The 66,022-nt window shown below is 40.3% G+C and overlaps 1 protein-coding gene and 2 long non-coding RNA genes across 3 annotated transcripts; 1 reads left to right on the top strand and 2 right to left on the bottom strand.

Moving 5' to 3' along the window:
* The first annotated feature begins 5,067 nt into the window (after positions 1 to 5,067).
* On the top strand, positions 5,068 to 5,886 carry LOC110680658. Its single transcript, XR_002502961.1, has 3 exons — positions 5,068 to 5,375; positions 5,440 to 5,507; positions 5,561 to 5,886. It is a non-coding gene; the product is annotated as an uncharacterized LOC110680658 (long non-coding RNA).
* A 6,140-nt stretch (positions 5,887 to 12,026) lies between these two features.
* Positions 12,027 to 39,180, bottom strand: LOC110680659 (transcription initiation factor TFIID subunit 1-like). The gene is given in 11 exon segments (XM_021856451.1): positions 12,027 to 12,689; positions 12,894 to 13,310; positions 24,555 to 24,741; positions 24,794 to 24,892; positions 24,954 to 26,204; positions 26,206 to 26,399; positions 26,461 to 26,538; positions 26,541 to 26,661; positions 26,663 to 27,019; positions 31,938 to 34,785; positions 38,691 to 39,180. Coding segments are annotated over 11 exon segments (6,306 nt in total). The 5' UTR covers positions 38,855 to 39,180; the 3' UTR covers positions 12,027 to 12,099.
* A 13,506-nt stretch (positions 39,181 to 52,686) lies between these two features.
* Positions 52,687 to 54,241, bottom strand: LOC110680657. The gene is made up of 2 exons (XR_002502960.1): positions 54,044 to 54,241; positions 52,687 to 53,982 (listed from the first exon to the last, which is right to left on the bottom strand). It is a non-coding gene; the product is annotated as an uncharacterized LOC110680657 (long non-coding RNA).
* Positions 54,242 to 66,022: the final 11,781 nt, after the last annotated feature.

Genomic DNA, 66,022 nt, shown 5'->3' with positions numbered 1-66,022 from the left:
GTGTTGGACCCACCGCCATTGTTCTTGCGTCCGTTAGCTTCAGATCTCGCCAACCGGCTGCAACGAAAGGTGTTAACGACGATGTCCCGAGTTTATCCAGCAGATCACATCCCTGGAGTCCGAGTGGAAGAACTGCTTACTTGGAAGTGATTGACAGAGATTTGGTGACGTTTGGGAGAGTCGTGTACCGATGACAGCTGCCATTAGCTCAAGTCGCGGGATAGAGTGGTATCTCAAATAGGTGCTACTCTTGTTTTTGGCGGCAACTAAACGGCACCAAACGAACTATTCCGCTCAAATCGTAGGTAGCATGCGGCACCGATAACGTTTTCGCTCGCGTCTACGATTGTGTTTAGCTGAACGTCGTCGTACTCCGAAGAGGTTTGGGAGCAGAAGCATCGAGGTATACTGAACCTGTTCGACTTGAGGCAGCACTCGCAGCCAGCTGCACCATTTGGCAAAGGCGTTGTCATCGATCTTGTCGTCCCATTGAATTCCACTGCGCCAGATTTCTTGAAGTAAGATCTTGAAGAACATGAGGAATGGCGCGATGAGTCCAAGGGGGTCGAAGATCGTCATCAGAACCCGTAGAACTTCTCTTTTCGTGGGCTGGCCGGCGACCTTTCCACAGATCACTATCATAACGGTTCCAGCCGCTTGTAGGTGAACACGTCTGAAGCTGTGCACCACCACATCCGAGCACCTTTTCCGTTCCAATTCTGGCGAAAGGTCAAGATTCTTCTCTTCCGTGTTGCTTCCACGTAGGGCTTCCAGGACGCGATGAGAGTTGCTGTCCAATTACGTTTTCGAACCCGCCCTGTGAGTGGACGTACCTCACTTCTTTGGCAAGTTCGACCGCCTCCTCCTCTGTTCGACGCTTACCAACATATCGTCGACGTAGTGCCGTTTCTCCGATAACCTCCACCGCTGCAGGTATTTTCTGGCGAAGCGCTGAGCATTGAGGTTCATCGCAATAGGGCATGCTGGGAGAACAACAGGCGCCGAATGTCATGACGCACATCACGTAGACCGCTACGTTTCCATCATCGTCCCTCCAGTAAAAACGTTGAACACTGCTGGTCTTCTGGCCGATCCGTACCTGGTGGAACATTCCCGTATGTCACCAGTCAGGGCTATGGACGTTCGCGAAACGATCAATACAGTGAACAACGACGAAAGATGATCGGGACCTTCAGCAAGGCAGATTCAAAGATACTCCGAATGCTTTGCGCAGCGTCCCATAAACGATCCTTACTTTCCCTGGTTTATTTGGGTTGTTCAACTGCGAAACATGGGAGGTACCAAACCGCGCTGTGATGTATGGCCGCCAATTCTTTCGTCGGATAACCTTCGTAGTAGCCTTTCTTATCAGGTAGTCCATTCATTTCTCCTTCAACGTTTTAGCCAATATTTCCTCCACTTCATCATGCGCTTTTCCAAGGCATTGGAAACATTCGCTGGCCATCGCTCGACTGTCCGGCAGCGCGAAACGCGTCGTGATCGCCAGAGTAGACCGGTTTCATAGCGTTCCCCTGTGAACTTTAGGTTAGCGACTGGAGAAGAACTGCGCTCGTTGATTCCTCACGGAGAGCAGGTGCTCAGAGAGGCTTCATGATCCCCAAGCTATCCAACCAAAGTAAGTCTTTGATAACTTGGTGTAGATCTTCGGCCGCTTGGCACTGATCCTGCGCAAAGAACCTGATGTGATAAACAGAGTGCACATGGCGCTGGTTACATCTGGGATCTGCCTCCACAAACTGGTCCATCCTAGACGGGTCTGACAGCGACGGGATCGTTTCGAGTTTACCTTGCGCGCACCTTGAGCGCAAACTGGCTGAGATGTGGTTTCTTAAGCGCCAATGGGAGGATACGTGCTAACGCCTGTTGTATGTTTCGAGCGGCAGTGCCATTTAGGATGAGGTAAAGCGATGTGAGGTTCTCGCGTGTCCATCGTCTTGGTGCGGAAGCATTAAAGTTCCGTCACAGGATACGTGCACCGTTGATGTGAAACTCTTAGCTCCTTTGTGCTACACCAGCGTATCCTCGTGTTCGACGATCCGAGATTTTTCTCTTGACGTTGCGTGGCCACCGGTTCCCAAGTGAAGACAAAGCAGATCGCACGTTCTCCATCTAGCTCTAGTCATCCGGCTAAACTCTTCGTCGAGTAGCGTGAGATCCGAACCGTCGTCGAGGAAAGCGTGTGTTACCGGATCATCTATACTTACGTGTAGCACAACGAAGATAGCCGAAACAGTATGGTCGCTCGATTTAGTCTATGATTGGTGGCAACTATCTAGGCGAAGGACCGGCTCCTGTCTTAGAAGGCTCCGTACCGTCCGTCGCTCGTTGGGATCGACTGCAGGAGATGACTGCGTTGTTGTGTAAGCGGGTATTTGTTGCTTTTGGCTCTTTGTGCAGCAGCGCGTGGTGCTTGAATTGGAAGTTTGGGCTTGACACTCGCCGTTATTCGGCTGAGACAACGACGACAGAGTCCCGAATTTCTCGTACCGTGGACCAGCGCGAATCGCAGGGAAAACTCTAGAAAACGCTTGCCCTTTGTCGACCGCCTTGCCAGGCTCCTTTGCAACGAGGACATTCTCGTTGGCGTTCGAGCGCTTCCCACTTGAGGGATTTTGGTGAACGAGATCTGAAGAGGCGTTTTCGGAATGAGCATTCAGCGAAGGCATTCCCTTTCTTGTGTTGTGCGACTCTCACTCCGGAATTGGTTATGGAGATTTACTATGTTTCTGGGATTGTAACTGCACTAGCAGCTTCAGCGAGGGAGTCTATCCAAGTGCAAACGACGCTTAAATTGATCCCGAGAGTGCGATCCTGTACGCGGCCCCAGATTCAGCTTGATAGGTAGGTGGTAGCTTGCTAACTAGCTGATGCAGGAAGTAGAGTTGTACAGGTATTCATCAAGCCCGCAGGCATCCACATAGTCGCGCCAGAAGTTCTCATACATTGACGAGCGAAACCACCAGAGATTTCCAGTCTGTCTTCTCTAATGCCGGCAAAAGCGGTGGGATTTTGTCGATCCAGCGTATGAACAATGGCTTCTGGCTGCCCGAAGCATCATCTTCAAAGTCTTCAACACGCCAAGGGAACGTTGGAGGATGAACTAATCGGCTCTTCACTGCGTTCGAAGGCACCGTTTCCTTTTCCAACTTTTTCTGCAATCGGGAAGATGTTCTCGTCGTTTGTGAAGCCGCTCATTGGCCGTTGTGTTGGTTGAATGTCGCTGAGAATAGAGCCAGATCTCGGGTTGCCGGAAAACGGGGCAGATCCTGGAAAACGGCCTGTGCGCGCTAGCTGCTTCTTGGTTAAACGGACACGATCTTCTCATACTCCGGTAGGCGACTAGCATGCTGCGGAATCTCTTCCGTGTGTGGTGGACAAAGCTTACGTAGCTGACGCAAGGGCACGAAATGGGAGAAATTTCCGGACATGACGACAGAGTCGAGGTGGTTCATCGGGCCAGGGTTTTTACAGCATTCGGAAGAATTATGGCCGTGTCAATCAACGAAAGGTAACAAGACATCAACAGAAACTCCGTCCTTCGCTGCTAACTCACTTCTCCGCACCAGATCCACCAATCAACGTCTCCAGCTGGAAGCGGATGATCAAGGCTGCGGCACTCGTACACCGTTTCGTTACGAACTGTCGTCTGAAGGTCCAGAAGAAGTCCACTATTCATGGGCCTCCATCTACGGAGGAAAAGCAGATCGCCGAACGCTAACGTGATTCGTCAAGCTCAACGAGAAGCCTACCCAGACGAAATAGCAATTCTGCAGAAGCCGTCGAAACCCATTCCCAAAACCAGTTCTTTGTTTAAACTATCTCCTTGGATGGACCACGACGGATTGATGCGGATGCGAGGAAGAATCGACGCCTGTTGTCAAGCCACCGAAGACGCTAAGAACCCAATTATCCTTCCACGAGACCACCATACCACCAAACTTATTATCGCACACTATCACTATAAGTATAACCACCTTAACCACCAAACCGCAATAAATGAACTCCGCCAAAGGTACTGCATACCACGACTACGAGCGGCCTACGCCAAGGTACGGTACAATTGCCAACACTGCAAAAACCACCGCGCCACACCGCAGCCACCTATAATGGCCGACCTTCCTTCAGAGCGACTCGACGCATTCGCCCGTCCCTTTACCCATATTGGCGTCGACTATTTCGGTCCCCTCGAAGTCGTCGTAGGGCGCCGCGTGGAGAAACGATGGGGCATGCTGGTAACGTGCCTGACTACGCGTGCAATCCACATCGAAGTGGTGCACACTTTGAGTACCGACTCGTGCATCATGGGTCTTCGCAACTTTGCAGCACGTCGAGGCACACCTAAAACGATCTACAGTGATCGCGGCACTTGCTTCATCGGCGCGAGCCGTGAATTAATGAACGTTGCAGTTGGGTTCAACCAGGACGATTTGATGAAGGAGTTTGGTGGGATCGAAACAACTTGGAAATTCAACCCCCCAGCCTCACCGCACATGGGCGGCAGCTGGGAACGCCTAATAGGCATCGTGAAGCGAAACCTGATGGCGATTCGGCCGTCTCACAAGCCTAACGATGAAGTGCTACGGAACCTTCTAGCCGAGATCGAGAACACCGTAAACTCTCGGCCACTAACGCACGTCCCAGTAGATGATGAGTCCGCATCCGCGCTCACCCCTAATCACTTCCTCTTGGGGTCATCGGATGGTACTAAGCCACTATGCACTTTGGACGACAGCGGAGCAACCCTACGACGGACCTGGCGAATGTCTCAACAGCTAGCGAACCAGTTCTGGAAACGTTGGCTGAGTGACTATCTGCCGGAGATCACTCGCCGAACGAAGTGGTACACCGATACGAAGCCTATTGCTATCGGCGACATAGTGGTCGTCGTCGATCCAAAGCTTCCCAGGAACTGCTGGCCCAAAGGTAAGGTCATCGGTACTAGCATCAGCCAGAAGGACAACAAGATCAGGGCGGCCACCGTGCAAACCACCACCGGAGTGTTCGAACGTCCGGTAGCCAAGCTGGCCGTGCTGGATGTACGGCGCGACGAAATGTAAGCCGACCAGATCATCGGCGTACCCGGGGGGAGTGTTGAGTACGCACCTCTCTATCCAGCATCTCTAATCTACACACATCAACAAACGTAGGTATTGCATGCAACCTTCTCCCCTGAGGCCCTTGGTCAAACGTCATGACCAATATGCTATTGTGGTGGACAGATAAGATACAATTGATACAGCGTATAATATCAACAGCGCTCATGTGCTCTTTTGAGTTTCTAAAACTACATCTAAAATAGTGTTACATGCAATAAGAATCTAGAAAATTGTGCAATAATAGTGTGAACTAAATGGGTAACATTCTATCAACTTGAATTATGTTGAAATTCATATAATTTAATAGTAAACTTATCTACAGTGTTCACTTAACATCTAGTGCATTTTTCTAACCTAAGATCTACATAAATCTAAAACCTACATGCAAAGGTAAATGAAATTAGCTAAATTATATTGAAATACTTAAACCTAGATTGTTTTAGTACGGTGAGGATCTAGTACGGTAAATTTGATATTGCTAAGGTGATTAGTAGGAAAAGGAGATCGCAACAATCGCAAGACCGGATTGATCATCCGCAAACACTGCACAACGGGACTAAACGTAAGTCAATACGGACATATTATACTAAAGTTCACAATCTATTATTTTAACTAAATCTAAATGTAAAATGGCACACAATATGTAAACTAACACATATGTACATGAAATAATTTCAGGAATTTAATAATAGCCACATTTAAACGTAAATCCTACGTCTCCGGTCGTTTATGCTATTATTAGTTTGGAAATAAACCCTGTGCGTTTCTTCGTTGGACACATTTCCAACAATTGTATTCAAAATAAACTGTTATAAAAAACCTCAGTGTTCGGAGCAGTTTTTCCAAAGCTGCTGATAAATCTAAACACAAGACTATAGTTATTTCAAATGTCTGCAAGTTTTTCTGGCATAAAATTTCACTTCAAAGGCTTTTTTATGTTTCGGTGTGATGCAATCACAATTGCATATTTGCTGGGATGTTCATGTGAGGGTTTGCGCATGATTGATACAAACACAGAGGAATAAGAAAAAAAACTCAGCAATTACAGAAAAAGAAGACCGTCTTTGCGAGTCTCGTCTCAGGAAAAGACTACTACAAATGTTTATCCTTATTTCATGTGATAGTCAAAAAGATATAAAAAAGTCTACGTTACGGCTCATACAAAACTTTACTTTTTTTCATACAAAAAGTGTTATGGAGGGGGGTAGGGGGTTGAAAATGTTCAACTTCAGCGTTACGTAATGAATGGATGCTGCCTTATACAAAATTAATGTTAATTTGATTGTTTTGCAAGTGCGCGGAATTAGGCATTTTTCTGCGCGGAATATGGAAAAGCGTGTAAAAAATGCGCGGAATTAAGCAATTTCAACGAGTGAACTATTTCAAAAAAAAATCACAATTGTAACGTGTGAATACAGTCTAGTTTATATTTTTGCCATAATTTAAAACATATTTGCTAGCGATCCACCCATAAAGCTTTTTTGTTGATGCAATACTAATTTTTAATTAAGCATTTGAAATGTTTTATTCTTTAACTGCGCTGAATTACGGCACTCTACGGTAGTCGGCAAGCAGAAAAAAGCAGGACAGAGCTTGAAATATGTTAAAATAATCATGACACATTGAAAGAATCACTAAATCAATGGTCTGCTAAATCAGGACGGATTACCATCTAGTTATGACAGTAATAGAAAAATATATTTCGAAACATTTTTAAACAATGAGAAGAGTGAAACATTTTAAGATGTAGCAAAGTAGAAATAACATCATTGATGTTTGAAAGTTATTTGTCCAAAACTATATAGGTATGTCAGTATCATCAAATATTACTTTATACAACTTTTTTTTGGTGGTTTACAGATTTTGAGCTTGAAGATGTTCGTTCTAAACGATTCTAAACGAAAGAGAACATTCAGACTCGACGGGTTGGAGGAGAGTTATGCATCAATTTGTCTGCTGTTATTTAACTTATTTATAATTATATCCCAACAAACTTATGCAAAAGTCTCAAAAAAAATTTGCTCCAATAGGATTTGTTTTTTTTTTCAGCAACCTTCTTCATTAAGGGTCCAAGAATCAGTTTTCACTATGAGATGATAAGTTTTACCTACACTACAGTAAAAACTGTTGAAGAAGTATCTCAGCAAGCCTTGACATCTATAGCTGTAAGAATTATCAGAAAATAAATTAGTTCCTTTTTAACCACTACCAAAGACAGACGTCTTAGCTACTCTCTACAGGTTATGGGCCTGTCGCATTAGAAAATGCCATCGACTCCAACTTCAAGTTCCGGCGGATCTTCAAGCCTCCCACCAATCGAGCGATTGGCTGGACGAGAAAATTGGTCGTCATGGAAGTTCGCAGCGAAAACTTTTCTTCAGCTGGAAGGACTTTGGGAAGCCGTGAAGCCCAAGAAAAATGAAGACGGAACATTTGAAGCGGTCGAAGAGAAAAAGGACCTTCAAGCCCGATTGAAGCTGATCCTGCTCCTGGACCCGGCAATCTACGTCCACATAGAAGACGCCGAATCGGCGCGTGCGGCGTGGGAAAAATTGGAAACGGCGTTCGAAGACAAGGGGCTGTCTCGGCAAATCGGCTTGCTCCACAAGCTCATCAAGTCGGATCTGGACTCGTGCGGCTCGATGGAAGAGTACGTGAACCAGGTAATTTCGACTGCGAATCAGCTGAACAGCATCGGATTCAAACTGCCGGATCTGTGGGTTGGAATGATCCTCCTGGCTGGGCTTTCAGATGATTATCGACCCATGATAATGGCGCTAGAAAATTCTGGTGTCGCCATAACGGGGGACTTCGTGAAAACCAAACTTCTCCAAGAGCGACCGTTGCGTAGCAACCAGCAAAACAGTCAAGCGTTCGCAACCAACAAACGGAAGGAAAATTTCAATAAACAGCAGCCTACTTCATCCAAGGGCCCGCAATGCAGAAAATGTGGTCAGTACGGACACATCGCAAGGGTCTGCAAGGATTCCAGGAAGGGCGAAACGTTTTGCACGGTGCTTTCCACGTTTGGAAAAGGTGACGCGAATGATTGGATTTTCGACTCGGCGGCGTATGCGCACATGACGAGCAACAAGCAGCTTTTGGACAGCATCGAAAAGGCAAGCGGTAAGGTGGTTGCAGCGAATGGAGGTACGATGGACATCGTTGCCTGTGGCAATGCAAACCTTCAACCGAAGTGCAGAGGCGATCAAGTCAGCGTGACCGCGAGCGGCGTGCAGCTGATTCCGGGATTGACGGCAAACCTTCTTTCGGTGAGCAGAATCGTGCAGAAGGGGTACTCCGTTGAATTCAACAACAATGGTTGCAAAGTGCACAATGGCCTTGGCGAACTGGTGGCGACTGGTAGCCACGCCAACCACCAATTCAAGCTGGACCAGGTGGTGAGTAAACCAAACGAAGTTTTATCGTGTAATGCTGCAGGAAGTTTTAAGCTCTGGCACAAACGGATGGGTCATCTCGGTGCCGGAAATCTGAAGAAGCTTGCTGGTGGTTTGGCAACCGGTATCGTGCTGAACCAAGACGCTAGTGCAGATTGTCGAATCTGCCCAATGGGAAAGCAGGCGAAGCTACCATTTCCGAAGAACGGATCCCGTGCGGCGGACGTTTTGCAGTTAGTCCATTCGGATATCAGCGGTCCGATGGAAATGAACTCGATTGGCGGTAATCGGTTCTACATCACGTTCATCGATGACAAGACGAGGCGTATGTTCGTGTACTTTCTGAAAACAAAATCAGAAGAAGAAGTATTTGCGGTCTTCAAGAGATTCCACGCGATGGCGGAGCGCCAAAGCGGCAAGAAGCTCAAAGCGATCCGGACTGACAACGGTAAGGAATATCTGAACAAAAGTTTTCAAGGATACTTACAGCGAGAAGGCATCCGGCACGAGACGACGAACGAGTATACTCCCCAGCAAAACGGCTTGGCGGAGCGCGCCAACCGGACGATAGTAGAAATGGCACGGTGTCTACTATTCGAAGGCAAATTGTCGAAAGGCTTCTGGGCGGAGGCCGTATCTACAGCAGTGTATCTCATCAACCGATCTCCGACTCGTGGGCACAATCTGACCCCCGAGGAAGCCTGGAATGGAAGGAAACCCAACCTTTCACATCTACGTGTGTTTGGGACGAAAGCAATGGTTCAAGTTCCAAAGCAGAAGAGACGCAAGTGGGATCCCAAATCCCATGAATGCGTTTTAACGGGCTACGATGAAGAAACAAAAGGATATCGCCTGTACGATCCGAAGAAGAAGTCAACCATCGTGAGTCGGGAAGTAATTTTCCTGGATGAAGGTGTTTCATTCGACGCGATGTCTCCAGCGGAACCACTTAAGAGACCAACAACGTTCGTTCGATTGGACTTCGAGGAGCCGGTTCCCTCCCCCACACTGGAGAGGCCTGTTGCAGAACCAGAAGATCCGATGATCGATGACGAAGCGGAAACAGATGACGACTTCGAAGAATGTGTTTCAAGCGATGATAGCGGCACAAGTACCGCAACGTTGACTGACCCTGTGCTCCCTTCGCGACAATCTTCAGAACCACCTCGGTCAAAGGTGTTGAGGCGCAGCGAACGGGAGCACGTTTTGCCAGGCAAGTATAGAGACTTTCATGTTGACGGCACTGGCCTACCCGGTTTACCACTTCCACAGCCAATCTCCGACGATGATTCGAGTGACTTCCATGGTTTCCCTGATGACGATTCCACTGGTGGACCGAGCGATGACGATGGTCTTGTGGCGATTACATCTGGCATGGATGGCGAATTAGGAGATGATCCCGCTTCGCATCAAGAAGCGCTGGCTCGGACGGATAGCGACGCATGGCGGCGTGCCATGCAGGAGGAATTTGATGCTCAGGTGGCCAACAACACCTGGACCCTCACCCCGCTCCCCAAGGGTAGGAAAGCTATCAAATGCAAGTGGGTATTTAAAACGAAGTGTGATGCTGACGGAAACCCGACCCGACGTAAGGCTCGTTTGGTCGTTAAAGGCTACTCGCAGCGAAAGGGGGTAGATTACGATGAAACGTATGCTCCCGTCGTTCGCTACAGTTCGCTGCGATACCTTCTCGCACTAGCGGTCAAGCACGATCTGGCGATAGACCAGATGGACGCGGTTACGGCCTTCCTGCAAGGGGATCTCGACGAAGAGATATTCATGGAGCAGCCTCCATGCTTCGTAGACGGAAAAAAGAAGACGATGGTGTGCAAGCTGAACAAGGCGTTGTATGGCTTGAAGCAGTCGAGCCGAGTTTGGAACCACAAACTAGATGCGGCGCTAAGACGTTTCGGACTGACACCAACGAAATACGACCCGTGTGTCTACATCGGCTTCCGAGGAAACAAGATTCTGATCGTTGCCATATACGTCGACGACCTGATGATCTTCAGTAACGACCGGATGTGGACGAAGAAGTTGAAGGAACAGCTATCCAGCTGCTTCCGTATGAAGGATCTGGGACAAGCGCAACACTGCCTTGGAATCCGGATCGAGAGGAAAAACGACTCCATCGCTTTGGATCAAGAATCGTACGTAGAGTCGGTTCTGAAGCGGTTCAGCATGGATCAATCCAAACCTGTGAAAGTACCGATGAACTACAGTGAGAAGCTTACGAAGGAAGCGAGCCCGAAGGACGACGATGAATCCGCTCTGATGAAGGACGTTCCGTATCAGGAAGCTGTCGGGTGCCTCATGTATTTGGGGCAGAGCACTCGGCCGGACATACTTTTTGCGGTGAACACTCTTAGCAGATTCAACAACAATCCGGGACTCAAGCACTGGAACGCGGTGAAGCACGTTCTGCGTTACCTACGTGGTACTTCCGGCTTCAAGCTGGTCTACAAGAAGGATGCTGATTCCAGTATTGTCGGCTACTGTGACGCCGATTGGGGATCCGATCTAGACGAGCGGAAATCAACCAGCGGCAACGTGTTTTTGGCCCAAGGCGGTGCAATTTCGTGGATGTGCAAGAAGCAACCCACGGTTGCATTATCTACCTGTGAAGCGGAGTACATGTCCGTATCAGCCGCTGTACAGGAAGCATCATGGTGGCGTGGACTTTCGGCGCTACTGGACAACAACGACGACCCCATTGAAATCCGTTGCGACAACCAAAGCTGCATCGCAATCGCGAAGAATGGTGGGTATAATCCTCGCACGAAGCATATCGATATACGCCACCATTTCATCAAGGACGCACTGAGCCGTGGTGTGGTACAACTAGCGTACGTTGGCACGGAGGAGCAAGTTGCCGATGGCCTTACCAAACCACTGCAGCGGACGAAGTTTGAAGAGTGTCGTCAGATGATGGGAATCTCTGCGGCTTGAGGAGGAGTGTTGAAGAAGTATCTCAGCAAGCCTTGACATCTATAGCTGTAAGAATTATCAGAAAATAAATTAGTTCCTTTTTAACCACTACCAAAGACAGACGTCTTAGCTACTCTCTACAAAAACATGTTTCAAAATTTCTCCGTAGTAATTTCTTTATGAACGTACATCGTCTTTGGGCCACCTTTAAACCACAACCGAAAAAGCTGAACATTGCACAGAACACTATTGTTGTAAAGATTGTAAGAAAGATATGGGAAATTGCATTTTCAAACTTTTTTTTGAATTTTAATTCGCCCTAATGTAAGAAAACGTAGCATTTTTTACATAATTAGGTATCTGCGAAAAACATTTGAAGTTACTGAAAGTCTTGCCCCGGTATACCTTATAGAAGTTTTGAAATTCCCTGACTTTCTAGGTAGTCATGGTGTCGATTTATTATACATCGGATGATGATACATTCCCACGAAGACTGTAAATCGATCCAAAGTTCGTAGAAAATGTTAAGTAGTAACTTAATGTTTGTCGTTTTGATCTAGACAAAATAAAAAAAAAACATCGATAAGTTTGCCATAGGTTTATGCCTTTATTATTTATTCGTTTTAAGTTAATATATATATTGAATTGTAAATATTCTAAAACCAGAGGCCTCCTCCATCATCATTATCATCGTTTTCATTCGTATTGTTAAATATATCCATTTGTAAATTATTCTGTTCGTCATCACTGTCTGAGATGGCCAGATCCTTATGCAGTGACTGCAAAGGTGGTAAAACAGCATTCGGTTGCTGTTGCGGTTGTTCCTGAAGTTGAACCTCCCCGACATTACCCATAATTTGCTGATTTTCAAACTGAGCAGGTTGTTGCTGGAACTGCTGGAAGTTGGGATCAAAGGCACTTCCCTGTTGATAGGCAAATTGATTGGCATCCATTGCTCCAGGTTGTCCTCCGGTGTCTGTCGCCAACTGTCGATTGGACATTCCGAGAAAATCACTCGGATCATAATTGGGATCAATTTCCATCGATTCTTCAGCTGTTTGGTAGAATGACTGAGTGCCACTTAACTGTACCATGGCCTCTGCCGCCTGTTGACTATCGCCTTCTTGTGGAGGCAAGATAGATGAGTTTGAAGGAGCATTTGATCGATCAAGTGTCACCGAAACTCCTTCATTATCGCTCATGGTGACTTCTTCGAATTCTTCGTCATCGGTCGAATATTGACCACCTGTAGGAGAATAGTATAATAAATTATTACCACACTCTGGAACGTTCCTTTATACTATAAATTCCTAACAGAGCATCATAGTGCGTGGGATATGCATTAATATAGAATATAATGATAAACTCATGCAACATCTACGAAAATACTAATTTTGCATTCTATGCATCTACATCTACTCTTGACTCTACAGTGGCGACAGCTACTTACCTTGCTTGTGTCGCCCAAAAAGCCCCGAATCCCCAAAGAATCTTCCACCTCTGGTAGTAGCAACTGTACTGTCATGCCCGAACGGATTGTTAGTACTCATTAGCTTGGTCCTATCCATCTCCGAAGAGCCCGCATTTGCCATCCAGTTCATTTCGAATGCAGAAGCAGACGGATCGGTGGCTAACAGCGGTGTTGAAGAACTCGACGGGATACCTTCATATCCACCAAGCTCCCGGACAGGTCCACTACTTCCAAAGCCGCTGTTCCCGCCTGGGTTGCCTCGCATATGAACTCCACTCTGGACGGTTGTACTCATGGGGGCACCGCCAAAATCGTCGCGGTCCTTACGAGGACGACCACGGGACCGCTTGAGCAGCATCCTGTTCATCCTCTGTGACATCATCATGCCCGGGAACTCTAAGATAGGTATACACGGCGAGATAGTGTGGTGAGGATAGAATTGTTTTAGGTTCTCGACACGAAGACTGTGGACAAGATGGCGGCACTCACACACACGTTAAACATATAAACCCCATGTTAGTAGGTATTTAGTTCAAGCGGACACGTGTTTGCGGATTAGTTGAAAGCACCAATTCAATCAATTTGGCGTTAATTCAATTGAGTTATTTTACATGAGGAAACCGTTATTTGAAGCTGGTGTGAATTTTGTATTTAATATTATTATAGTTTTGCAGTTTAATCCCAAAGACGCGTTTCGGATCAAAGCTGGTCGTCTTGATGACTTGCATTTTCCAGAGCAAAAATCCCAAGTAACCATAAGCACTAATAATAAGCCCTTAATCAGCATCATAGATGCGTACATGCATTATAATAGCACCACAAATGCTTACACACCTTATAACAGCACTTCCGATGCATAGAAACCCTATTACAGCATCATTAATGGTTCTAAGCCTGATGCATACATGCATTAAATAAGCATTATATTGGCTTTATATTCGAATACAGGGCATGTTTAAATGCCATCCAGTGTTTTGACAGATATACCACGTGCTTTGTGTTAGCAAATAGTGGTAAGAGGGAGTCAAACAAAAATCTTCTCACTACTACAATTGCAGGTTTTATGACGGGGAAAAGTGATGGTTTAAATTGGTCACTTTTCTTTCCAATACTATTCATCTTATGTGGCCGTATGAGCAAAGGAGCAGGACAACAACTCAACAATACGGGTGTCGCAGGTTCGAGACGCAAAATGAGGAATTTCATCATCATAAAACGAGGATCAAAATGTGACAATTGCAAGTCATCAAAAGGATGAAAACTACCAAAACGAATATGTCTGATACCGAGAAGTACTATCTGTATCATTTTATTACATTTTTTGCATACTATTAGAGGTTTCCGTTTTCATTCATTCATTTATTTACCTCGTGTACCAGTTGCTTGGCCGCATACGCGAAAGCTCTCTGGCTGCGTACGCGAAAGCACAAAATATTCGCCCTAAAAACCTGGCGAAAAAAACTGACGTTTCTCACGTGGTCTTATATCAGCATTAGTGGTGCAGAGAAGCACGGTTATATCTTGGCACTATAATGGCATGCTATTTCGCCTTTTCTGGCATTATAATGCTTGCTTTCAGGAACAGGGCTTGAGAGTTGACCTTTATCCAACCTTAAACAAAGGTACCAAAACTATGAATACTGCTATTCCCAGCAACGCCCATCTTGCCGTAACTTGGGATAGGGAATGTAGCACTTACATCTCAAGCAACCATATCAGCGCTGGTATCGACCAGACATCAAAATAATAGTGACTTTAATGACCAATATGATCAAAACATTGATCAAAAAGTAACGAGATAAACATTAGCTTGATATAGGTTAGTACCTATATTCCAGATTTCAATCGAAAAAAAAAGAAAATACACGAGCTCCGGAAAACAAACTCATGATAGAATTGTTAGTCAAATTCCTGTTCATGAGGAACTTACTGACAAAAATTCATTGAAAATTTTGAAGTAGAGATACAAACTAAACGAATAACTTGAAACATTCCTTATCAAATCTGTGGAAAATTGTTGGAAAAATGATTCCATGCGTTTATTTCAACAGACCGTTTCAATAAATGGATGATTGGAAAGAATAGTGGCGACTCGTAACCTTACGTTTTACGATTGAAATCGCATATATATTTTTTTTTATTTGTGCACAATTACATTTGGTATAGAAAATTAGTGTAAAAATACCTAACATAAAAATCAAGCATATACGAGGAGGAAAACTGCAAGCAAAAAATGTTAGTATCAAATTATAACCTAAAATAAGAGTATTAGATCTGACGGAAATGGTCTATCATAAAAAGCATGCTTGCAGATAGAGGCAGAGGCCTGTCTATTGTTCCTACTGATATAGGTAGTATAGGGTAAAAGCACCGGTTTTGGCCAGCCTAAGAGAAACTGTCAATAAAAACTGAATGGGAAGCCGTATTCATACAACAAATATGTCAAATGCAAGCTTTCAATCCATATTATATGTGTAAAATATCAAAACTCAGGCAAAACCATTTTTTCGCTTTGAAAATCCCGTTGGTCAATACCGTGATGTGCTCTATTACCGCGAGGTTAAAAAATTCAAGTTTCAATCGATCAGATAAAAATAACGTATGATTATTTTCAAGTCTTTTATGTTTTATATAGTAGACTGTTTTATAGGGATTATCACAAAAGGCCGAATACATTTTAGCCTACCACAAAAGGCCGAATGCACAGAAGGCCGAATCACAAAAGGCCGAATCACAGAAGGCCGAATCACAAAAGGCCGAATCACAGAAGGCCGAATCACAAAAGGCCGAATCACAAAAGGCCGAATCACAAAAGGCCGAATCTCAGAAGGCCGAATCACAGAAGGCCGAGTTTAAAGTTACAAACCTAAAGAATAAAGCTTGGATATAAAAGAATAAGTCCATGCTTTGTTAAATGCAGTCATGTCAGTAAACAGTGCAAAATTTACATGCGGCGAAGTCTCTGATATCCGAAGAGTGTGTATAGCATCTATTCGGTGTCATGCAAACAGCAAATCCAGGCGTTCGCCCGGTATAATGCAAACAGAGGATGTTTTTCCATTTTTAGGTCCGACGAGCGACAGCGAGTTCGGACAGCAAGCGTTTGCCCAGGATAATGCCAACATAGTCTTTTACGAAACAAGCAGGAGAATGATTGCTGAGGGTATAACAAGTGTTTGAGTGATCATGAGAATACTAAGTTTATTAAGAATACTTTTCATCGTACAATGCCCGTTCGATTTTGACTCGGCTTCAATTTGGCGTTCCATGTACACAAAAAATGAATCATTATCAGTCACAAATCTTGTCAATCTCAATGTTTCTGTGGGCCTTCTTAAGGCTTAACATATTCAAAATAGGTAAATTTAATTACTGTTACGGTGATAAAAGATAAAAACAACCGTTAAATTTTGGAACGGTTCAATTTAGGCAACATGAATTTTTTTTTGGCATGTTGCCAAAATCGAACAGGCACTGTATAACCTTCCAGTTTTCGCGAGGTTTCTACACTTATGTTGTACAGAATACAACAGCTCCAATTATAGATTTTTTTTGAGTGTGTAAGCTAAGAATAGACCAGCTGACAAACCCAAAAAACACTAACCATATTTTAGCTGGACAAACTGTTATTCAGCTAGTAATGTTACTTGTGCATCTTGTCCCGCCTTACCCTACTGTAAAAATGCTCATAATATTGTAGAAAAATGTGCTGAATGTTTGTGGCTCTCACTAAAATTTGTTTTAAAATTTTGGCCTTCCGTGATTCGACTTTTTGTGATTCGGCCTTTTGTGATTCGGCCTTTTGTGATTCGGCCTTCTGTGATTCGGCCTTTTGCGATTCGGCCTTTTGCGATTCGGCCTTCTGTGATTCGGCCTTCTGTGATTCGGCCTTATGTGATTCGGCCTTATGTGTTTCGGCCTTTTGTATGTTTCGGCCTGCCTTTTGTATGTTTCGGCCTTTTGTATGTTTCGGCCTTTTGTGATTCGGTCTTCTGTGATTCGGCCTTTTGTGGTAGACCCGTTTTATATACTTTGCATAAAAAATATGATTTGAATCATTCTGAAAATTTTAACCATAGTTACAGTTGATGTTGTTAAATATACCAGTGTTCCAAATACCGTGCATCTGACCCCGACTGCTGAGTCACATTTTGAAACATCTCTCAATCGAACGAACGAAGCGCATCAAAAATAAAACTTTTGTATCGAAGAACGTATTGAGGTTTGCATGATTGATTCGGGATCGCCATTTTGGAATTATAACTGAAACACGGTATTTGGAACACATAAGCAACCGTGCCCTAATACCGTGTATTGGCACCAGGCGATTACATTCTAACATTATTTTTGCTTGTTTGTATGTGCAACTTTAGTTCAAGTTTGTCATGGCTTTCTAAATACTACTTAATGTGCTAACGTTTGTGACAATCATTTAGAAAAATAAATAATAAAATATGCTAGAAATCCACATAATTCCCAAATACACGGTATTAGGCAACACACGGAATTAGAGCAGGTCACGGTATAGGCCAACGGAACCAGTTTCGGCCAGAGATTTAACTTCGGTTCCTAAATTGGCCAATTGCATAGATTTCTCATGAGAGTGGCCAAATTAGGAGTGCCCTGGCCAAATTAGGTGCATGGGAGTTAAAATTATAAGTAAATGAATGTAGCTCTATCATATGAATGTGATCTACTGCACACAAAAGGTTTCATGCTGATTGGCTATGTAAAACGGTGTATAATCCACTATGGCTACAACTGGCGTATGGCCAAAACCGGTGCTTCTACCCTAGTGGTTCAAAAAATCGTTTTTACACCACACCAACTTGATTCTATATCAAGTTCCAAATGCCCTCCCAAAATTTGAGCTCATTTGGATGAAAACTGAGACTGTACAAGCACTTGAAAGTCTGTATATCAATATTACTATGGGGGAAAAGCAAGAAATTTGCCAGGGGGGGACAAGCAATGGATTTGACTTAGAATCGGATAAGCGGTGTAGAATTTTGAACCACACGAATAGGTATTGTTTGATGAGGATGTTTGGAAGCTGTTAAGTGTTAACACCTGTACTCCCAACCCCCTCAGAGAGTGGAAGTGGAACTTTGACCATGCATATCTTTGTCATTTCTGAAACGATTTTCAAAAATTTTTTGGCGATGGAACCGGACACTATTTAGGATTGATGCTCGTTTTAAGGTTTTAGAAATAGATGCATCTACCCAAAGTTATTAAGCAAAAGGCATTTTCTAGTTTTTTGAAAAACGCATTTTTTTACAAATTCAACGATAAAACAAAATTTAAAACGATGACATGTAGTTTTCTCGACGTGAAATTGTTTGTGAAAGTCAAGTGAACATATTTGAGTAAAAAAATGAATTTCCGATAACACTCAAAATTTATTTTACCCAGAAAACCACACCAAAAATGTATTTTATGAGCTTTTTTGTCTGTAAATCAAAATTAAAGGCTATGATGTGCATTTTTTTCGGCATGAATTTACTTGCAGAGGTCAAGTGAATTTTGTACAGTTGAAGAATATTTTTTTGACTACACTCAAAATTTATTTTACCGTAAAAACAACATAAACAACTTATTTCCAGAGTTTGTTCGTCTGTAAATAACAACTCAACAGGTAGTTTTTTCGGCATGAATTTACTTGTAGGAGTCAAGTGAACATGTTTGAGCAGAAATATAAATTTTGGATAACACTCTAAATTCCTTTTGCCTAAAACATTACGAAAAACTCCATTTTCTGGACCCTTTTGCCTGTAACTCAAAATTCAATGCGTTAACATATAGGTTTTTCGACATGAAATTTAATTTAAAAGTTAAGTGAGCATGTTTGAGTAAAACATGAATTACCGATAACACTCAAAATATATTTACCCAGAAAATTACACAGAAAACGTATTTCCTGAACTCTTTTGACTGTAAATCAAAATTGAAGGCTATGACATGTGTTTTTTTCGGCGTGAATTTACTTGCAGAGATCAAGTGAATATTGTAGAGTAGTAACATATTTTTTTGACTATACTCAAAATTGTTATTACCTAAAAAAAACAACATAAACAACTTATATCCAAAGCTTGTTCGTCTATAAATAAAAAATCAAGGCTTTTCGGACATTTTTTTTTATTTAAATATGTTCATTTGACTTTCACAATCAATTTCATGTCGAGAAAACTATATATGATCGCTTTAAATTTTGAGTAACAGACAAACGGGTCCAAAAATATAGTTTTTCGTGATATTTTAAGTAAAATAAATTTTGAGTGTACAGTGAACTTTCGTTCGTTGCACTAAACCTGTAAGCCCACTTAGTGAAAGACTAAGTGAGCTGTCAAATAACATAGAACAAAAGAAAAACAGAGCTACCAACATTGATAAAGTGCGTCTTATGTCAGATAATGACGTTTGCCTTCGTTTTAGGTGGGCTATAGCCCAACTAACGGGAGCCCAATTAAAACGTAGCCCACTTAAAGATAGTGCAACGAACGAAATGTAATCGACTGTAATCGAAAATTTCAATTTCTGCTCAAACATGTTCATTTAACTTCTACAAGTAAATTAAATACTGAAAAAACTACATGTCATAGCCTTGAGTTTTTATTGACAGACGAACAAATTCTGGAAATAAGTTGTTTATGTTTTCTCTTAGGTAATTACAATTTTGAGTGTAGTCAAAAAAATATTTTTTCGACTGAACAATATTTACTCGATTTCTACAAGTAAATTCATACCGAGAAACTTCAAGCCATAGCCTTCAATTTTGATCTACAAGCAAAAACGCTCAGGAAATCCGTTTTCTGTGTAAAATAAATTTAAAGTGTAATCGAAAACTCTTTTTTTTACACTAATATGATCACTTGCCTGTGACAATAAATTTCATATAGGAAAACTATATGTCATCGAATTAAATTTTAAAATACAGGCAAATGGGTCGAAAAATTTAGTTTTTCGTTAAATTTTAAATAAAAGAAATTTTGAGTGTAATCAAATATTTCAATTTTTGTTCAAACATCTTTACTTGACTTCTTCAAATAGATTCATGCATAATAACGTTTCTTGTGTGGTTGTGGAAAAAATCAGTAGCGATTCCCTAACCTCAAATCTGGGGTAAATTATGTATTTTGGACAGGCTAAGGATATGTCTGGAAACGGCGATCGATTAACTGCCTTAGATACTAATATTTTGTTACGTTATGATACTTATATGCTTAATGTCTCATTATAATTTGAGTTTCTGGGGAGAAAAAGCTGACAAACTGTAGCATTAGCTGCCAAAATAGCGTTTTCTAGCGGTCTGTCTGTTATACATTTCGGACATCAAATATACATTTTGGACACCCTCATGTGAATATAATTTAGACAGGGGCGTTGGGGGCGTTATCTCAATATCTATTTCAATAGTTTCTCAATAGAAAGGTCATATAATAATGTTTTAAGAGTTTGCATGTGACTTATGCATTTTTTTCGCTTATTGGATGTGTATATTCGTGATAATCAATAATTTCATTTAATGCAAGCAAATATCATCAGATCCATGAAATACGCCTGCAAGTATGCATACGTGCGACATTCCAGTGCGGTTCATCAGATGACCAAATTATATCAACTGAACAAAAACCGTAATCTATTTTTGACACCACCTGATTTATGGTTTATATACTCATGTTAAGATTTTGGATTAACTTAGCTTCAATTTTAGACATAATTTATCATATTGCACCCTTTAAACTTTTTATGAGTGCCAATTCTGAGCGCTATTATTGGGTTTCATGTATGTTCTTGAATTGTACATCCTCTTGCATTCGTAGGTTTCACAGATGTTCTGTTGATACAATTTACAATTTTGATATTTTTGACGCCAATTTGTAATTGTTATGAAAATAGCCATCATCAATAAGTAGCATAGTGTATTAATAATGCAATACATGATTTTCCGTACATAAATTGCTTTTCATCTCATTGCAAATGAGCATAGAACGACCAGCCTGTCCAAATTATATGCATGTCCAAGTTATATACTATATACGTTACCCTACCTGTTCCACGGATAGAAATTCTTGAATTTCAGCAACAAATTTGCTGAACTGCGTATAATGAGCAGAGATTTGTTAGAAAGGATGATTTCAATCATTAACTTTTTGATTTATAATCTAAATTTTCCGAAGTAGTCATTTTTAGAGTCTTAGAACAGGTAAAAAGTGACGTTACGAGTCGCCACTAGAAAAAATCAAGTTATTTTTGGAGCAACAATTTTACAGATGTAGTAAAATAACTTTTCCGCGATATTTTTGGAGAAAAATATTTTAAATTTGAAGGGAACTGAAGAGTTACTCACTTAGTTCCCACGTTAAATTTAAAGCACAATAGAAAAACAATTGCTTTATTTTTGGAAGACTCTTAAAAGCACATTGACAATCATCAAAATTGGCAAAACCGCTGAATTAATATCGATTTTATTTTGCACATATTATTTTTATAATATGCTATTTTGAGATTACCAATTGAAATATTCGGAGAAAAATGTTTAGATCGATAAACATGCGTACATGATTTTAAAAGTATGAGACTTATTAGTACCCGTGACCTGCTCTAATTCCGTGTATTGCCTAATACCGTGTATTTGGGAATTATGTGGATTTCTAGCATATTACATTATTTATTTTTCTAAATGATTGTCACAAACGTTAGCACATTAAGTAGTATTTAGAAAGCCATGACAAACTTGAACTAAAGTTGCACACACAAGCAAGCAAAAATAATGTTAGAATGTAATCGCCTGGTGCCAATACACGGTATTAGGGCACGGTTGCTTATGTGTTCCAAATACCGTGTTTCAGTTATAGTTCCAAAATGGCGAAGTGAAATATATATTTTATTTCCCGAATCCATCATGCAAATCTCAATACGTTCTTCGATACAAAAGTTTTATTTTTGATGCGCTTCGTTCGTTCAATTGAGAGATGTTTCAAAATGCAAAGCAGTCGGGGTCAGATGCACGGTATTTGGAACACTGGTATGTTTAACAACATCAACTGTAACTATGGTTAAAATTTTCAAAATGGTTCAAATCATATTTTTTATGCAAAGTATATAAAACGGTCTACTATATAAAACATAAAAGACTTGAACATAATCATACGTTATTTTTATCTGATCGATTGAAACTTGAATTTTTTTAACCTCACGGTAATAGAGCATGTCACGGTAACACGACCATCAAAAAATTTATACCTAAGAGTGTGGTTTAAATTCACGATTTAGTTCTCGTTTATACAAATATAGTTTGTTTAGTAATATACACTAGTTTTAACACGCTTTTTACTTTTCTCTTTTGATGGGAGTGAAAGGATGGTGTAACAGCAAATTTTGGCATAAATGGATATATCACTAATGTTACCTAATGTCAGTGAATGGTGGAATATAATTTATTTTTTTTAAAGCTACACCTTTAGTGGAATAGTAAAGGATACAAACATACAACTTTTTCATAAAAATGAGAATTTTTGTTTTGCGAAAAATAATGTTAACTTTGACAATCAGATTTTCTTAAGAGTTTTTGGAAAAACTATTTAGCTCTTCAACCAAAAGCATTTTCTAAGATCTTATATTTTCATAGCATTGTAGAATAATAGTTGAACGATGCACAGAAAACCGATTACGAATTTATCAATAAATAAAAAAGATACAACATAAGGGGCGATCCATTAATTACGTAAGGGTTTATGGGGGGAGGGGGGTCTGAGATTTCTTACTAGCCATACAAGTTATTTTTCATTTTCATAAAAAAATCTTATCATGGGGGGAGGGGGGGGTTGAAAAACCCCGAAAATTGTCTTACGTAATTAATGGACAGCCCCTAAACAAAGTGTCCACTTTATAAAATGAACAGTCCTTAGTAGTGTCATTTCATTACTAATACTGTCTAGTCAAAATGGTTTTGAATAATTTTGTCATTTAAGTGCTATTCTGATTACCTACTTCTGTCTTTTACGTAAGATTAGAGACTTAAATGTCAATTGTCGTGAAGTTTTAACAACATTAGGCTGTTTAGTAGTAGTTCTAGTTAATTTCATTTTTTATTGTTAAAAGTATTTATTGGTCATTACGTTCATATATCCTTAAAGAAAAAAGTCACTTTCCTTGTCTGTTCAACAATTTCTCGAACCTAGCAAGTGAACCCTAATGATCGATCTCAGCGTCTTACTTTCCATAGTCATTTTTATAGTGAATATTTAACACTTCAGTCATCGCGCTGTTGTATTTTGTACAACACTGGTGAAAAAAGCTCGCTTTTCGGTCACAACAGCAGCGTGGTGGTTCTGACGCTGGCGAACCGCGCGACGACTGGTTAAAGTTACCTTAGGCTTCTATAACAGTCTCCAACAAGATTCACTTTTCGGTGGCAAATGCAATGCTTCACAACGCCTACTTTCTACTTGTAAATTTTGCGAAAATGAAGCTGGAATTAGATTATTCATACCGTTGTTACAAAAGAGGTATTTCTTTTTATGGCAATGTAAAAACCATATTAAAATAAGATTGTCGCCACTTATTTCTACTCAGTGAATCTACTAGTCAATTTCCTCAGAGTAATATTCCCTACGTCGTACATGATAACGATGTGTCTAGCTAGCTAATAGTAAGAGTGGCAACGGATCATTCTGGTTAGCAAAAGGCAAACTGATCGTCACCAATAGTATTAATGTCCACTTCGAATAGATTAATTATATGAAATGGGCATCAATTCTATCAATGACGCAGAATGTCCCTTGGATCACATCCGAGCCATATGAATTATGACGCGGCTTCAAGCAAATAAATGCCAAAATGTGATACCACCACTACAGGTTACGCCTCCATTCAAAAATATGCATGAAAGTTGAAAAAATAACATTTTTCTAAAAGGCCCCATCTCATTTCCCACCAACTAGGATATTCATCGCAAATGCGGCCTTTTCCTAAAAAGGCCTAATTTCTATATTCAACTGGAACCGAGTTGAGGCCTATTAAACAAACATCCAAATTGCAATTTAAATCGCGAAAAACGTTCCAAATTCACTAGGCAGATGCAAGTTATACTACAACCGCTCCGCTCTTTATATTGTTTTACCCAGCGATTGTCTCAACGGCGAACATTATCAACGTTCCCGTCAGGTTTCTGTGGAGTGATGTATGTTGTATCATACTACCTAATAATACCTGTGTCAGCCTGTCTGTACTTCACGACTTGCTAACAAAAACACGATTTGGTTATAATTGCATGAAAAATAACGTTCAATTGAAATATCAATTTAATTGAACTAATGTTTCCATACAATTTCTCGACGACACAGTCGCGTAGAACATTCATTTTTTTTTCTACACGTTCTGTTCAAAATTCCTGGAAGGTTTTTACCGTTGATAGACACTGGAGCACTCAATAAAACAAGCATTCAAACTTCTTAAATTAATGTTTGAAAAAAAAAAAACGATTAATTAGATGAAGAAGAAAAGTACAAAGTGCAATAACATGCAGTTTATAGCAAACAATACTGTACAGGTACATCCAACGCCAAAAGCTAATATGTGCACATTGAAACGAATTACACAGCAACTCACCATAGAGCTGTCTGAATCGAAACCTACCTTCTTCATGCTGCATCTTGCGCGGTCTTCCACGTGCTTTTTTGCCATCTATGCTCGGCCGCATCAATCCACTGGGACCCGGGCGGCTCGACGCCATCGAGGCAGCCGACGATGGTCGTTCCAAATTGCTGATGTCCTCGTCGCCATAGTCTCGATCCGGCGAGGTATCACGAGATCCCTGGAAGTACTGAAACGGACAATCAGGAAAACAGTTAATAAAGTATGAATTAGACACTTACTTTGCCATCTCGTTCATCGTCTTCCCAGTCGATATCCTCATTACGGGCGCGTTCTTGGACCAAGGCAATGTTCTTCTCCAATTGTGACATGTTATCCATCTTAAAATACATTAATTATGAATCGCTTTTCCGTTAATATCAAATGCTAGAGATTGCTTACCGCTTCCAATGCCTGCTTTACAACTTCCACCATGTGGCGTGCCTGTTTGGTGAAGTTTGCCTCCGATCCATTGTACATTTCACAATTATCCGCAATCAGCTGGATATCCTGCAGAAAGTCCGTCCTACAGTGATACTTATGCGAAGCCACCTTCTTTGAAATCTTTTCCAAATCCATTGGCTTTCGAATTATGGTGTAATAGTCCTTCACCAGCCGTTTGTTGACGGGTTTCAAGAAAGGCCAACTTTCCGGCATCGCCTTCAGTGGGCCATTCACGTACTCGCCAAGCATGTAGGAAAGTGCCACCTGATCGTCGTCATCCAGCAAGGGATTGATACTCTTCTCTAGTCGAGTCAACCGTTCTTCCTTCTCTTGCATTCGATCTTTACATTTTTGAAGCATTCGTTGAGCTGCGATCGTCAGCGAACTCTTCGCTCCATTGTAAAGCGAAGAGTTTTCAACAATTTGATTGATATCGGCAATGAACTCATCTCGAGTTTGATACTTCTTCTGCCGAATATGTTCGCGAATCGTTTGCAGATCCATTGGTCGTTGGATGATTTTATGATAATCCACAACCTGTTTGGCATTCACAGGGAACATAAATGGCGCTACATCTGGCATGTCACGTAATTCGTTAAGTATCTGTTCTAGCAGCGAAGACAGCACGACGCTTGGATCAGTTCTCCTACGATTCGCAGTTTTATTATGTCGCTTCAGATAATCACAGTTGGCATCACCTCCAACACGGCGACGTTTCTTGCTGACCGCTTCCTTCGGTACCTTCAGCAACAGAGTCCTTCTCTTTACATCTTCGTGCCGTTTCAATAACTTTCCACTCAACTTAACTTTAGTACCATCAACATTCACCAAATCTTCATCGTCTGCGTTAAGTTCCTTTTCAATTTCTTCCTCCTGCTCTTCAGTCATTGCAACGTTCAACGATGGTGTCGGAACTGTTCCCGTATAAAGCGGACAGGCCTTATTCGTTCTCATGTGCCCAACTTGGCCACATGCACCGCACTTCAGTTTGAGGTCTGGCTTTAGTTTAACCTTCTTGCGTGACGAAGGGCTGTGCTCCTTGGCATGGCTTTCTTTAGGCGTCGAAGGATTGACACTGGACTTCGAGCTACCCGGGGTTTCTCTGTCGCCGAGACTGATGGGTGTTCCGACGGAATGTTGCTGATGCTGTTGCTGCATCATGCCAATCTTCTGTTGGTTACGTTTGATTCGTCGCAACTGTTCCTGAATACCGGCGCTTTTCGCGCTTCATTTCCTCCTTCTGGGCTTCATCTAGAGTTGCAAACTGTCTGATGAACGCCTCGTCCTTCGTGGTTCGAATCTTAGTGTAGGCATCAATGACCGGCGCTCGGCGAACTATTTCTACACGAGTGTACTCACGACCTTCCGAATTTTTGAAAGTACGGGTAATCTTCAGGATTTTTGCTGTAATTTAAATTAGTTTGTTGCAGTAAGTTATAATAGCACAATTAATTAATGATAACACTTACTTGTAGGAACTTGTTGAATATCCTTCAATCGTCATCCTTTTTCTTTCCTCTAGAACTGCCTTGCTCTTCCATGATTTCCTAAGCAGTTCCTGACGTTCCTGTTCCTCTCTTTCCAGTGACAACTGGGTCGACGTTTTCTTGTTGGCCAGCATGTTTTCCAAATTCTTTCCCAGTTCTTCCAAATCTGACTCCTCAGAAGGCAGTCGATTCGCCCTCATCCGTAGATAAAACTTCCGAAGAAGCCAGTACCCTATTTTGCAGATCGAAGATACGTTGACACTCTTCCTTGTAGCGTTCCTGATGTTCGGCAATGGAGAACCGATTGCCACGGGAAAACTTATCCATGCCCTCTTCACCGGCTTTGGCTTTTTCCGTAGAAAGGGTTCGCACAACGTCGATGACCTCCCATCGGGAGAGCTTTTTGATTTCTTCTTCCGGAACTTGGAACTTGCGCAAAAGGGCCTTAGCGTTGTTCAGGGACAGTCGCCTTAAATCGGCATCTGTTCCAGTGACGGTTCGTTTCGGTTGGCTTTCAATCTCTTCTTTGTTTTGTTGCTGATTTTGAAAAAGATATTTAATTCGTGTGAGTTACAAACCATCGAATTAAGGCAGAGTCCTGTAGGTCCTGTATGGCCGAACAAGAGTAATTTTAAAAGTTCAACAATATAATGCAATACATTTAGCACAGTTTATAGTAATTGTAATTGCTCGATCCACACCCTGGCAGATCATCGTTCGCCAATCTAGACACGGTCTAGGTAACGAGTTACCAAGCCTCCACCGTTAGCATGTATGTATGTACCGTTTAGCACACCGGGATCTTCCACAAGCAGGCACCGGTGGTTAAACTAGTCCCACAAGTGTCAGAAACATTCATGGCTACATTAAAAAGATATAGTCCCTCTGGCACTAAACCGAATAGCGCCCTCCGCATTATCACCAGCATTGCTCCTCCTGCACGCTAAACATAATGCCGGAAGTAGCGTGCTGTATAGCACATCAGATGTTCTATTCAGCGCACCTTGGGTCTGAGGCCAAGGGTAATGTCGATGCACTGTACACCACTTGAGCAATTTTAAAAGAATTGCTCAAGTACAGTGCATAGGCTGGTTTTAGCGGGTCGTCGTTGGTGCGTCATCCCCGCATTCCCTGAGTTACCTTCTGTTTGCAGATTCCCCCCATGCACAAAAAAAATACAGCACACCAACACTATGCAAAGGCATGGCTGCTGCAGTTCCAAAGCCCTGATAAAGGTGGATGGTTGTGATGGCTATGACCGTGGTCATCATATAAAGAAAAGGGGGCAATGCTTTAGCATGATGTAGGTAATGCAACCCAATGTATTGAATTTACGGCACCAGACCAGTCAACGAATAAAGGACAGCGATTGGGAAGCCGGATTTTGGAACGTGAGAACTTTGAATGAACCCGCCCGTGTTGGTCTCCTGACAGTGTAGAACGTAGAGTTGGCTTCATAGTTTATTGGGAAGCAGATAAAGCGAGTTATCCGGTGGAACCGGTAAGTAATCGAATCCGTATGTTGAGAATGAAGGACGAGTTCCTCTACTTCAGCCTGATCAGCATATATGCACCAACAAACGTGTGCATCATAGCCGGGATGACGCCCATCGGGCTTATCATCAGGGAAGCTGTTCAATGCTTCAACCAAAGGGGTCCCAGAGGAGTCTGCGACACGTGTAAAGAGGAAAACGCTCAGAAGCTGGCAGCAGGAATGGGATAACTACACTAAGGGTAGATGGACCTATCGGCTAATACCAAATTTGTCAGATTGGTATGATAGAAACCATGGGGAAATGAACTTCCACCTGACGCAGTTTCTGTCAGGACATGGTTGCTATAGACAGTACCTGCATAGGTTCGGGCACTCAGAATCTCCTGCGTGCCCCAATTGTGCTGGTGTGGAGGAAACAGCGGGGCACGTCGTGTTCGATTGCCCCCGTTTCATTGTTGTGAGAGGTCGCATGCTCGCTACATCGATCTAAAAGAATTGCTCTAGTACAGTGCATAGGCTGGTTTTAGCGGGTCGTCGTTGGTGCGTCATTTCCGCATTCCCTGAGTTACCTTCTCAGGGGATCTGTTTGCAGATTTCTCCCTTGTAAAAAAACAAAAAAAAGTTTCTTTGTCTAGTAGACCCGGAAAACCTCCATTGCGTTACTGAAGACTGCGACTTGTAACCTTAGCTGCTGCAAAAGGGATGGAAATCAACAGTACCTACTTTGAACGCAAGAACACGATATCTGTTCCCAAAAAAAATCCCGTTCTGGTTGATTGACGACATTTCTCAGATGTCATAGACCATTCGAGGCCCTAATATCGACTCGGATCATTATCTCGTTGTTAGGTTATTAGGTGGAACTTGATCAACGAGCGGATCTGCGTTTTGAGGATTCGGGGCAAGTTCTTCAACTACAGCCTGATCAACGTTTATGCTTCGGCAAACGACAAACCCGATGTTATGTAGGATGCGTTTTCCGAATATCTCAACAAGACCTATGGAGAATGCCCATAACACGGCGTGAAAATTGTCATCGGCGACGCTAATGCGCAGGTCGGAAGAGAGGACTTCTTCCGCCTTATCATCGGGACGGAGAACCTTCACTCGACAACTGCCTACGGTTAGTGAACTTTGCTGCCACCAGGGGTATGGCCATCAGTAGCAACTACTTTGCACGCAAGGATATCCGTAAGCACACCCAAATAGCAAAATTTGCAACCAAACCGACCATGTTCTGGTAAACGGCCAACATTTTTCTGATGTCATGGATGTTAGAACTGGGTCCTAATATCGACCACTATCTCGTTGTAAACAGAATTCGAGCACGGTTATCAACCGTTTCAAGTTCTAGAAATCGACTATCGTTGCGTTTCAATATCCAAGGCCTGTCAGCAGATGGTGTAGCAGCGGACCAACCTCAAAAGCTCGACGAGCGGATTAGCGAAATAAACGAGAGCATCAACCTCAGCGATTTGTGGCAGTCAGTCCACGGAGCGGTGAGCACAGTATCGTGAGAAGTGGTTGGTACTGCTCAACGAAGACCAAGGAACGGTTTGTTTGACGAGGAGTGCCAGAGAATGACGAACGAGAAGAACGTGGCTAGAAGCCGGATGCTGGTGTCTAGTACCCGTAAGAGTAGAGAGCGGTACAAGGTAGCAAGGGCAGCCGAAAAACGGATCCACCGCAGAAAGAAAAAGGGCATGACGAGGCAGTAATTGCTCAGGCGCAAGAAGCTATGGAATGACATGCGACGGTTTTACGAATCTGACAATGGTGTGCGGAGAAAAACAGCGCCGTCTCCCGCCATGTGCAACGACCGCGATGGAAACTTGCAGACGGATAAAACAATGGTGGCCGCCATGTGGAAAGAGTACTTCGAGTCCTTGTTGAACGGAGATAACGGAAGTGGATCTGGTAGCAGAATTCAAATCGATGACGATGGATAGGCTGTGGAATCTCCAACGCTAGATAAGGTATAGAAAGCAATCAATTGGCTGAAGAACAGCAAGGCTGCTGAGAAGGGCGAACCCTCGGCCGTACTTCTTAAATACGGAAGTGAGCAACTGTACGATCTCCTTCACCGTATCATTTCGAGGATAATGGGATTAAGAACAAATTCCTACTAGTTGGTTGGATGGTCTCATTTGCCCTTTGTATTGCTGTTTGCGTTTGACGTGCAAAACCAGTCTAACTGAGCTTCAAATGCGGTAACACAAAGTAACCAAAGGAACTCTAGCAACCATGATGCATATCACCGCCAGCCTAGCAAAGAAAATCAAATTTTAACTTAGCCTTCCTTGTTGAAAATATTAGCGCATTTGGTGTTCCTGCATTTGATATTGGCATTTTAAACGCACACAGCAATACAATCGACTGGAGTGCGCCAATTACCGTGGGATAACACTGGTAAATTCGGCGTACAAAATCATGTCTGAAATTCTGTTCAACGGATTGAGACCGCATGAGGAGTCCTTTGTCGGCGAATACCAAGCTGTTTTACGAGAGTGCCGATCATCGACGGATCAAATGTTTACCCTGCGTTAAATCCTAGATTAATTCCGACATTGAAGGAAGTCGACTGAAGAGCTTTCGGGGTGTTTGAACATAAAGTACTGCGAAAAATACTCAGCGGTAAACTCGAAAACGGCATCTGGCGGCGTAGCATGAATTACGAGTTGTACCAAGTGTATAAAGAGGTGGATATTGTCAAGCGCATACAACACGACAGGCTGCGTTGGGCTGGTCACGTTGCCCGTATGCCGGAATAACTAAAAGTAAAGATAATATTTAGCAGAGAACCCGGACGGCAGGAGACGCGACGAACATGTAGGAACATGTTTGCTACGTTTCCACCGACCAATGGCAACGAGGCTTGCACGGATTGGTGGATGGCGATTCGTGGAATGCTATATAAGTGAATGAGTTTGTTTGTGAATCATCAGTTTTCATTTAACCGTCGAGCAATAAACATCGGAATCGGTAAAATTTAAAGTGAAAATTTCTTTTTCTTGGACAGCCGAAACATAAATAGCCTTTTTCAAGGCTTCTGAGTTGTTTGGATTTATTCCCCGAGTCGAGCTATCGTCAGCTGCTGTTCCTGCTGGCACTCTCTCAGAGGAAGGAGTTGCCCATCATTCAAGTGTCCGTGATCGGACAGACTCATCCATTCGGCGTAGATTCATCGTATGCGAATTGTAGCCCATCAAGTATCAAGTATCATTATCTCGTTGTAAATAAAATTCTGGCGCGGGTATCCAGCGTTTCGAGTTCTAGAAACAACAGAACGCTGCGCTTCAATATTCAACGCTTGTCGACTGCTGGAGTAGCTACACAGTACCGCCAGCAGCTAGACGAGCAGTTGGGAAGACTCAACGTTTCTGGGATCTCAACAGCCTGTAAGACCCTATTCACGAAGCTCTGACCACTACGGCGCGGGATGTAGCTGAAGCTTAAGATAGCATAAACCAGAACGACATGCGGAGATTTTATGTACGGTCAACGGTACGGGGCACAGTACCGTACCCGTGCGCGCCATGTGCAATGATTGAGAGGGGTATTTGCAGACCGATAAAACGTGGTTGACTGCCAGGTGGAAGGGAGCACTTTCAGCAGTTGATGAACGGCAAAAATGGATCTGATTTTTTTTCGCTGAAATTTGTTTATTGTGTATCGGTGAAATGAAAATTCTAAAATTTAGTCACGAGTTATATCAAGTGCATAAAGATGCGAATATTAACATAATATGGCAGATGGTTGAATAGAATTCTGAAAATAATATTCAGCTGGCAACCATGTGGAGGTCAGCCCAATATTTTTTCTTTTGCTTTTTCAAACGTATAACGTACAATTAGTAACAAATTGAACGTCAGAAATATTTTACTTTTTGAATTATAAATCTGAAATTAATTGTCCGACCATACAGGACCATCCCCTATAAAATCCAATAACAGCACTTACCGTCGGTTTGTTGGGCATTCTCACATAGGAAAATCCTTCCCCGCAACCCGTCGGGTCGGCCGGTCCATTAAGCTGCAGGATGCATTTGCCTCGCATTGCCTGAATGTACGCTCGAGTGGTGTTCCATGGGGCCACCTTCACCTCGTCGTCCATTTTCAGTTGCATCTCTTCGTCGTCGTCTTCCTGCTGGGCGAAGATAAACTTCTCCCCGTAACCAGCATCCTTCAGTCGCTGTTCGGCTGCAATCATGCTGAAGTACGCACAGCACTGCTCAGGTGAAACCATTGCCCGGATTTCTTCCTCCGACGGAAGCCGAAATTCCGGTTTGATTACCCAGAAGTTTGAATCCATACCGGTACGTTTGAAATCAGCACACTGCTTCAACCGTTTGCGAATGCTGCTTTCCGAGTGGGCCGGAAATGCCTTCTTGATGTCATCCATACGAATCTTGCGGGGGTTATCCTTACTCTTCCAGAATAGACGATAGATGAATACTTGCAGGAAATCACGGACAAAATTGTTGGCTCGTTTAGAATTTGGACCAGGAACTTCGTACAAGGGACATTCTTGGCCGGCTGTGAACAGCGCATCCACCTCTCGGACATAGTAGTTGCTACGTGTTCGAATAACAAGGAAATCAGTTTCCATAACATGATGCTGATAGATTGGAGCTCGATACATATTGTTCTCAACTACTTGCATGCAGTGTCCCGGATGCAGTATTCCCAGGAACGGAGATGTATGGGCAAAGTGAAGTTCGCCGTACTTAAACTCCGGAGGACCAGCATCCTTAGCAGCTTTACGTTTGTAATAGTTTTTGATCTTCGTGGCCATACCCACTTGGTTCATCAGCGGAGGATGCTCTTCACAGAATTCCACCAGTATCAGTTCACCATCGCGACCTGAAAGATCGTCGGGAGTGCGCATAAAAAAGACGTCACCCCCACCGGAAGCAATTCGTTCTAATTCTCGTTGCTTTGCTTTCTTCTTTATGTTCTTCAACAGCGGCAGTACCGGTTGTGGATTGATCGATGCCAACGCTCCGTGCGAGTATTTTTTCATCGGTGGTCGGTGGAACATGCGAAGCTTCATCGGACCCATGTGCGTTGGTATGAATGGAGCGCGCAATTCAACGACCGGCGTTGAATGCTGCAATAAGTTTCCACCTCCAACTTTGAGCTTGAGAGTTGCTTCCGATGACTTAGCCATGTAGAACACATCATTGGAAATGTTGTACGGATCACGGTCTGGGCTTTTCGGAGGTGGTGGAGGAGTGTCTTCGGCGAGCACGTTTATAACACCTGCCTTTCCTAGAAGAATCTTTGATTTTTTAACGTGTGGATGCGGAATTTTCACTTTTGGAGTTGGGCCCGTATTCCTGATGATTTTGGACGGATCGATATCATCCGGAATACCAAGAATGATATTCTCATCGTTGGGATCTAAAGTAAGAACCTTAGGTTTCGGAATTTTACAAACTGCTTCTGCGTCCCAGATAACTTCCTCTTCCCACTTGCTGTAGACCAGTTCTTCGTTTTCAACTGGAAATATGCTATACCAAGTATCATCATTTTCCTCCTGTTGCTTGTTTTGAGCTGCATTTATAATCATCTGCGCTTTGCTCATTTTGCCCTGACCAGATCCATGTTTCGATCCAGAAACTGCAGGTGAAGCTGGAAGGCTTTTTCCTGGCTGACTAAATGCCCCTGCCGTTCGGGATCCACTGGACGGAAGCCATCCGGCTGCATTAATCTTGGAATTCAGTTTTTGCAACACTTTATGCTTTATATCATTTCCGTCCCAAACCACGTCATCTTCCCAATGCAACTGGGAGACCATCAGAAAAGCATCATCCGGTATGGGTTCACCTTTGATGTCTATTTCTTCTCTTTTATCGGTAGTTTTAAAACCATAATTGAAATCCTCCCCAGTTTCCGGAACGTCCAACATGTCGTACCATACTTGAGCAGGACCAAAACGCCAATCTGCCACTTTAGGCTTGGAATCGCCACCCGTATCGGTATCCGGTTTTTCCTCCTTTTCTTCCTCTCTAGTCAGGCTTAATAGTTTGTCTTCATCGTCCGATGCCCACTGATCTCGGGATGGCACAGGAGCATAAACACAGTCAAAACCGTGCCTTCGACGGGGTTCATCCGAGTCAGATGTAGAATCCGAACCATCCTTCATTTTTAACTTCTGGAGTTTTTTCTTGCGTCTACGGCGTACGCTTCGCCAGATCTGTGGCAGACTGGAAATTTTACCCGGTCCAAAAAGCCTCGAAAATCGAAGCACTTTATCAGGACGAAAATCGGGAAACAATTCGCGAACATCAACGTCCACATATTTCGACGGAAGCATAGCTGCAAGTGGTGTATCTAACTTTCGTTCCTGTCTTGGCTTTTCCAAAGCATTTCCTTCATCATCCACCTTTGCTTCCGTTCCGCTAATTGGAGCACTTGGGGGCGGCATTAACTGCTTATCGTCCACCGTATCATCTCCATCTTCTTTCTCATCATCGCCATCCCGGCCACCATCCGAATTGGATCCTTTCACATCCACTTTGCTCACCGGAATAGCTGCTTCAATATCGTCATAATCGTCTTCCCCTCCTGAATCCTTCTTATGATCTGAAGCATCCAAGGCTACCGGTAAGTCCTCAGCCAGTTCGTTGAAATCTGAAAAGTCCACCGCATCATCTGCTTTGATCTTGTAATTGGCATTATCATCATCATTATCGTCATATCGGTGATCATCACTGGATGAAGAATCATCGCTATCGCTATGCTCAACTGGCGCCTTCTCTGTTCCATCGGTTAGCACATCGGCCAGGAACGAAGAAAGACCCATTCTGCAAAAAAACAAAATTTTTCTATTAGTAACGATTAGCCATCAACGTTGGTAGCAGGTCTCTTTTTAGAGACTCGGTCTCTATTTTAGAGCAAGTCTCAATGTTTGATGAAAGGTCTCTGAAGTATCTTTTTTTAAACTAAGTTGGTCTCGTAACTTACTATGTTTCTCCTTGCACTGATTCGTGGTGAATAATTCTATAGGCTCCAGAGAAACCCTCTGTGAGACAGGAATCCCTTTTCAGATTCCTCGCGGAATTCTTCTAGTGATTTCTCCAGAGATTGTTTCAAGATGTTTTTAGGAGTTCCTTTAGGCATCCCTCCAGACATTACTCTAGAGATTTGTCACCAGCCTTCCATGAATTCGTTTAGAAATTCCTCCAGGAAGTTTTCAAGGAATAACCAAATAAATTTATCCAGAACTTGCTCCTGGAAAGCCGACGTACCTAACTAGTTTCTGTAATTTCCACAGGAATTACTCTTAACATTCTTCCGGAAACTATTCTAAAACTTCCGCCAAATATTTTTTAAATCAATTCTTCTACTGATTTCTCCATTAGTACTCCAGTACAGTTCAACAACATCCATCTTTGAATAGCAAAGTTTCCCAACCGGTGGTCCGCGAACCCCTAGGGGCCCGTGACGACTACACAGGGGGTCCGTGGAGTAATTGTAGATATGTTTCATTTTTATAAATTGATCTTTTCTTAAAGAACCTCTTACATCGTTTGTTTTGCTGTAGTTGAGCTTTATTAGCGGTTCTCATAAAAAAATGACCTATTTTGTTTGATTTGTATGTACACAATTACTGATCAATACTCGGGACCCGAATGACCAAAACGGTTAACAGGTCTTTAATAAAACTCAACAACAACAACAACTAATCAATACTTCCAATGTTCTTCAGCCAATAAGTGGTTTTGTCCAAGTGTGACAACGAGTCTAACATTCTCTCTAGAGGCAGATTTTTCCAGTTTCTTAGGGGTTTATTCACAAATTTCAAAACGCCAAAAATGGCTACTTTTGACACCCACCCACCCTCTCGTAACACATTTTGTATGACTATTTTAACTAGCGAGACACTCGAAAGTTTTGAAATTTGAATTTGATAGTTGAAAATCATTAATATTTCTACCCAAACTATTGACTTCTAAGAGGTGAACCCGCCTAAGGCTGAAAGCCTCTATAATGAAGAAAATCATCAATCACTTCTCTCGAAATTATTAGAAACATTTTAGTGAGATGTTTGACTGATATCTGCAGTAAGTAGTTTCGGTTCCGCTTTCCGTTGCCGTTCCGCTATCATTGCGTTTGGGCCTTAAGGAATGGTTTTACAGCATAGCTGAGCCTTTCGATTAATAAAACCGATGTATAGAAATAATTGGTTTTGAATTTGTCCGCGTGGTCTTGTAATACCCCTATTAGATAAGAATCAACTATTACCATACATACCAAACGCTCGCCATGACCCTATGACGTAACATTTGTACATATATGTATAGACTTAGCTGATGTGGCTCATTTAATAGTATATAATAAGTAGTTCTTTCACTCATTGATTTTTTTCAAAACCTTGTCAAATATAGAAAAATGATGGTATCAGGTTTATTACTGCAGTGAAGGTGCTTTGTAATTGATTATTTCATTCTATTTATAAAGTGAAACAATAATATCAAGGCCAGAATTCCCAGAGAGTGAAATACTTTACAGTACTATAACACCATAGGAGATCACATAACATTACCTAGTCAAAGAACGGCATTTTGTCTTATTTTTTAAGTGGATGCCACTGATCTCCCTTTCCTCCTATCCGCAACCCGGTACACGCGCCTTGTTGGGTCTCGAAAACCTCGTAGAAGATTACAAATGGTCAATGGTATTTTCCATATACTAACCACATTGCACATTCAAGGGTCGGTAGTTGTTAAAACTTCACACATCAGTCTAGGAATGTACGAATTTATGCGAATTGCCAACACTACTTTTAATGGATTACAGACGTGACGTTTGGTTACTATGTACTTTCATTTCGGGCACATTTATTTTAGGGGTGCGCGGGATGTTTGTAGAACTCGTAAGGGGGTCGCAGCTGCAAAAAGGTTGTGAACCACTTTTGTAAAGCTTCAAAGGGGGTCGTGGCTTCGTGAAGGTTGGGAGCTATTACTCTTGTAGACCTTCCAAAGATTTCTATGTTTCTTACAAAAAATCTCTTAAAGGTGCATTCTATTTTTTTTATGAAATTTTTAACGGGATTTTTCCACGAAACCCTAAAAGATTTCTCAAGGAGTACGCCATTTTACCAGTTTTTCTTCCAGTCATTTAAATCCTTCACGAATTCGACAATAGTTTGTTTGAAGAGCTGTTCTTCGGAATTTATCTGTAAATTTACAGCTCATTGAGTTCCTCTTGATCTTTTTCTAGGAATTTCTCCAATATTCCGTCTACAAATTTCTTCTAGTTCTTCCAAACAGTACTCAAGTAATTTTACAACTAAAATCTCAATTTTTTATGATTACATTGGAGGTTACACACCAGCAAATACTACAGTATTCCTTCCGATCATTACTATTCAAATATTTTCCGGGATTACGTTCGATGTTTTTTTTTTTACATTTTTTTTTTTCTATCTTTATTAACGAGATTTTTAGCCCTGGGCCATGTCATCTCGGGGAGATTTTTTTTTTTTACAAATTAATTTAAGAAAACCATACAGGATAATGATATTTTCTAGAGTACCAAGGGGGCTGAATATCATCCAGCAGTTTATCTAAAAAATCCACCATGATTTTCAGGAATTATAAATTCCAAAAGCTTATCGGGAATTTCAACAGAAATTTTATTCGAGATTTACCCCATTGTTCTAATGGAATTTTCCAAACTTATTGGTAAACAATCAATTTTAACCAATTTAATACAAAATAGGCCATTTGCAGCATAGTTTGTTTAAGCATTTTGTTCGTAAAGTAAAAATTAATCAAAGTCATGAAACAGAAAGAATTAATTGTATTCTTGACGGTTACCTGGAAATATTTGTAGATAAATTTTTCAGATCTTTTTTTTTTCTGGAGGAAATCCTAAAAAATCAGTGGAGTAATTTCTGTAAAAATCATTACTTGAGTTCTTTAAAATTTATTACATTTGCAGAAATCTTGGACGAAATTCTTGCTAAATCGTTTGAAGAATTACTGGACTTTCTTGAGAAATGTATGAAGGGATCTTTGCAGCAATCCAGAAGGCATTCAAGGGTGAATTCCATGGATTATTTTCTGGGGTTATCCTTCATATTCTAGGTTGAATTCTTGAAAATATCTTCTTCATTTCATTCTTCGCATTACGTGCCCACTGGGACAGAGCCTGCTTCTCAACTTAATGTTCTTATGAGCACTCCCACAGATATTAACTGAGAGCTTGGTTTGCCAATGTTGTCATTGTTGCATTCGTTTATCGTTTGGTACGTACGATGATACTCTATGCCCAGGGAAGTCAAGAAAATTTTCATTACGAAAACATCCTGGACCGACCGGAAATCGAAGCCAGACCTTTAGCATGGCTTTGCTTTGTAGCCGCGGACCACTAGGCCGAGGAAGGTCCTATTGGAAGTATATTGGACTGATTTCATGGAGGGATTTCGATTACCAATGTCTTTAAGTGGAATCATACGTTATGCAAGAATTTGTTGATGAAATTCTTAAAAAAACTACATAATTTTTTGAAAAAATTCCAATGAAAACTTTAATTTCGTCAGTCTTTTTTGGATTAATTTTGTTTTCTTGGTACTTGAAAGATCTTTTTGTTTGTGTTCGGTATTGTAACGTATTGTCTAAAGTTCTTATCTTAGGTACTCAGTCGCTAATAACAGTCCGGATCCATTCATTTTCAAACGATAAAACGATAAAACCAAATATACCTCGACAACGATGAAAGATGTTGTTTTGCTTCCTCGTCCAGGAAATCATTCTCCAGCCGGCCATGCTCATCAACATTCCCAAACAGGAATCCGGCCAAATTGAGCTCTCCTTCGTTGTCGTTATCCTGGTCATGCTCATTGTCATTATCACTGTCGTTATCCATCGTATGTTGTAATTCTTGGCCTGCCTGATGTTTGGTTTCCAAGTGTTTTTAACTGGATTTCGATTCCAAGCGAATGACAACACCAAAGCCGGAAAACGACAAAACAACCGAAGTGCTTCAGATAATTTGGAATACCATCTCTTATTTCACGTTACATCAACATATAGCACTTTCTAAGGTTTTATGTGGCGCTAATAAGTATTTTAAACACTAAATGAAGCCCAACTACAATATTTTACAATGTTTTTTAGGTAAAATTATTACAACAGCTCGCGTTTACGCTAGGTCGGCTTTATTTTTTTGTTTTACTTTGACATTTTGGATAGGGATGTCCGAACGAAATATTTCAGTCAGTCTCGTTCAGTAAAAAGGCCTTTTCATGGGGCCTGTTCACAAATTTCATAACGCTGAAGGGGGTGGGTGTCCTGAAAATGTTACAGTTCATAATCAATGAGAATATATACTAAGGTGTGGAAGAAGAAGCAAAGGGTATGTATTAGTAAAGAGAAAAAATGTAAACAAAAATAACTACGTCACTAATTTACATGGCTTCTTATGGGAGCTCACTCGCTTGTAATAGTGAAACATTTTGCACCGTACACGGATGTCACGCACACTAAATGTCTTCTTCCTCACCTCGGTATATATTCTCATTGGTTCATAATGGTTATCACGCCCAATGGTGTGGGTGCTCTAGTTTGGATGTAGTTGTGAACCTTAGAGGAAAACAATATGCACTCTGTCTCGAAAAACACCCAGAATCCGGGTATAAATTTTTCAAATATGCATTTTGATGAGTCAAGAAAGCGTGTGCAAGTTTCTTTGAGGAAAACAAAAACAAACTGTCTATGACGAGCGTATGCTAGTCTACGTGTGTTCAAATGTCACTAAGCTCTATACAAAATGTGTAAAACATTTATATACAAAAAGCGTTACGAGGGGGTGGGTGGGCAATATGATGGATTTTACACAGATGGCGCAGATCATTGATGCGTGCCACTAGTCCTCTCTTTTATTCCCCCGCTGTTCTTATGCAGCGCAAATAGTGACGTCACTATTTGCGCTGCATAAGAACAGCGGGAGAATGAATCTGCGCCACCTGAGTAAAATCCATGACATTGGTGGGTGGATATCAAAAATGATCATTTTTGGCGTTATGAAATTTGTGAATGAATCCGTGACGTTTCAAACGCGTATGCTACCCAAAATTGAATGTTTTTTACTCATTTTGATAGCTAAATGTAAATATTGCGTCTCCAAGCCGGAATAGTCCATTTTACAAAACAACAACACTGATGATATTGCTGTTACTTTCACACGTTACGACACCGCCTTCTATCAAAATTTCATTCATAAATTAAACGTCTCGTAAAATGGACTATCATCGACACGCGAATATTGATTTTTCTCTTAATTTAAGGCCGGTTTGCTACTGACAAGAAAAGGAATCGCCTATCTCGATGCGTGGAAAATTTCTCCCAAGAAATGATCAAGAAAATCACTTTTTTCTGATCGCAGTACGCAGTTGAGAAGAAATGTCACTTCAAAGGGGGCTCTCTGTAGGAAATTTCTTGACCCTTTCAGTCAAGGAATTTATTTACTTTTCTTGAGCGAAACAGCATACTTAGCTTTACACTGAGAAAAAAATTGTCACAGAATAGGGTCCTAAAGCCCTGTCCCAATTTTAGTGCCAAACGCTTAAGTTTAGGTCAAAAACATATGTTTACTCAATTTTCTAATGTTTTCCGATGGTTTAAGTCCAAAAAACATTTTTTATTTTTTTTCTAAATTTTCTCACACCCCTTGGTTTAAACTCAAATTTTGGGTGTATTTTGTTTTCCGTGTCCCTTCCGAAATGTCAGAAAGGAACAACCCCGGTGTTAAAAAGTTGAACCCCTGTGGTATTTTTGTCGACTAAGCGAACGTCAAACATGATCTTAAGTGTCAAGGTTCATTTATTGATCCAATTTTTTAAATTAAAGTTTTAATATGATATATCCGTTATTTGAGCGGGAAAAAATGCTAAAGTTGTTGCAGTAACATGCTTTTTCGGGTTATTAAATGAAAACAAGATTTCATTAAACATTTTAGGACCCTATTACTACAGTTTATGCATTAATGACTATTTCTTATCTGCTTCTCATTCATTCATTCAGTGTATATATGTCATTTCGGTGAATTCACATTGTGAATTTCACAGGTGAATTGATATACAGGAATAAAATTCCCTGCAGAATTAAAGAGAGGCCAGATAGAAAATAGTAATTATTTACAAAAATAAATAGCAATTCTGTGACTACCCGGGGCCCATTCACAAATTTCATAACGATGAAGGGATTGGTGGGTGTCTTAGAAGTGTTACAGCTCATACAAAATTTGTAAATTATTCATACAAAAAGCGTTACGAGGAGGTTGGCTTGACACCAGCCGTTTAGCGTTTTGAAGTTTCTGAATAAATCCCCGTGTTTCTGAGTGTATGTGTTGAACCTAACGTCAGGCATAGTGTGCTGAACAGCAGATCTGTTGTGCTACACAGCGCACCTTGCCCGACGTAGCTCCGACGCATGGGTTTGGAGAAAATTCGTTCTCTCGTGTCGAAAATTCCAGTTTTCAACTGTGCGAAATTGAGTTGATTACAAATTAAAAATTTGATTTTTCCAGAAACATTATTTACTAGGGCAAATGGACTACGGGTGCTTAGTACATACTTAAATTATTTCACCGACCTCAGTAAAATTTTTCGCCGCCCTACAGCTGAGAATTCGGTAATTGTCAACGCCGAATTTTGGTACTTATTTTACCGAGATTTCGGCAATCCGAATTTTTTGCCGAGATCTCGGCGAACGTTACCGAGATTCGGTAAACGTTTACCGAGATCTCGGTAAAAGTTTTACCGAGAATCGTCAAATTATTACCCAATGTTGGGTTCTTGGCGAACCCGTTTAAGTGTGTAAAGAAACGGTAAAATAGGGTCCTAAAGCCCTGTCTCAATTTTATTACCAAACGCTTAAGTTTAGGGCAGAAACACATGTTTACTCAATTTTTAAATGATTTCCATTGGTTTAAGTACAAAAAAACATTTTTTTTATGATTTTTGAGATTTTGTCACACCTCTTGGTTTAAACTCGAATTTTGGGTATATTTTGTTTTCCGTGTCCCTTCCGAAATGTCAGATAGGAACAACCCCAGTGTTAAAACTATATATGCCCTGTGGCATTTTTGTCGAAAAAGTGAATGTCAAACAAGATCACAAGTGTCAAGGAACCATTTTCAAAATTGAAGTTAAAAAATGATATAGCCGTTATTTGAGCGGGAAAACTAGCTAAAGTAGTTGCAATAACATGCTCTTTCGTATTATTGAATAAAAACGAGAATTTATTGAACATTTTAGGACCCAATTCCCAAGTAACCATGGAGCATTATATAATTCTCGCGTAACTTTTCAAAACGGCCTATTGTCGCACCGCCACCAAACCGGATCGCGCCAGTGAGACTCGCGACGCGCCTCAACTCGCGCGATTTTGAAATCAGTTTTTTAGTGTGGCGCTGCATTCTTACGATTTTTATGAACACAGCGCACTATTCACATATTAGCTGCGACGCACGGGGCCCGAGAAAATAATAATTATAAATAAATGTTGGTCTTGATTTCTACCGGATACATAATATCTAACAATTCACACATTTCGAGTAAATCGAGCTTGAAGGTTGTGAAAATATATTTTGAAACTGTATCAAAATGAAACAATTTTTCCCCACTGTGTTGCTTGTAGAGGGAAGCAGTGTAATAGAGTTCAACGTATGAAATGAAATTTTGTCAATTTATTTGGAAATTACACTGAAATCTATAAAAAAACATCAGATAGGACGTTTTGACCAAAAATATGTACATAGGATAAATCACATAGGTCGTTCTGTTTCAACAATTGTTACATTGGACATTCATTTCTGTCATTTTGTTTCAGTTATAGTAACATCGGATATTTTGATTTGAGCACACAACAATCATGTTTTATTTCATTTGCTTTCAACTGCTCATTTTGTTGCGGTGTGATAATCGCAGGCACCAGGTGTGCTTTGTTTTTATTCATTTGAAGAAGAGATGAATGACCTTCGGGTTAAAGTCTCTCACGAACAACAACAATTTGATTCATTCAATGCCACGCCGTCATGATGCTGAATATCATTTCCCTACATGCACTCAATGGTCTTATCAACTGGTGTACTAAACTGACTCGGTCGAAGAATTTTGACACTAGAGCGGGTCCAGATCACGTGGGGATCAAACGGGAGCGTGCCCCGCTCAAGTGTCACAATTCTTGAACCGAGTGAATTTAATACACCGGTGGATTAGACCATACGCTGATAATCGACATTTTGTTGCGGTGTGCTAATCGGAGACACCAGCTGTGCTTTGTTTTGATTCATTCAATCCCACGACGTCACTTCTTCCCATCCGTCTATGTGTCCTATGTAACAACAGAAGGAGGAGAAACGTTGAGCTGTATGTAGGACATTTTGCTCTCTCACTGATTCTCCCTCAATTTTCCCCCCGTTTTTATGACGGTTTCGCCCACATGATCATGTGAGAGTTTCCACTGCATGACGTGGTGGTGGTGACGGTTGTGTTGCAATCAGCACCAGCCGTCGGTTGAAACAAGAAATTGCGGTGGGGAATGATGACGATGACGACGCCGTCCATCTTGTTGTAGGAACTCGAGAAAGGAGCCCACGTCTAACAAATACATACAGCTTCTCCTCTCTTCGGTGATTGATCGCTCTGCAAATATATGTGAGCAAGTCGCGCATGTACGTTGCTCGTGTTGCTGCCGGGAAGCATATTTATATGCTTGATCGACCATGCATCTGAATCGGATTGATACAATGACATCATGATGCTCAATCTTGTGCTCAATATCATTCCCCTATATGCACGCAATGCGCTAATAATATGAAAAGAGATGTTGCAGCTGATCCAATCCAGCGAAACGGTAAAACATGGTTTTGCAAAAAGACCAAAATACAGTTTTGTGTAACTCATTCTCTTTTTGTCACTTGAGCGTTTTCAATTTTGCAAGGCAGTGCGACTCTGAAAATATCGACTGAAATGATTGAGAAGCAGTTATTATGGCATTCTATGCATCTAAGTAGTGTCTCAGACACGCTTCTACAAATCATTCTACCTTTTAAACTCCATTCCAAAGCTTTATTCAGGAATGTCCAATGTAACATTAGAATCGTGTTTATTCATAAATGTTACATAGGACATGTGGTTGGTTCTCTGATCAAAGGTCCAATGTAACAATTGATTAAAAGCGATGCAGTTTTGAACATTGGTCATTTTGTTAAGCTTTGAATAGATTAATTTGTTGTTAATATATCAGAACGAGTGTTCTAGTGTGCTGCTAAGTGGTGAAACGCAAATGATTTGCAATGATAATCTCGATTTGTTTACATTTGTTACTTAGGGCGTTTTGAAAAGTTACGCGAGAATTGCATATATATATAATGCAGCTGCATTGCCGTAAGCCTACCATTAAAGTAGTTTAAAAGTGGAAAAGGGCACTTTTGCAGTTAAATTAATGCAAAAAGGACGATAAAGCAATGAAGCAACTTATAAAGTAATATTAATGCAGCAGTACAATTTATAAAATGATGTTAGTGCATTGATACATTTGTAATGTAGGGTTAATGCTTTATTGCTTGACAGCTCTTGAAATTTGTTGAATGAAAGCAATGTTGCATCTATGGTGTTGATATGCAGTAGAATACGTGCAATGTTATAATGCTTGTGGTTACTTGGGTTGTTAAAAGAAATAACAGATAGAGGAACCTTGAAAACAATGATAATGAACATTGTTTTCAAGGTTCCTGTACACGCTAAAGTCTGGTATCCACATCCTAAGTAGAGCGGTCAAGTACTAATTACCAAAGTAATTTTGACAATCGATCCAGTCAAGTGCTAATTACAAAAGTAATTTTGACAATCGATCCAGTATGAGCGAACTGTCACTATTTTCCTTACGAATTGTAGGTAGTATCCACTTCGTAAGTACTGTGCAAAATGATAGGACAAGTAATGGCCAAGAAATACTTCAGCTGTCCAAATTACTTGAGCTGTATCCAGTTGACAAGTAGAGCGCACTTCGCTCATTCTGGATCAGCTGTCAAAAATACTTTGGTACAAATTGTACTTGACCGCTCTACTTACACACTTAATTTATTTCGCCGAGGCCGGCGAAATAATTTGCCGAGAACCCAACAGCTGAGATCTCGTCGAAAATTTCGGTAAAAGTTCGAAGTGCCGACTAAACTGCAAAATGAGAAGACCAGCTCAGCTGTCAAAATTTTACGAAGAGATCGGTAACCCGTTGCCGAAAATCTCGGCAGTTATCACCGAAATTCAGCAAAACATTTTTGTGTTTCTTCGATGGAAGAATAATAAGAAGCAGAACTGAAAGTAATTATGGTGGTTGAATAATACATTTATTTTGCAATTTTTCACAGGAAGTCATAATTTATCCTAGATTTCAAGTGCACAGATCTTCGGGTAATAATACACGAGTCACGGGAAACCAAGATGTCTGTTAAACATTCATGTCGTTATGCTTGCCGTTCTTCTCCTAGGCGAAGAGATGCTCCAGCACATTACCTGAAAATACAATAAAGCTATGAATGTCTAAGGAACTGGATAGATCATTTATACGCACGAATAATTATGATTATTAGCGAAAAAAGTAAATTACTTACTTGTTGACAATATCCAATATCAGAAGCACTCATTTACACATTCAACTTTGAGTAGCACATGTTAATGTGTTTTCAACAGTGACAGCGTTGTTTTCGATTTTGCCACATGTGCTTTGCCGAAATTCGGAGAAATCAATCTTTTACTGATAATTATGGCAATTTAAATTGCCGATTTTCGGTTCTATGCGTAAATTGCCGAAGTTCGTCAATTTGAATTTTGAAATTGTATTTATCTGTCAAAATTCAACGAGATTTCAGTGAAAATTAGCTTTACCGAGTGTATTCGTCATTTCACTTTACCGAAATGAAATTCTGAGATTAAGTGTGTAGGATGTGGATACCAGGCTTTGAGCGGAACATTGTTCCGTACGGAAAATGACAGCTCCATTTGATTTTTACGGCAGCTGTTATGAAACGTTACGAACATTCGCTCTACTTGTCAACTGGATATTGACTTCGCAGCACCAATCTGGAGCAGAGTGGATCTATATAAGAGTGGCGTCAATGTCAAAACTGGAACAGCGGCGAACTGTCATTTCCATATAAATCCGCGTTCCAATCGAGCAGGAGACCTGTCAAAACTGAAACATGACGTCACTCTTGTTTACAGGCACTCTAATCTGAAGTTCGCCGGTTGGACTTCCGAAGCGAAGTTTTGAACAAATCTCGCGTAACTTTTCAAAACGTCCTAAGTAACAAATGTAAACAAATCGAGATTATCATTGCAAATCATTTGCGTTGCACCACTTAGCAGCACACTCAAGGGGGTGGTCACTCTACGCACTGTGCCTCGCGCAGGTATGGCACATTTCGGCGCACTGACTGGCACACCTTACCAAAGTGGGTTACTATAAAAATTACAGTGAACTGAAATTTTCGTCCTAGCAACAATAGACCATTTCCGTGAAAAAATTTTATTCGCTCATAAGCTTCCTATCAATATACTGATCAAACTTTCCCAAGTAACCCATATGTTTTGAAGCCTCTAACTATTGAAAAACAATGAAAAACTGGCAGCACGCCATTTCACCCCACGGTCTCCAACATTTTTGTTTATGCTGGAAACCCTCTTGACCCCCTGCTCCCCCTGAATTTACCACGAACGTTGTGGTGAATTATTATCAGCTGACTGTCAAATATTTTTGTTTTTATTTATATCTTCATTAATTGTTATTGTTAATGTCCGGATAGCTCCCGTCTAGTGCAAAACCAGTGTTTTATCGGCGGTCATCGATTTTAAGACCAGCTATGAGTACATTGGCACGATTGGCACCAAGATTGAAGCACTGAAACATCCGTCCGAAGTGTCTCAGAACTTTAACGTCTCTGAAAGTACTGCTGCGATAAATCACAACATTGCCCGCGGAACACCGCGTGCTGGACAAGAGCAGCAGGAAACATCACAAAAAAGGACAACGTAAAACAATGATTGTTTTTATTGAAGAATTAGTCTTCAACTTTCCAGTTATATGCTTGGAACGCTTGGAACAGACGACATGCTGCATGAATGGAATTCGAACAGTTTCCGGAACGCTTCGGTATCCATCGACTCTTGCGAATGTTTGTGTTGTATTGTGCGGAACTTGAAGTTGAAAGCCAAAGGTAGGTTTTGATCCAGTATCGATACATCCGAAGACAAAACTTTAAGAGACAAGTGTTATTAAGATAAGTATTCATTATTTATGCCTAAAGGAAAGAGATTACAGTGACTGAGGATGCATTCTAAGTGAAAAGCTCTTCTCACGTATAGTCACTATATTTAGCAGGGCTGGTAACATGTCTCTTATTAGGGACTTGGTGTCTATTTTAATAAAAGTCGCTAAAAAGTATATTTTTAATGGAAGGTTATTTTGACCTTCCATCAAAAATATACCAATAGTGTCTACCATTTTCTTTCATTATTGGGGTTCATTCAGATATTTGCTAAGGCCAAAACAGGCCACTTTAAACCCCTATCCACTCCCTCGTACACTTTTCGTATAAATGTTCTGCAAATTTTGTATGAGCCGTAACATCATGAGTATAGCCAACCAACCACTCCATTCAGTGTTATAAAATTTTTAAATGTACCCTTATCCTTGCAGCAAACCTTGATGTAATTTCGTCGCAGTTTCCTGGGGAAAAAGCTTCATAAATTTTTCTAGTAATTTCTCCAGAGATTTCATCTAGAATACTTTCAGGAGCTCCTTCAGGGATCTCTACAAAAATTGTTCTAGTCATTTTTGCCAGAATTTAAAGCAGAAAATTTCCAAATGATGCTTAGAGGAATTCCTTCCTTTCGCTATTACCTACCTCCAGTATTTTCCTCGGGTATTACTTTGAATGTTTTTCTAAGACTATCCTAGGATTTCCTCCAATAATTTTTCCACCAACCCTTCGACCGAATTCTTTAGTTGTTATTTTAGGGAATCAATCTACAAAGGTTTCGAAAGAAGCGGAGGGATTTTTACAAGAAACTTTTGGATTAATTCTACGAGTGGCGTGAGGTGACAATTGTCGGTGTCGTATAGCGAGGTGACAATTCTCGACTCGAATGAAGTGACTCTCCATTTGATTTGTACGGCGAGTCACTTCACTCGAGTCGAGAATTGTCACCTCGCTATACGACACGGACGCCACTCGTAGAATTAACCCATTTGTAAGATTTCCTCCGCGTGTTTATATGAATTCCATTCCTTAAAAAAATTATTCAAGTTTGCTCTCAGAAATCCAAATTTCCTTGAGAGGTTACACGAGGAAGTTAAGAACTCTTCCAGGAAATTTCCAATAAATTCAACTTGAGATTCATCATAAAGAACCTGAATCTTTCTTTAAGTTCTATACAAATTTCTTTAGGGATTTTGCCCGATGTTTTTCGAGGAATTTCTGTAGAAAATCCAGCGAGATATTATTCCGAGGAACGATTGATTTATTTTTTTTTAATTATCTTAGCAATTTATCTAGAATATCTTCTAAAACTTTCTTAAAAGTCCAGGAGTTCTTTCAGAAATCCTTGTTCATTAAGGAACTATAGAATTCACACAAATTTCATCAGATTACTTTAGGATTGTTTTTAATATGACACCGTTTATTTTAGTTTCGCTTATAATTTCCGAAAAATTTCCTTGGCACTTGCCTACAGACATTCATGGAAGAACTCTTGGAACAATGCCTGAAAAAAACTGTGAAGACTTCCTTAGGAAAATTTCAATGAATTACTGGAGGATTTCTTGAATAAATCTCAGGTATTTTTGAAGTAAATTCTAAAAACATCGTTACAGAAATTCCTAGTTGAAATCTTAAAGAAATCCTTAAAGACCATTTTATAGGAAATCCTAAGAAACTGCTAGAAGCATTTATGGAGTAGTTATTGATTAAATTTTAGAGGGTGTCTAAACAAGAATCTTGGAGGATGGTCTAGAGAAATCGATGGAAGAATCACTGGATAGAATCCTAGAGGACTTATGGCTTTCTTGAAAAATGTCTGAATGAACTTTTAGAGGAATTCCTGATGAATCTTTGAAAATATTCCTGATTATCTATAAGTTCATTTATGTGGTTATCCTTGTGGAAATCCAGGTTGCATTCTAGAGGTATTTGTTTTGTTTTCTTGAATCCTCCTTGGTCTCTTTTTGGATCCTGTCTGTTTTGTGTTATTTTCTTATTTATTTTTCTTTCAAACAAGAGGTCTTCAAGCTCCTATTTTTAAGGCACTCAGTCGCTAGTAGCTAGTAGTAAATAGAAAATCCCAAAAACTAAAATCGTCAACTTAAAAAAAAGGTCCAGCCATCGAGTGTCCGTCTTGTTTGCTCATTGAAAATAAACATGTTTTCTCTATCAAACAATTAATGTTAAGAAGGTCAAATTTACCAGTACATCTTTGAACTGCACTTTATTTGTAATACAAATAGAGATTTGTAGCCATGATGATAATAAATCTTCGAGTACTAAATTCGGTTTTTTCATCTACTAAGAGATTTGTAGATTTATTTCAAAATGAAATTAGGTGGAATATAGCAGCTTACGTCCTTACTTACTTTCGTTATAATTTTGCTATAGTTAGTTATTTTACTATAGTTATTATAACGAGTTTAAGTGATGGTTTTAGTTTCTATTGTTATCTTCCTACTAAATACATAATAATAAATACAGTCAGATATTTTTTAAGCGGAAGATACGTACCGCGTAAGTTCAAAACTCGGTTCAACTGTGTAGCGAAATACGAAACAATTTTTGTTTTTTAGTAGTTACTTTTTCTTTCAAGAATCTGTTCTTACACAAGTTCTTCCAAGATAATCCCCAAGAATGTTTTGCAAAGTTCATACGCTGATTTCTCCAATCAGTTTCATACGAATTCCTTCTGGAATTAATTTATGGTTCACCTCAGGAATTGCTTTAAAACTCTTCCAGGCATTATTAGTAGAAAACAATTAAGATCTTTTTTTTATAAATTCATCTAGCAATTCGACCAGTGATTCATCAATATTTTTTCTAGAAATGTCTCATTTAATCCATGAATTACTACTCCTTCACGTCTTCTAAACAATTCTCTAGTAATTTTCTAAGTAAAACCTCCATGGAATCTTCAAAATTTCATTTCAAATTTCACATTAGCAAATACTACAGCAATTATTTTGAAAATTTCTACACAGTATTTTCTTTATGGACTATTTTCGATATTTTACAAAGAATGCCCCTGAAAAATCCTGGAAGATTCTATGCAGGTATTCAATTGATTATTTTTCATTAATTATTTTAGCAATTTATCTAGAGAAACCTTCAAGACTTTCTCTTTTCAGAGATCGTCGTAAGAGAATTTCATCAATTTCTAGAAGATTTGTTATAGCGATACGTTCAGGGATTTTGCCAATAATGTGTTAAAAATGACTTTACGATTCTCTGGAAAAGTCCTGAATAGTTTCTTAGAAAATTTTCTTGAAGAATGTCTCAAAGAATGTCTGCAAGAGTGCAAGACTTTCTGAATAAATCCTTGGTGAAATCCTATGGCTCACACTTTGACAAAAATGTCAGCTTCCGCGAATCTCTCCTATAATGGATCACTACTTACGACCTTCTGTGTTGAACGATGGGTTTCACAGTTTGACAATGCTAGGGAGCCGGATCCTATTCTTGGCACTTATGTTTCACTTCGGCAATGGGTTTTGTTTTAGAGCAACAAAGCTCATATTTGGCTACAATGTGCGTCGTACTGATGCGCTTCTCATTGCAAAGTTTCAGACAATTCGGCCGAGAAAATCCCCCATGCCAAAGTGAATCATCCCAGTAAACACACCAACGTATATGATGGGATATAAGAGTACAAATGTGGAGGCGATATACGTACATCTTGCACGCAACCTTATGGCGCATGTACGTATATCGCCTCCACATTTGTACTCTTATGCGCTATCGTATACGAGTTTGTGTTTACTGGGATGGAAGTGTTCAAGTGGTACTGCACCCTATATAGGGGAGGCTATACCATTGACTTGGTCACGTTTACTGCACTGCTCAGTGATTTTAGTATACTTAAATTTTTGTAGACGGTTTAAAATCGTTGGCAGGCCAGGATTAGGGGGGGGGGGGGATGCCAAGGGGGCAAAAAAAAAATAACTTCGGTCTAAAGTTAATCTGAATGCACAATATTCTATCAAACACATCTTAAATTCCACAGAAAATTCGATGTTTCCATATTCTGATGTACTCTTTTCCATTTGCGTGTCAGATATTTTAAAGGTTTTGTTTAGATATTGCCATTTTTACCAAAAGCTTAGAATTCACCAGTATTTTGGCTCATGTCCAAATAATTTGTTTAAATATTGTAATTTTCATTAAGGGCTCTGAATTTACCATAAATTTTATCCAAATCTAAAGAATATAAATATAATTATATTTCTTCGATCCTCAAATTACTAGCCCAAATGGATAGATAGATTATCGATGTAATTTTACTATAGTATTGGCAAGATTTCGGTTCGTGGGTTATTTACAAAGACCATAGTTTCATCTGCATATGGTCTAAGTGTGCATGGTTCTTCACAACTGTTAATAGGGGTGATCGGGGCAATATGGGCCGCCTAAGGAATACGTCGTTGAATGCATAAAAAACAGCAAAAATATGGTTTAAATGCAAGTGATTTTATAAAATGCTATCTTCCATGTTACGTCTATAATTAATGTTAACATCAACATGAAAATTATTTCAGGAATTTTCTGGAAAACCATGTTTTTCTACGGGGCATTATGAGCCACCCTACGGGGCAGTATGAGCCACCTCATTCAATCGAATGATTTTTATTCAAAACAGTATAGAGAAGAGTTAGTGATGAAGAGTACATTATTGCAAAGGAAACTGTATCAGCTTTGCTTGAAATTATTGATTCTAGCGGTTTATTTGTTAAAGATACATAATACATAGTTAACAGACCATGTTATACTAGTACTAAATTGCGATACTTGATTCAACGTATTTTCTAGCAAAGTGTTCCACTTGTAATGGTGCATAAAGATGACTATGCAGTAAAAAAATAATCTGGTATATTTAGGCAATGCATTTTTATGTTCAAAACATCGTTTGTTTTGCTTAAATCTAAGTGGCTCATTTTGCCCCGCCCCTTCATCTTGAAAATAATAAATTGTTTTTCAATGTATTGGTAAAATTTACCAGAATAATAAATATATTTGTCTCATAGGCTTAATTGAAAACTGCCAAAATTATAAGCTTTTCATGACGAAGGACAAATTTGTACATTTTTCGTAAATATCTTGAGTGTTTAAACGAATATTTTATTGTGGTGGCTATTTGAAGCATCCTTTAGCAGGTCATAATGACACTAGACATTAAAACACTGTTTTTGAGATCCTTGCCCCATATGTTCATATTGCCCCCATTGCCCCTATCTGGAACATCAAAATTATAAAACAAGAGACTAAGTTTTGAGCCTTGAGAAAGGCTAAAATAGCTAATTCAAGTATTTTAGTTGTCAGTTGGACCAAGAGTGAAGCTCATGCACTTTTCTGAAAACAGTTCCTCCTTATTCGCAAAAGTTAGTTGAATATCAGATGAAAGTAACGCTAGACAATCGTTCGTTTCTTTAAACTTGAAAAAAAAAAAATCTGCGCAACAAATATAATAGTTGATTAATAACGACTGTCATTCAAGTTCAATAAAAAAATAAATTAAATATGAAATAATAAAAACACATTTATATAATCTTGGCTATTGTTATTTAAATCTCTATGAACCATCTAGTCTTGATTTCAACTAAAACATTTTTCATTTTGGATTTGTTTTGAGAACGATTCAGTCAAAATATTATCTCATCTTCATTATGTGCGAACTTTCAAGTATTTTATACGGTGCTTTATTTTACGCAATATTCACGATGTGAGTATAGTATAGTGAAAATTCGAGAAATATAATATTTTTCTGGAGTTTTCCGGCTATTTTATTGTCGCAATACTACACTTTCCTGTATCGGGCTCATTTTGTACTAAGGACCCCGTCTAAGGATTTGACCCGGGCCCCACGAAGCCTAAATCCGGCACTGATCGTTGGCGCATTTCTTAGTTTTACATTAGTTTATCCAGTTTTTCCATGCAATCCTTGAAGTTTTCGTAGGTGGCTCATATTGCCCCGATCACCTCTATAGCTTACGCGTAACAAACTGGATGCCAAATTGCCATCAACATTTGTAGACCAAGCTCTTCTCAACAATCGAACAGCTTTTTGATCCAGGCCAGGCACCGTAATTTATCCGGGATGTAGAACGGTTCGAACACGTATGGAAAGGGGTGTCCCCATCGAACTACGATTCCCACCTGATCAGGGTCATGTCGTTGACAACTCGCAGATCATCTAGCGTCCGTTGGCTTCGTTTCGGTGCTCGTGGTACCACCACTTTCAACTCAGGCGTATGCGCACAGTATGCCTCGGGACTCTGCCAGTAAGTCCTACCATCCACCACTCCGCAAGAAGCCCGTAACGTTTCACATTCGAAGATATTTTCGCTCCTGTATCGGTACATCCAGAATATGATCAATCTCCGGGAAGATATTGTTCGCAAAATGTATTCCAGCCGCTCCGGTAGTGGCTGGTCGCAAACCCGACAAATCCTTGTCCACACAGCGGCGAGTTGAAAAAACGCATTCCTTGTCGTACTTTTGCTGCAGTTTTATCGACCGGCGGAACACATCACCAACGCCGAACTGTCCAGTTACGAGACGATGTCCATCGCGTTGTCAGTACCCTGGAGCTTGTTTTCTTGGTTTTACCCTCTCCATCGGGGCAGGCTCTTCCGGCCTGTGAAGATGCTCGCGTTGTGGCCTCTATTGAAACCGCCGTCTTCTAGACTAATGCAGGACCGTTAATTTTCAGCAGGTTTGTATCTCACGATTCCCTGTGAATGAAAAACACAACATGTCATGGCGATCAACACAAAACGTTCAGACTTTTCATACAGAAAGAGCCAGCTATCAAACCTGGAACCCTACAGACCGGGCTCATTGATACGCGGGCTGGGATTAACTTCCGAGATGATTTGATCCGAGAAGATTTATGCCTGATTACACCCGGGATGGCAGGGAAAAAACCAAAGTACCGCTTCTTGTGATTCCAAATGTTATTTCGCATTTTTTTTTGACGTTTCAAAACGTAAATAACAGCTGAGCATACACTGAACGAAAGCTCCTTCCTTATATTGAATGATTTGTAATACACATGGCCGTATATATTCATATTCCTTATTTTGAATGACTATTGAAGAATATGACACATCCACCGACTACTGAACAAAAATCATCCAATCCTGAAATGACTTTTACTGGGATTCCGTATGACAATAAGTAGACAGTTGAATTAAGACACCACAAATGAGTAACATCCAATAATTGACGGATTTTGTTTTATACCATGCCCCTAATCAAAAATCATTCACCAATCGACTGAAATATCATATGGAAAACTAACGATCCTAAACGTCAAATTACTCTTGAAATGTTTACCGAAAATATGGTGGCAGCAGCGTGGTGTTTCAAGTTTTGCCTCGTGGATTTTACAAGTAATTGCATTTTGTGAAGGATTTATCCAGAATTATTTCTATTGAAATTATGTTTTCTTACTTTCAAGCTTGCTCTAAAATGCACAAAACCACAAATCGTGAAACCCAAGGCCTTCCGTTCAAATTTTGACTTCACATCAGCAGCCGCTTCATGCAGGTGCCTGCGGCTCATGCGGTCATGAGATCAATTATTCCTGGATTAATGAGAATTTTTGATGTTGATAACTTACAATAAAATAGAATGTGTATACAACTATTAAAGTTATTATTGTTTGAAGTCGATTTGAATATTTTTATTTAAACCAAGCATGTGATGGGGGTTGTTAACATTGACGTATGAAAATCATTCAAAATCAAGAATCTTTTGAAAGGATGAAAATACCTTCAAGATAGGATGATTTCCATACAGTACGATTTGTAAACAGATGATTTCACCAAAGATGAAAATCATCTTGAATGTGTCTGAAAATAGGTATGGGGCTCGGATGAGGCAAAAATCATTCAATATATGGCGGGAGATTTCGTTCAGTGTAGGGTTATCAGTTTTTACGGTTTTCACCATTTATCTGGGGTGGTGAAAAATAAAGTCACCACGCTTAGGGTTACCATTTTTGTTCCGCATGGCTCAAAAAGTGGTGAAATCGCCATTTTTCGAAAATTTATTAAAAATTCAAGAATACATAAAAAGAAAAGAAAAACACAAAAAATGTTAGTTTGAAGATATTATCTTTCGAGAAAAAATACAAAACAGGGGTGTTAGGTCTGACGGAAATGGTCTATTGGGTTTTCTGAGTTGTTTGTCATTTGTCACACACGAATTTCATAAAACTTTCGCGTTGGCTTCGGATTCACTTCCAAAGACGAAGAAATGGGTAAAACATGTTGGAGATCGTCGGGGATATTATCGTCGTTGGGTGTTCTGAGGGTTACAGTAATCCACGCATGACATACGTCTTACTGCATCGCGATAATTAAATCAATTTTCACCGTAATAATCTCCCAACTCTTCGCACCCCTTCTTGTGCCACGATTCCGCACATAACCGTTGATGCTCCGTGCAACAGTTTCCATGTTGTCTTGGAATTCATATAGGTCTTTTTCTACACCTCCCCATGAAGTCTTACGTAAACTTGTCTTGCCTTTCTAGTTTATTTCTCCTGCGATAAGGAAACGTCCATTTTTGGCAGATTTTGACACCCCCTCCCCCATTGTAGCCCGTATTTCCTATACTTAATACATGGTTCGTCACATAATCGTAGACTTCCCCCTCCCCACTAAACTGCTATGTCATTTATGGACGGTTCCTAATGTAAGCAAAATGTATCCCAGAAAACTACCGCCCATGAAAAACAATGACGGGGAAGTAATGTAAAATTTGAAAGGCAAACCAGAAGAAAATTAAACATGTCATTGCTTGCTGAGACCGTTTTTCCATAATTTCAGTTCATTGTTTTTTCATAGCATGTAGTATTATAGCAAGCATGGCACGCTTGGCACACCTTGGCGCCCTGAAGGCACAACTGTGCCAAATGAAGTGCGTAGAGTGACCTCCCCCTTGAGCACACTAGAACACTCGTTCTGATATATTAACAACAAACTAAGCTATTCAAAGCTTAACAAAATGACCTTTTATTGCTTTTAATCAATTGTTACATTGGACCTTTGATCAGAGAACCAACCACATGTCCTATGTAACATTTATGAATAAACACGATTCTAATGTTACATTGGACATTCCTGAATAAAGCTTTGGAATGGAGTTTAAAAGGGAATGATTTGTAGAAGCGTGTCTGAGACACTACTTAGATGTATAGAATGCCATAATAACTGCTTCTCAATCATTTCAGTCGATATTTTCAGAGTCGCACTGCCTCGCAAAATTGAAAACGCTCAAGTGACAAAAAGAGAATGAGTTACACAAAACTGTATTTTGGTCTTTTTGCCAAACCATGTTTTACCGTTTCGCTGGATTGGATCAGCTACAACTTCTCTTTTCATATTATTAGCGCATTGCGTGCATATAGGGGAATGATATTGAGCACAAGATTGAGCATCATGATGTCATTCTATCAATCTGATTCAGATGCATGGTCGATCAAGCATATAAATCTGTGTGCTTTCTTCAAAAGGGCGAAAGTAACAAATATAAACAAATTTAGTTATACCCAGTAGACGCATAGGCTCGCTGCGTAGTTTCAAAAACAGCCACGTAACTTCAATTTTCTTTGATTTTACTATAAATAAATCATAAAAAACAAATGGGCCCAATTGGATTTCGAGAAGTTTATTCCTAGAGTGCTGATTCGCCCATTTACAGCATTGAAAATAAGGGGTGGTAAAAGGGCTAATCTAAAATTGTTATTTGATAATGGGCACTTAACATTTTGAAGCTAATTTAACAAATTAACTGTTCAATAATAATTATTATAAGTCAATCTATGAATGCTTTGATTCATGCAATCAATTACAATGCACGTGGAATTCCCAAATCTGCTATATTGTAATCAAAAGTGGGGTGTTATGTTGGACAGTCAGTGGGGTGTAGGTGGGAGAACTTTCAGCAATTCAACTTGCTGCTATGGCCATGGAACACATGCCGAGCAAAACGCCAACTTCTTTACCGTAGGTTGCCCAGACTGCTATTCGGTCCACTTACCTCTGGCCACTTGTATTAGAATCGGAACATCTCACATACCTGATAAAGTGTACCTGACAAGGTTTCCGGTCGCATTTCTAGCAATATAAAGCTCAATCGCCTTTTAGTAACACAATTTCACAACCATACGGATACAATACATCGTATTACGTGGTAAAACTTATAAAAAAACATAAATTTAGGAAAGGTGCAAATGGGCGCAATTGCTACCAGTGATTGCAGAAAGCATAAACAAACTGGCGCAATTGACAGCTATGTTTTCAGTTGGACTCAGCACAGGGGCGCATTTGGATTTATGCTCTGACAGAGGTCGAATATTCTGAAGGGCGCAATCAGCATTACATTTTGGAGAGGGCGTGACGATATTTTTCGCAAATTGGAGCAGCAACATCAATACAAATTAAATCTGATAATTGTCGAAATGTTGAGATAATCGATATTATATTTGGTAAACAGATTTGTGGCACGAAAATAGTTTGCAAAAGAAATAGGGAATTGTTTTTTTGTTAGGAAATTTCAATCAATGATTTCTCAAATTGGCGTCGATGTCAATTTCGCCCATTTGAAAAAAGTGCACAGAAATATGCTTCCCGGCAGCAACACGAGCAACGCCCGGATAAAAAATACAATACAAAAACAATATAACGTATTGAAACAGTACCATTCAATATATTGGAAATACAATACAGTATTTTGTAAAATGACAATACAATTACAGTACAATATATTGTTTTCAACAGTTCACTGTATGGTATATGAGATTTTTGCAATATAATGTATGGGTGGTTAAGTATCGTAACAATACAAATATAGATATTTTCTCATACAAATATTTTGAAAACACAATATGATATATTGTTCATGTATTGTCTTGATAGGCAATTCGTGTATTGTTGTACAATACAAAAACAATTCAATAAACTGTATCATGGTTGCATGTCAGCTAATGTCAAGTGACTTCTAAAAAACTACTTATTTTGACTTTTTGAATATTTTCCACCCAACATTTCTTGCTTTTTGAACTTGTTTTGTTAATTTCTTTCAGCAAAGCTACATAGAAAAAAGCAACAGTTGTTTTACGCGAAAATAGGAATTTGACCAAAATTGTAAGGTATAAAACCAATTAAAAACAATACAATGTTCTGTTACAACATATTATATTGTTTTTGAATTGTATATCCGAACATGAATAATATTGCTTCGACATTCAATTACAATACGCTGTATTGTATCCAATACGTTATATTGTACATTAATGGTTTATTCCATTCACTGAATGATACGTTTTTATCCGGGCGTACATGCGCGACTTGCTCACACATATTTGCAGAGCGATCATTCACCGAAGAGAGGAGAAGCTGTATGTATTTGTTAGGCGTGGGCTTCTTTCTCGAGTTCCTACAACAAGATGGACGGCGTCGTCATCGTCATCATTCCCCACCGCAATTTTTTGTTTCAACCGACGGCTGGTGCTGATTGCAACACAGCCGTCACCACCACCACGTCATGCAGTGGGAAACTCACACATGATCATGTGGGCGAAACCGTCATAGTGGTTATCACGCCAAATGGTATGGGTGCCCTAGTGTAGATGTAGTTGTGAACCTTAGAGGAAAACAATATGCACTCAGTCTCGAAAAACACCCAGAATCCGGGTATAAACTTTTCAAATTGGGTAATATTTCCATATGCATTTTGATGAGTCTGGAAAGCGTGTGCAAGTTTCTTTGAGGAAAACAAAAACAAACTGTGTATGACGAGCTTATGCTAGTCTACGTGTGTTCAAATGTCACTAAGCTCTATAAAAACGGGGGGAAAATTGAGGGAGAATCAGTGAGAGAGCAAAATGTCCTACATACAGCTCAACGTTTCCCCTCCTTCTGTTGTTACATAGGACACATAGATGGAGGGTAAAGGCCCAAACGCAATGATAGCGGAACGGCAACGGAATGCGGAACCGGTTCGCCAGCATGAAACACACCATCTTGACTGAGCTGACAACGAATGAAATCGAACCAACACTGAGTCGCTAAGCTTGTTGTAGTTTATGCTGGCGAACCGGTTCCGCTTTCCGTTGCCGTTCCGCTATCATTGCGTTTGGGCCTTAAGAAGTGACGTCGTGGGATTGAATGAATCAAAACAAAGCACAGCTGGTGTCTTCGATTAGCACACCGCAACAAAACGTCGATATTTTCAGAGTCGCTCTGCCTCGCAATATTGAATACGCTCAAATAACAAATAGAGAACAAGGTACACAAAACTGTATATTGGTATTTTTGCCAAATCATTTTTTAGGCTTACGCTGGATTGGATCAGCATTCGCTCAGCTGCCAGTTCTCTTTTCATGTTATCAGCGTATTGAGTGCATGTAGGGAAATGATATTCAGCATCATGATCTTATTGTATCAATACGATTCAGATCCATGGTCGATGAAGCATATACATATGCTTCACGGCAGCAACACGAGCAACGTGCATGCGCGACTTGCGCACATATATTTGCAGAGCAATCATTCACCGAAGAGCGGAGAAGCTGTATGTATTTGTTTGGCATTGGTTTCCTACAACACAAACGACGGCGCCGTCATCGTCATCATTTCCCACCGCTTTTCTTGTTTGCGCCGACGGCTGGTGCCGAATGCAACACAGTCGTCACCACCCGTCGTGCAGTGGGAACTCACACACGAACAAGTGTGGGCGAAATCAGCAGAGAGAGAAACAGCGAGAAAGCAAAAAATCCCAAATACAGCTCAACGTTTCCCCTCCTTCTGTTGTTACATAGGACACATAGACGGAGGGGAAAAAGTGACGGCGTGGCATTGCATGAATCAAATTGTTGTTGTTCGTGAGAGACTTTAACCCGAAGGTCATTCGTCCCTTCTTCAAAGAATCAAAACAAAGCACAGCTGATGCCTGCGATTATCATACCACAACAAAATGAGCAGTTCAACTTGAATGTTGAAGCAGTTCAACGCACGTGGATACAAAATGAAATAAAACATGCTTGTTGTGTGCTCAAATCAAAATATCCGATGTTACTATAACTGAAACAAAATGACCGAAATGAATGTCCAATGTAACAATTGTTGAAACAGAACGACCTATGTGATTTATCCTATCTACATATTTTTGGTCAAAACGTCCTATCTGATGTTTTTATAGATTTCAGTGTAATTTCCAAATAAATTGACAAAATTTCATTTCATACGTTGAACTCTATTACACTGCTTCCCTCTACAAGCACCACAGTGGGGAAAAATTGTTTCATTTTGATACAGTTTCAAAATATATTTTCACAACCTTCAAGCTCGATTTACTCGAAATGTGTGAATTGTTAGATAGGCCGTTTTGAAAAGTTACGCGAAAAATTAACTGTCATTGCTCTGCCGGCTCGGCTTTTATCTCGACTGTTTTTGAAAAAAGCCCTGTCCCAATTTTAGTGCCAAACGCTTAAGTTTAGGCCAATAACACATGTTTACTCAATTTATTAATATATTTTGTTTGTTTAAGTCTAAAAACATTGTTTATGTTTATTTTTAGATTTTGTCACACCCCTTGGCTTAAACTCAAATTTTGGGTGTATTTTGTTTTCCGTGTACCTTCCAAAATGTCAGATAGGAACAACCCCCAGTGTTAAAACTTAAAGCCCTGTGGTGTTTTTGTCGACTAAGCGAACGTCAAACATGATCAAAAGTGTCAAGGTTCATTTATGGACCCAATTTTTAAATTAAACTTTAAATATGATCTAGCCGTTATTTGAGAGGGAAAAATTGCTAAAGTAGTTACCGTAACATGCTCTTTCGTGTTACTGAATAAAAACAAGATTTCATTTAAAATTTTAGGACCCAATTGCTACGCGAGAAATATTACTGTTTGCAATATTTTTTCCGTGTAAACGTAATTTTCTAACTCACCCCTGAAGTCTGACCGGTTCGTTGACAGCGGTTCCTCCAAGCGCAAGCTGTCATCAAGAGTGAACCGGTTCACCCGTCTCGTTGAGAACATTTTTAGCAGAAAAAAGCGAGACATTGCAAAGTGCGAGTTTTGTGTGTGGTGCCGCAGTAGCAGCAGAGAAAAACCATTGTGAACCTGCAAATTTATCTCCTTTGGAGTCTGAAAATCTTAACAGTTGCCTCTTCATCAACCAATCTACGTTCGGACGTGTATTCCGCTATCTGCAGTCAGTGAAATCACACCGAAAAGATGCCTTCCAGCGATCCTTTGCCTCCCAAGGAGAGTGCTGTGTTCCGCAAGATTCTGGTAAGTATTGCTTATTCGGTGAAATAAAATACGCACAGGTAATGAAAATTGGTATCTCCATGCTACATTCATTTGCGATTCCAGCAAGAAAAGGATGTTCTACGATGATGAGCATTATTTTTTGGGACATTTTTTCCTCGAGGCCTAGCGCTCCAATGCGTTCTTACTGTCTCTCGCTCCCTCCTCCCTTCTTGGGGCACCGCCAGTGTTGCCAGATCCGGCAATGATATGTGATAATCTTGTTTTGTTTGTTAGGGCTTTAAGTCCATTTTTTTATTAAGATTATAATATAAGCGGGTTTGAAAGCAATTTTACACTTCAGGGCGCTAGGCAGCGATGCATTCTTGCGTCCTGATGGTAAAAATGCTGACAAACCCGCATCTTGTCACCTTTATTCACAGAAGAGATGATCGATGAAGAGAAATCGATCATGCGACTTACGCCCTTATTCTAGCACACGCTTGAAATACATGGGTATATTGTATATACCAATATGAATTTATCTTGCTTTTGAAATACAGTATTGATCGTCATGTTTGCAGTTTTTTAATAAATGTATATATTGAGCATTTTGCACCTTATTAGACTACTATGCAGAAAATTTTTGCACAGTGAACATTTGAACACCTCACACATACACGTACATTACAGTTTGAAGGCTGCTTCGATACTATTTTCTCGTCTTTGTTATGATGTTATAGTGGTTATCACGCCCAATGGTATGGGTGCCCTAGTGTAGATGTAGTTGTGAACCTTAGAGGAAAACAATATGCACTCTGTCTCGAAAAATACCCAGAATCCGGTAGTAAATTTTTCAAATTGGGTAATATTTCCATATGCATTTTGATGAGTCTGGAAAGCGTGTGCAAGTTTCTTTGAGGAAAACAAAAACAAACTGTGTATGACGAGCGTATGCTAGTCTACGTGTGTTCAAATGTCACTAAGCTCTATACGAACGATTCCCATAACATAATTCTAGCGTAACATTTGAAAAGGGCCTATCTGCAAAACGTAAACATTGAGAAATTCTCAATTGAAGATTCCGTACCATATTTATAATTCCTATTTTAAACCCATTCGCATTTTTACTAGTTTCATACCTGTGTTCGACACCCATTAAAGTCTGTTGCGTGGCCCATTATGTTTCTAATCTCAAATAACACAACAACTCGTGAAAATTGTTGAATTCAAACATCATTGGCAGATAGGCCCTTTTATGAATCTTCAAACCAGTTAGGCCATTTCAGTTAGGCCCTTTGATTGAACATGGTTTCAGATAGGCCCTTTTATAATTTGCTAATTTTATTGATTTTTGAATTGGTTTGCATAAATCTTGAACAAAATTTAGCGATTATGTGAAAAAACACTATATAATAGCTATATATTGGAAATTTTCGGTTGAAGATTCAGTACCATATTGATTGTTCCTATTTCAAACCCATTCGCTTTTTACTAGTCTCATACTTGGGGAAGATCCAAAAATGACGTCCATCGTTTTTCGGGATTTCTAGAACACTTCTACCCCCTCTGTCACGCTTTTTCTAATACCCAATCCATGCACTGTCACATTTTCGTACATCCCCCCATTGGAGGAGGCCCCAATTGATGGACGTCATTTTCGTCACAAGGGGTTGTGTTCGACACTTATAATGGTCTATTACGTGGCTCACAACGATTTGAATTTGAAATAGCACAACAACTTGTAAAAATAGTTCAATTCAAACATCATCCGCAGATAGGCCCTTGTACGAATTTTCAAACCAGTTAGGCCCTTTTTGAATTTGCTAATTTTATTGATTATTGAAGTGATTTGCATAATTCTTCGACAACATTTGATGATTATGTGAGAAAACAACACAATATCATACAAGCTACATATTGGAAACTATTCTATACAAAATCAGCAACATATTGATTATTGATATTTCAAACCCATTTACTTTTTTTTACTAGTTTTATACTTGTGTTAGACACTCATTATGATTTATTACGTGGCCCAGAACGTTAGTAATCTCAAATAGCATAACGACTCGTGAAAATGGTTGCATTCAAATATCATCAGCAGTTAGGCCCTTCAATGAATCTTCAAACCAGTTAGGCCCTTTCAGTTAGGTGGAGGTTAGGCCCTTTTATCAAACATAGTTCCAGTTAGGCCCTTTTTGAATTTGTTGATTTTATTGCTTATTGAAGTGATTTTCATAGTTTTTAAATAAAATAAAGCGAGAGAAAAACAATGTAATAGCTAAATGTTGGATATTCTCGGTTGAAGGTTCAGTACCTTATTGATTATATCTATTTCAAACCCATTCACTTTTTACTTGTTTTATACTTGAGGGCCTTCCTTAGCCGAGCAGTTTAAGCCCGCGGCTACAAAGCAAAGCCATTCTGAAGGTATCTGAGTTCCATTCCCGGTCGGTCCAGGTTTTTTCGTAATGGAAATTTCTCTTACTTTCCTGAATATAGAGTACCTTCGTACTTGTCACGCGATATACGAATGCGAAAATGGCAACTTGTCAAAAAAAGCTCTCAGTTTATAACTGAGGAAGTACTCATTGAACACAAAGCTTAAAAGCAGGCTCTGTCCCAGTGAGGACGTAATGCCAAGAAGAAGTATAAGAAGAATTCTTGCAGGGCTGTTACAAAAACAAACGAATTTGTTTTTGTGAAAATCGCGACTTTTGGAACTCGATCCACAACTAGAGGCAACAAATAAAAATTATTCAACATTTTTAATGAAATTGATTTTTTTTTTCAGGATAAAAAATCAGTTTTCAACTAACTTCGCATTAGGATTATGATAAAACTAGTAAAAAAGAGAATGGGCTTGAAATAGGAATCAATATAGTACTGAATCTTCAATAAAGAATTTTAATATTCAAAGTTGATTTTCTCACATACCTAATCGATTGATTTTGATCTAAAACTTTGAAAATCTATTCAATAATCACGGAATTAACAAATTCCAAAAGGGCCTAACTGAAACTAAGTTTAATAAAAGGGCCTAACTGGAGGGGCCTAACTGAAACTATGTTCAATCAAAGGGCCTAACTGAAAGGGCCTAACTGGTTTGCAGACTCGTAAAAGGGCCTATCTGCCGATGATGTTTGAATTCAACCATTTTCACGAGTTGTTTTGTTATTTAAGATTTAAAACGTTATGGGCCACCTAGTAGACTATTATGAGTGTCGAACACAAGTATAAAGGGAGAAAGGGTTTGAAATATGAATAATCAATATAGTACTGAACATTTAATAAAGAATTTTCAATATTCAATGTTGATTTTCCTCACATAATCGATTGATTTTGTTCTAAAACTTTGAAAATCTATTCAATAATTAATAAAATTAACAAATTCCAAAAGGGCCTAACTGGAACTATGTTAAATAAAAGGGCCTATTGGTATCAGGTATCAGAAGGCCGGCTCCAAAGGCACGTTCCCCACCAGTTGGGAGATTTGTGCCATCGCCATATTTGAGCCTATTTCATCATCTACCCGATGGGAGAGGAAAGGGAAGGGAAAGATGGGAGGAAATAGGAGTGGGGTCCCTTGAAGAGGGAAGATCGCATGAGCGAAATGAGAGCATGTAGCTCCATACCACAATGGGTTCGAACAGCGCCCTAAAAAGGGCACTGCAAAACGCATGAGCGTAAAGAGAGCCTATAGCTCATTACCACAGCGGGTTAAGAATAACAGGATGTCCTGAAGATTGAGGCTTCTGTATTCAGTTTCACTTATAAGTGTTTACCAAGTAATTGGAATCGCATTTGCGCAAAAACTGGACAGTTACATATCAGGTGATACGAAGTTCCATAATCGGAGTCACAACTATCACACACAAATGAGTCAGCACGCTGAATATTTGCCATGTGATAGTTGAGTCGGCAGTGGCCTGTCAACGCTCTGACCAAGAGACTGCAATTCTGCTTTGACAGATTTGTTAAATACTTCGCCACCTTTGGAGATGGCTCAGTAATGTACAATTTTGTTTGACGACACGACTCCAAACTATTCCAATGTTGCTTGTGCTGAGTTGCCGCCCAAGAGTTTATTTGAAGCTTCACCCAGCACTTCGAAATTGGAATAGCCGGCTCAGGGCCAATGAAGTCATGCGATGCTCCATCGCGAGCTAGCTCATCAGCCAATTCATTTCCCAGCGATGGAAGAATGGCCAGGTACCCATACAAGGTTTTACAGAGTTGACTGAATTCAGTTCCTCAATTTGAGTTCGACATGCGATAACAAGCTTCGACCTTGAGTTGGCCGAAGCGAGAGCTTTTATAGCAGCCTGACTATCTGAACAGAAGTATATGACTTCACCCATTACGGCGCTGTTGAAAGTGCTGATTGCACTCCACACATAAGAGCAAATATTTCCGCCTGAAAAACGGTGCAGTTTACCAAGTGAGTAAAACTGATTCAGCCTTAGCTCACGAGAATATACTCCTGCACCAGCTCTATTCAAA

The sequence above is a fragment of the Aedes aegypti genome, unplaced genomic scaffold (genome assembly GCF_002204515.2).
Source record: "Aedes aegypti strain LVP_AGWG unplaced genomic scaffold, AaegL5.0 Primary Assembly AGWG_AaegL5_hic_scaff_1722_PBJ_arrow, whole genome shotgun sequence".
NCBI lineage: Eukaryota > Metazoa > Arthropoda > Insecta > Diptera > Culicidae > Aedes > Aedes aegypti.
Note: the sequence above shows the minus strand (reverse complement) of the source record. Positions and strands in the feature narration are given on the sequence as shown.